This window comes from Parasteatoda tepidariorum, chromosome 2, assembly GCF_982258835.1.
Source record: "Parasteatoda tepidariorum strain Cologne lab strain chromosome 2, Ptep-v5.0, whole genome shotgun sequence".
Lineage (NCBI taxonomy): Eukaryota > Metazoa > Arthropoda > Arachnida > Araneae > Theridiidae > Parasteatoda > Parasteatoda tepidariorum.
This window is the reverse complement of record NC_141756.1, coordinates 131,452,738-131,524,826: the sequence shown is the minus strand read 5'-3', so window position 1 is coordinate 131,524,826 and position 72,089 is coordinate 131,452,738. Positions and strand designations below refer to the sequence as shown.

The 72,089-nt window shown below is 27.6% G+C and overlaps 1 protein-coding gene and 1 long non-coding RNA gene across 25 annotated transcripts; one reads left to right on the top strand and one right to left on the bottom strand.

Annotated features, from left to right (window-relative positions):
- Positions 1-19,585: 19,585 nt before the first annotated feature.
- Positions 19,586-42,021, bottom strand: LOC147816237 (uncharacterized). 20 transcript variants are annotated; one of them, XR_015431897.1, is made up of 8 exons: positions 41,929-42,021; positions 41,283-41,515; positions 38,085-38,120; positions 37,691-37,796; positions 31,573-31,679; positions 27,635-27,670; positions 26,222-26,295; positions 22,095-24,799 (listed from the first exon to the last, which is right to left on the bottom strand). It is a non-coding gene; the product is annotated as an uncharacterized LOC147816237 (long non-coding RNA). The 20 variants fall into 20 exon arrangements; XR_015431910.1 differs by lacking the exon at positions 41,929-42,021 and adding an exon at positions 19,586-19,966 and having other exon boundaries at positions 24,668-24,799; positions 37,691-38,120; positions 41,283-41,700; XR_015431911.1 differs by lacking the exon at positions 41,929-42,021 and adding an exon at positions 41,719-41,854 and having other exon boundaries at positions 37,691-38,120.
- On the top strand, positions 42,010-69,536 carry LOC147816236 (uncharacterized). 5 transcript variants are annotated; one of them, XM_087158409.1, is made up of 8 exons: positions 42,010-42,149; positions 45,122-45,257; positions 47,795-47,895; positions 49,724-49,774; positions 53,677-53,815; positions 60,821-60,909; positions 63,999-64,097; positions 66,253-69,536. In XM_087158409.1, exons 2-8 carry the CDS (start codon positions 45,239-45,241, stop codon positions 66,433-66,435), a joined length of 681 nt encoding a protein of 226 aa, XP_087014535.1. In that variant the 5' UTR covers positions 42,010-42,149; positions 45,122-45,238; the 3' UTR covers positions 66,436-69,536. The 5 variants fall into 5 exon arrangements, with proteins under 5 accessions (XP_087014535.1, XP_087014538.1, XP_087014536.1 ...); XM_087158412.1 differs by having other exon boundaries at positions 42,084-42,217; XM_087158410.1 differs by having other exon boundaries at positions 42,148-42,948.
- Positions 69,537-72,089: the final 2,553 nt, after the last annotated feature.

The window sequence follows — 72,089 nt, the reverse complement described above, 5'->3', positions numbered from 1 at the left end:
GTCGATTTCGGTACTTAGAAAACATTCAGAAGTCTTCGGTACTTCGAACATTTCTGGCGTTTTCGGTACTTAGAAAAATTCTTACGATTTCGATACTTATTAAACATTCAGAAATTTTCGGTACTTAGAAAAATTCTGCCGATTTCGGTACTTAGAAAAATTCTGTTGATTTTGGTTCTTAGAAAAATTCTGTCAATTTCGGTACTTAGAAAAATTCTGTTGATTTCGGTACTTAGAAAATTTCTACCTTTTTCGGTACTTTGCAAAGTTTCGGAAGTTTTCGGTACTTTGTAAATTTCTGACGTTCTGCCTTTTTCGGTACTTTGAAAAGACTCAGAAGTTTTCGGTACTTAGAAAATTTCTGACGTTTTCGGTACTTAGAAAAATTCTGCCGATTTCGGTACTTAGAAAATTCTGATGATTTCGGATCTTAGAAAATTTCTGACCTTTTCGGTACTTAGAAAATTTCTGATGATTTCGGATCTTAGAAAATTTCTGACCTTTTCGGTCCTTAGAAAATTTCCGACGTTTTCGGTACTTAGAAAACATTCAGAAGTTTTCTGTACTTAGAAAATTTCAGCCGATTTCGGTACTTGAAAAATTCTGTTAATTTCAGTACTTCGAAAAATTCTTTTGATTTCGGTACTTAGAAAAATTCTGTTGATTTCGGTACTTAGAAAATTTCTGTCTTTTTCGGTACTTTGAAAAGACTCAGAAGTTTTCGGTACTTAGAAAATTTCTGACGATTTCGGTACTTAGAAAAATTCTGACGATTTCGATACTTAGAAAATTCTGACGATTTCGGTACTTAGAATATTTCTGACGTTATCGGTACTTAGAAAAATTCTTACGATTTCGATACTTGATAAACATTCAGAAGTTTTCGGTACTTAGTAAAATTCTGCCGATTTCGGTACTTAGAAAAATTCTGTTGATTTCGGTACTTAGAAAAATTCTGTCGATTTCGGTACTTGGAAAATTTACCATGAAAATTTGGGAATTACCTTGGAAATACCATGAAATATTTCTCAGTACGAAAAGCTTCTGAATAAGTCAAAACCGTTTGAAAATATTTCTAAGTTTGAAATACCATGAAATATTTCTAAGTACGAAAATCTTCTGAATTTTTCAAAGTCAAAACCGTTTGAAAATATTACTAAGTTAGAAATACCATGAAATATTTCTAAGTACGAAAATCATCTGAAATTTTCAAAGTCAAAACCGTTTGAAAATATTACTAAGTTTGAAATACCATGAAATATTTCTAAGTACGAAAATCTTCTGAATTTTTCAAAGTCAAAACCGTTTGAAAATATTACTAAGTCTGAAATACCATGAAATATTTCTTAGTACGAAAAGCTTCTGAATAAGTCAAAACCGTTTGAAAATATTTCTAAGTTTGAAATACCATTAAATATTTCAATGTACGAAAATCTTCTGAATTTTTCAAAGTCAAAACCGTTTGAAAATATTACTAAGTTTAAAATACCACGAAATATTTCTAAGTACGAAAATCTTCTGAATTTTTCAAAGTCAAAACCGTTTGAAAATATTACTAAGTTTGAAATACCATGAAATATTTCTAAGTACGAAAATCTTCTGAATTTTTCAAAGTCAAAACCGTTTGAAAATATTACTAAGTCTGAAATACCATGAAATATTTCTTAGTACGAAAAGCTTCTGAATAAGTCAAAACCGTTTGAAAATATTTCTAAGTTTGAAATACCATGAAATATTTCAATGTACGAAAATCTTCTGAATTTTTCAAAGTCAAAACCGTTTGAAAATATTACTAAGTTTAAAATACCATGAAATATTTCTAAGTACGAAAATCTTCTGAATTTTTCAAAGTCAAAACCGTTTGAAAATATTACTAAGTTTGAAATACCATGAAATATTTCTAAGTACGAAAAACTTCTGAATTTTTCAAAGTCAAAACCGTTTGAAAATATTACTAAGTTTGAAATACCATGAAATATTTCTAAGTACGAAAATCTTCTGAATTTTTCAAAGTCAAAACCGTTTGAAAATATTACTAAGTCTGAAATACCATGAAATATTTCTTAGTACGAAAAGCTTCTGAATAAGTCAAAACCGTTTGAAAATATTTCTAAGTTTGAAATACCATGAAATATTTCAATGTACGAAAATCTTCTGAATTTTTCAAAGTCAAAACCGTTTGAAAATATTACTAAGTTTAAAATACCATGAAATATTTCTAAGTACGAAAATCTTCTGAATTTTTCAAAGTCAAAACCGTTTGAAAATATTACTAAGTTTGAAATACCATGAAATATTTCTAAGTACGAAAATCTTCTGAATTTTTCAAAGTCAAAACCGTTTGAAAATATTACTAAGTTTGAAATGCCATGAAATATTTCTTAGTATGAAAATCTTCAGAATTTTTCAAAGTCAAAACCGTTTGAAAATATTACTAAGTTTGAAATACCATGAAATATTTCTAAGTACGAAAATCTTCTGAAATTTTCAAAGTCAAAACCGTTTGAAAATATTACTAAGTTTGAAATACCATGAAATATTTCTAAGTACGAAAATCTTCTGAATTTTTTAAAGTCAAAACCGTTTGAAACTATTACTAAGTTTGAAATTCCATGAAATATTTCTAAGTACGAAAATCTTCTGAATTTGTCGAAACCGTTTGAAAATATTTCTAAGTTTGAAATACCATGAAATATTTCTAAGTGGAAAAAGCTTCAGAATTTTTCGAAGTCCAAAACATTTTGAAAATATTTCAAAGTCAAAAATAAGAAATCTTTTTTGAAATTAGAACACACGATCATCAAAAGACATGATGAAAAAAACCAATTGTGAAATTCGCACACACGATCAACGAAAGACATGAGGAAAAAAAAATTTAGAAATTCCCACACACGATCAACGAAAGAGATGCAGAAAAATTTTTTTGTGAAATTCGCACACACTATCAACGAAAGACATGCAGAAAAAAAAATTTGTGAAATTCGCACACACGATCAACGGAAGACTTATGAAGAAAGAAAAAAAAATTTAGAAATTCACACACCCGATCAAGGAAAGACATGAAGAAAAAAAAATTGAGAAATTCGCATACACGATCAACGAAACACATGAAAGGAAAAAAAATTAGGAATTCGCATACACGATCAAGGAAAGACGAAGAAAAAAAAATTAGAAATTCGCACACACGATCAAGGAAAGACATGAAGAAAAAAAAATTTGTGAAATTCGCACACACGATCAAGGAAAGACTTGAAGAAAGAAAAAAAAATTAGAAATTCGCACACACGATCAAGGAAAGACATGAAGAAAAAAAAATTAAGAAATTCGCACACACGATCAAATACCGTTCGAAATTCGCACACACGATCAAATATTGTCTTTTAAAATAAAAAAAAAATTTACTTAATGATTCGAAAGAATCGATACAAAGTACGAAAGTCGCACACACGATCAAATAAGGTCTTAAAAAAAAAATTTTTACTTAATGATTCGAAAGACTCGATTCAAAGTACGAAATTCGCACACACGATCAAATAAGGTCTTAAAAAAAAATTTTTACTTAATGATTCGAAAGACTCGATTCAAAGTACGAAATTCGCACACACGATCAAATAAGGTCTTAAAAAAATATTTTAAAAGTTTTAAAGCTTGAATGATGCTTTACAAACCTTCCAGTCAGAGGACGAGTCTCAATAGATCGCAGTATGGTAGCTGCTCTACTACGTACAACACCCAGACTAGTACCTAAGTCGTCTACAGACGATTTGGCACCCGTGCATCACACCCACAGGGTTGGACTCGGAGCCGAGAGCGCGCGGTCTAGGCGCCCCCTAGAGTGCTCTAAATCGAACAGGCCTCGTCGCCGGGGTATTCCGCCCGCAAAGGGCGGTAGTACGCCCCGGCTAACTTTGCCATCGACGCGACGGATGCGAACGGTATCGTTGCAGTGACTAGACGGGACTCTGACTTAGAGGCCTTCAGTCATTATCCCACACATGGTATCTTCGTACCACTGTTCATTCGACCAAATCATGTACCAAATGTACCCACACATGTACCAAATGTACCCACACTTTACCACAAGCACTTTACCACAAAGGCGAGCCCTCGCCCTTGTCGAGACGAGAGCGTTGCGTTTCTTGAGACACGCTCACTGTGCCTCACATGTATAGTCCCGCACAAAGTTCATGTTCCAAGCGAAAGATTTTTCCCAAGGCGGTGGCCGTCGACGTCCGCATCCCCGGCCTCTCGCTGAGGAAATTTAAATTTGAACGGAAAACGTATATCGGCTTTTCCGGCCTCGCTCGGGCTTCGTCCCAGACTTCCCATCGCCGGACTTAGAAGAATTTCCACAATTTTCGAGACTTAGAAAAATTTCGGAAAAAATTGGACTTTGACAAAAAAGCACTCTAATTAAAAAAAATTTAACTAAAAATTATTATTACATAATTATAATTAAAAATATTATTTATATACATTTATCATATTATATAAATTTCATATTAAAATAATTTAAAATAATTAAAAAAAAATAACATAAAATTATTATTCTATAATTATATTATCAAATTTATATCATATAACTATTATTACTTAGAAAATTCTGACGATTTCGGTACTTGGAAAATTTCTGACCTTTTCGGTACTTAGAAAATTTCTGACCTTTTCGGTACTTAGAAAAATTCTACCGATTTCGGTACTTAGAAAAATTCTGACGATTTCGGTACTTAGAAAACATTCAGAAGTTATCGATACTTAGAAAATTTCTGACTTTTTCGATGCTTAGGAAAATTCTGCCGATTTCGGTACTTAGAAAAATTCTAATGATTTCGGTACTTAGAAAAATTCTGTTGATTTCGGTACATAGAAAAATTCTGTCGATTTCGGTACTTAGAAAAATTCTGTTGATTTTGGTACTTTGAAAATTTCTGACCTTTTCGGTACTTAAAAAATATCTGACGTTTTTGGTACTTTGAAAATTTCTGTCGATTTCGGAACTTAGAAAACATTCAGAAGACTTCGGTACTTAGAAAATTTCAGACGTTTTCGGTACTTAGAAAAATTCTGGTGACTTCGGAACTTAGAAATATTCTGTTGATTTCGGTACTTAGAAAAATTCCGCCGATTTCGGTACTTAGAAAAGACTCGGAAGTTTTCGGTACTTAGAAAATTTCTGACGTTTTCGGTACTTTGAAAAATTCTGATGATTTCGGTACTTAGAAAATTTCTGACCTTTTCGGTATTTAGAAAATTTCAAACGATTTCGGTACTTGGAAAAATTCCGACGATTTCGGTACTTAGAAAAATTCCGACGATTTCGGTAATTAGAAAATTTCTGCCTTTTTCGGTACTTAGAAAACATTCAGAAATTTTCGGTACTTAGAAAATTTCTGACGTTATCGGTACTTAGAAAAATTCTGCCGATTTCAGTACTTAGAAAAATTCTGTCGATTTCGGTACTTAGAAAAATTTTGTTGATATTGGTACTTAGAAAATTCTGACGATTTTGGTACTTTGAAAAGACTCAGAAGTTTTCGGTACTTAGAAAATTTCTGACGATTTCGGTACTTAGAAAATTCTGACGATTTCGGTACTTAGAATATTTCTGACGTTAGCGGTACTTAGAAAAATTCTTACGATTTCGATACTTGATAAACATTCAGAAGTTTTCGGTACTTAGAAAAATTCTGCCGATTTTGGTACTTAGAAAAATTCTGTCGATTTCGGTACTTAGAAAATTCTGACGATTTCGGTACTTTGAAAAATTCTGCCTTTTTCGGTACTTTGAAAAGACTCAGAAGTTTTCGGAACTTAGAAAATTTCTGACGATTTCGGTACTTAGAAAATTCTGACGATTTCGGTACTTAGAATATTTCTGACGTTAGCGGTACTTAGAAAAATTCTGCCGATTTCGGTACTTAGAAAAATTCTGTTGATTTCGGTACTTGGAAAATTTCTGACGTTTTCGGTACTTAGAAATATTCTGTCGATTTCGGTACTTAGAAAATTCTGATGATTTCGGTACTTAGAATTATTCTGTCGATTTCGGTACTTAGAAAACATTCAGAAGTCTTCGGTACTTCGAACATTTCTGGCGTTTTCGGTACTTTGCAAAGTCTCGGAAGTTTTTGGTACTTTGTAAATTTCTGACGTTCTGCCTTTTTCGGTACTTTGAAAAGACTCAGAAGTTTTCGGTACTTAGAAAATTTCTGACGTTTTCGGTACTTAGAAAAATTCTGCCGATTTCGGTACTTAGAAAATTCTGATGATTTCGGTACTTAGAAATATTCTGTCGATTTCGGTACTTAGAAAACATTCAGAAGTCTTCGGTACTTCGAACATTTCTGGCGTTTTCGGTACTTAGAAAAATTCTTACGATTTCGATACTTATTAAACATTCAGAAATTTTCGGTACTTAGAAAAATTCTGTTGATTTTTGTACTTAGAAAAATTCTGACGATTTCGGTACTTAGAAAAATTCCGACGATTTCGGTACTTAGAAAATTCTGACGATTTCGGAATTTAAAAAAATTCTGATGATTTCGGTACTTAGAAAATTTCTGCCTTTTTCGGTACTTAGAAAAATTCTACCGATTTCGGTACTTAGAAAATTCTGACGATTTCGGTACTTGGAAAATTTCTGACCTTTTATGTACTTAGAAAAATTCTGACGATTTCGGTACTTAGAAAACATTCAGAAGTTATCGATACTTAGAAAATTTCTGACTTTTTCGGTACTTTGCAAAGTCTTGGAAGTTTTTGGTACTTTGTAAATTTCTGACGTTCTGCCTTTTTCGGTACTTTGAAAAGACTCAGAAGTTTTCGGTACTTAGAAAATTTCTGACGTTTTCGGTACTTAGAAAAATTCTGCCGATTTCGGTACTTAGAAAATTCTGATGATTTCGGTACTTAGAAATATTCTGTCGATTTCGGTACTTAGAAAACATTCAGAAGTCTTCGGTACTTCGAACATTTCTGGCGTTTTCGGTACTTAGAAAAATTCTTACGATTTCGATACTTATTAAACATTCAGAAATTTTCGGTACTTAGAAAAATTCTGTTGATTTTTGTACTTAGAAAAATTCTGACGATTTCGGTACTTAGAAAAATTCCGACGATTTCGGTACTTAGAAAATTCTGACGATTTCGGAATTTAGAAAAATTCTGATGATTTCGGTACTTAGAAAATTTCTGCCTTTTTCGGTACTTAGAAAAATTCTACCGATTTCGGTACTTAGAAAATTCTGACGATTTCGGTACTTGGAAAATTTCTGTCCTTTTCGGACTTAGAAAATTTCTGACCTTTTATGTACTTAGAAAAATTCTGACGATTTCGGTACTTAGAAAACATTCAGAAGTTATCGATACTTAGAAAATTTCTGACTTTTTCGTAGCTTTGGAAAATTCTGCCGATTTCGGACTTAGAAAAATTCTAATGATTTCGGTACTTAGTAAAATTCTGTTGATTTCGGTACATAGAAAAATTCTGTCGATTTCGGTACATAGAAAAATTCTGTTGATTTTGGTACTTTGAAAATTTCTGACCTTTTCGGTACTTAGAAAATATCTGACGTTTTCAGTACTTTGAAAATTTCTGCCGATTTCGGAACTTAGAAAACATTCAGAAGTCTTCGGTACTTAGAAAATTTCAGACGTTTTCGGTACTTAGAAAAATTCTGGTGACTTCGGAACATAGAAATATTCTGTTGATTTCGGTACTTAGAAAAATTCCGCCGATTTCGGTACTTAGAAAAGACTCGGAAGTTTTCGGTACTTAGAAAATTTCTGACGTTTTCGGTACTTTGAAAAATTCTGATAATTTCGGTACTTAGAAAATTTCTGACCTTTTCGGTATCTAGAAAATTTCAAACGATTTCGGTACTTGGAAAAATTCCGACGATTTCGGTACTCAGAAAAATTCCGACGATTTCGGTAATTAGAAAATTTCTGCCTTTTTCGGTACTTAGAAAACATTCAGAAATTTTCGATACTTAGAAAATTTCTGACGTTATCGGTACTTAGAAAAATTCTGCCGATTTCAGTACTTAGAAAAATTCTGTCGATTTCGGTACTTAGAAAAATTCTGTTGATATTGGTACTTAGAAAATTCTGACGATTTTGGTACTTTGAAAAGACTCAGAAGTTTTCGGAAATTCAGAAATTTTCGGTACTTTGAAAAATTCTGACGATTTCGGTACTTAGAAAATTCTGACGATTTCGGTACTTAGAATATTTCTGACGTTAGCGGTACTTAGAAAAATTCTTACGATTTCGATACTTGATATACATTCAGAAGTTTTCGGTACTTAGAAAAATTCTGCCGATTTCGGTACTTAGAAAAATTCTGTCGATTTCGGTACTTGGAAAATTTCTGACGTTTTCGGTACTTAGAAATATTCTGTCGATTTCGGTACTTAGAAAACATTCAGAAGTCTTCGGTACTTCGAACATTTCTGACGTTTTCGGTACTTAGAAAAATTCTGCCGATTTCGGTACTTAGAAAATCCTGACGATTTCGGTACTTTGAAAAATTCTGCCTTTTTCGGTACTTTGAAAAGACTCAGAAGTTTTCGGAACTTAGAAAATTTCTGACGATTTCGGTACTTAGAAAATTCTGACGATTTCGGTACTTAGAATATTTCTGACGTTAGCGGTACTTAGAAAAATTCTGCCGATTTCGGTACTTAGAAAAATTCTGTTGATTTTGGTACTTGGAAAATTTCTGACGTTTTCGGTACTTAGAAATATTCTGTCGATTTCGGTACTTAGAAAATTCTGATGATTTCGGTACTTAGAAATATTCTGTCGATTTCGGTACTTAGAAAACATTCAGAAGTCTTCGGTACTTCGAACATTTCTGGCGTTTTCGGTACTTAGAAAAATTCTTACGATTTCGATACTTATTAAACATTCAGAAATTTTCGGTACTTAGAAAAATTCTGCCGATTTCGGTACTTAGAAAAATTCTGTTGATTTCGGTTCTTAGAAAAATTCTGTCAATTTCGGTACTTAGAAAAATTCTGTTGATTTCGGTACTTAGAAAATTTCTACCTTTTTCGGTACTTTGCAAAGTTTCGGAAGTTTTCGGTACTTTGTAAATTTCTGACGTTCTGCCTTTTTCGGTACTTTGAAAAGACTCAGAAGTTTTCGGTACTTAGAAAATTTCTGACGTTTTCGGTACTTAGAAAAATTCTGGTGACTTCGGAACATAGAAATATTCTGTTGATTTCGGTACTTAGAAAAATTCCGCCGATTTCGGTACTTTGAAAAGTCTCGGAAGTTTTCGGTACTTTGTAAATTTCTGACGTTCTGCCTTTTTCGATACTTTGAAAAGACTCAGAAGGTTTCGGTACTTTGAAAAGACTCAGAAGTTTTCGGTACTTTGAAAATTTCTGACGTTTTCGGTACTTAGAAAAATTCTGCCGATTTCGGTACTTAGAAAATTCTGATGATTTCGGATCTTAGAAAATTTCTGACCTTTTCGGTACTTAGAAAATTTCTGATGATTTCGGATCTTAGAAAATTTCTGACCTTTTCGGTCCTTAGAAAATTTCTGACGTTTTCGGTACTTAGAAAACATTCAGAAGTTTTCTGTACTTAGAAAACTTCTGCCGATTTCGGTACTTGAAAAATTCTGTTGATTTCAGTACTTCGAAAAATTCTTTTGATTTCGGTACTTTGAAAAATTCTGTTGATTTCGGTACTTAGAAAATTTCTGCCTTTTTCGGTACTTTGAAAAGACTCAGAAGTTTTCGGTACTTAGAAAATTTCTGACGATTTCGGTACTTAGAAAATTCTGACGATTTCGGTACTTAGAATATTTCTGACGTTAGCGGTACTTAGAAAAATTCTTACGATTTCGATACTTGATAAACATTCAGAAGTTTTCGGTACTTAGAAAAATTCTGCCGATTTCGGTACTTAGAAAAATTCTGTTGATTTCGGTACTTAGAAAAATTCTGTCGATTTCGGTACTTGGAAAATTTCTGACGTTTTCGGTACTTAGAAATATTCTGTCGATTTCGGTTCTTAGAAAACATTCAGAAGTCTTCGGTACTTCGAACATTTCTGGCGTTTTCGGTACTTTGAAAAATTCTTACGATTTCGATACTTATTAAACATTCAGAAATTTTCGGTACTTAGAAAAATTCTGCCGATTTCGGTACTTAGAAAATTTCTACCTTTTTCGGTACTTTGCAAAGTCTCGGAAGTTTTCGGTACTTTGTAAATTTCTGACGTTCTGCCTTTTTCGGTACTTTGAAAAGACTCAGAAGTTTACGGTACTTAGAAAATTTCTGACGTTTTCGGTACTTAGAAAAATTCTGCCGATTTCGGTACTTAGAAAATTCTGATGATTTCGGATCTTAGAAAATTTCTGACCTTTTCGGTCCTTAGAAAATTTCTGACGTTTTCGGTACTTAGAAAACATTCAGAAGTTTTCTGTACTTAGAAAATTTCTGCCGATTTCGGTACTTGAAAAATTCTGTTGATTTCAGTACTTCGAAAAATTCTTTTGATTTCGGTACTTAGAAAAATTCTGTTGATTTCGGTACTTAGAAAATTTCTGCCTTTTTCGGTACTTTGAAAAGACTCAGAAGTTTTTGGTACTTAGAAAATTTCTGACGATTTCGGTACTTAGAAAAATTCTGCCGATTTCGGTACTTAGAAAATTCTGATGATTTCGGATCTTAGAAAATTTCTGACCTTTTCGGTACTTAGAATATTTCTGACGTTATCGGTACTTAGAAAAATTCTTACGAATTCGATACTTGATAAACATTCAGAAGTTTTCGGTACTTAGAAAAATTCTGCCGATTTCGGTACTTAGAAAAATTCTGTTGATTTCGGTACTTAGAAAAATTCTGTCGATTTCGGTACTTAGATAATTTCTAACGTTTTCGTTACTTAGAAAAATTCTGCCGATTTCGGTACTTAGAAAAATTCTGTTGATTTCGGTACTTAGAAAATTTCTGACCTTTTCGGTATTTAATTTATCATAGCGGTAACCGAAGACTTCTGAATGTTTTCTAAGTACCGAAATCGACAGAATATTTCTTAGTACTGAAAACGTCTGATATTTTCTAAGTACCGAAAAGGTCAGAAATTTTCAAAGTACCAAAATCAACAGAATTTTTCTAAGTACCGTAATCGACAGAATTTTTCTAAGTACCGAAATCAACAGAATTTTTCTATGCACCGAAATCGTCGGAATGTGTTCTAAGTACCGAATTCGACAGAATTTTTCTAAGTACCGAAATCAACAGAATATTTCTAAGTTCCGAAATCACCAGAATTTTTCTAAGTAACGAAAACGTCAGAAATTTTCTAAGTACCGAAGACTTCTGAATGTTTTCTAAGTACCGAAATCGACAGAAATTTTCAAAGTACCGAAAACGTCAGATATTTTCTAAGTACCGAAAAGGTCAGAAATTTTCAAAGTACCAAAATCAACAGCATTTTTCTAAGTACCGAAATCGACAGAATTTCTCTAAGTTCCGAAATCACCAGAATTTTTCTAAGTACCAAAATCGTCGGAATGTTTTCTAAGTACCGAAAACGTCTAAAATTTTCAAAGTACCGAAAAAGGCAGAAATTTTCTAAGTACCGAAATCAACAGAATTTTTCTAAGTACCGAAATCAACAGAATATTTCTAAGTTCCGAAATCACCAGAATTTTTCTAAGTACCGAAAACGTCTAAAATTTTCAAAGTACCGAAAAAGGCAGAAATTTTCTAAGTACCGAAATCAACAGAATTTTTTTAAGTACCGAAATCAACAGAATATTTCTAAGTTCCAAAATCAACAGAATTTTTCTAAGTACCGTAATCGACAGAATTTTTCTAAGTACCGAAATCAACAGAATTTTTCTATGCACCGAAATCGTCGGAATGTTTTCTAAGTACCGAAATCGTTTGAAATTTTCTAAATACCGAAAAGGTCAGAAATTTTCTAAGTACCGAAATCATCAGAATTTTTCTAAGTACCGAAAACGTCAGAAATTTTCTAAGTACCGAAAACTTCCGAGTCTTTTCTAAGTACCGAAATCGACAGAATTTTTCTAAGTACCGAAATCGACAGAATTTTTCTAAGTACCGAAATCGTCAGAGTTTTTCTAAGTACCGAAAAGGTCAGAAATTTTCTAAGTTCCGAAAAGATCAGAAATTTTCCAAGTACTGAAATCGTCAGAATTTTCTAAGCACCGAAATCGTCGGAATTTTTCTAAGTAAAGAAATCGTCAGAATTTTTCTATGTACCAAAATCAACAGAATTTTTCTAAGTACCGAAATCGACAGAATTTTTCTAAGTTCCGAAATCGTCAGAGTTTTTCTAAGTACCGAAAAGGTCAGAAATTTTCTAAGTACCGAAAAGTTCAGAAATTTTCCAAGTACTGAAATCGTCAGAATTTTCTAACTACCGAAATCGTCGGAATGTTTTCTAAGTACCGAAAACGTCTGAAATTTTCAAAGTACCGAAAAAGGCAGAAATTTTCTAAGTACCGAAATCGACAGAATTTTTCTAAGTACCGAAATCAACAGAATTTTTCTAAGTACCGAATTCGACAGAATTTTTCTAAGTTCCGAAAACTTCCGAGTCTTTTCCAAGTACCGAAATCGTCAGAATTTTCTAAGCACCGAAATCGTCGGAATTTTTCTAAGTACCGAAATCGGCAGAATTTTTCTAAGTACCGAAAACTTCTGAATGTTTAATAAGTATCGAAATCGTATGTTTATACTATGTTTGTACATTTATACCAGCGAAATCTGAAGAACAAAAAATGCTTTTTACAAAACTTTTGAGATACTAAATTAAGGACAAACATTTCAAATTTCTTTTAAAAAATGCATTCTTTCAACTGATTTTGTATAGTGTTGTTTTGAAAAACTTTTTAGAAGGGGAGCCTTAAAAATTCCAAACTTTCATCCAGACTTTTTTCTTTCTTTTTTTTTAAAAGTGTTTTAGAAACTTACCTTATTATTTGCATTTGGGTGAAACTGTTTACCAAATTACAACCGTTTTAAAGTAAGTTTCTTTTTCAACTTAATCTAAATACTATTTTAAAGTTAAATAAAAAAATAAATTAGTACAAAATGCAAGCCTCTTATACGTTGTAAAAATGATAAAACATATTTAAAATAATTATCGGAACTAATATATTTTTTTTTCTTTTTTAATTTTGTGTTTTATGGCTCAGATAGCTGTATCGAAGAGGGGAAAAAAAAGTCGTTATCAATCTTAATTTGAAATTATGGTTTAAGTGTTTCGTGTCAAATATCCAATTTTTGACTAATAGCATTACGTCTGAGGGCTTTTCAATTAGGACGCGTTTAAGATAGCTCGTTTAAGAAAAAAAACAAAAAACGCGTTTAAGAAAGCGGCCAAAAAAAAAAGCCTTTTCAAGTAAACGAGTAATTCCGTATTTATACTTTTTTATTGATTGATTTGTTCATTTACGTCGCACTAGAGCTGCACAATGGGCTATTGGAGACGATCTGGGAAACATCCCGGAGGATTAAGATCCGGAGATCACAATTTTGATCCTCTGCGGAGGGGATGGCACCCCCGCTTCGGTAGCCCGACGACCTGCGCGCGAAGTCGAGCACTTTACGGTAGCACAGTTTAGCGAGGACCAATACCGCGCACCATCAGTCCCTACGCAGACTGATCCAAGTGGCCACCCTCCCGCACACTGACCGCAGCCAGTGATGCTTGACTTCGGTGATCTGCTGGGAGCAGTGTCTTAACGATCAGTCCACTGCGGGACTATACTTGTCAGTGTGCGGATGGGTGACCACTTGGATCAGTCTGCGTAGGGACCGAGGGTGCGCGTTATCGATTCTCATTAAACTGTTCTACCGTGAAGTGCTCGACTTCGCACGCAAGTCGTTGGCCTACCAAAGCAGAGGAGCCATCCCCTCTACATAGGATCAAAATTGGCATGACATGACCCTCAGGCAGGTCCGTAGCCAGGGGGGGAGGGCGTCGGGACAAATCCCCCCCCGAAGTTACGACTATCAACTCCGCAGTCTTATAATTTTGAACCCAACTACGAAGACACGGCATCAAGTATTGGGCGAAATTAGCCTTCGTGGAAGACTAAGATGGAACTAAGCCGCACTTTCATTACATGGAGTGGGAAAGCACGAAAACATACTACGGTTATCAAGACGGCAAGGGGATTCAAACCCAATATATTCTCAATTAATAATTTCTATCATAGTCTAATTAACTATATAAATTAAAATATTTGATTATCCTTATTTACTTTCTCCAAACATAACAAAACTACTAGTACTCTAAACATGATGTATATGGATGTAGTTTAGTAGAAACATGCTGTATATTTTATGGTAACTAAAACCCATTACCAAAAATATGAATTTACGAAAATCAAGTTTAAAATGTTTAGAAACACGAAGAAACCATTTGTTTTCTTCAAATAAATTTTAAAGAATACCATCTCATTCTACTTCCATAAGTTACTATACAATTTAATTTGGGTCAAAAAAATCCTAAATATTTTACGTAGGCTCATTGCCAATCTAAGCTGTGCAGTCCGAAAAAAAAAAAAAAAATGAATCACCCTGAATAACTTTCGTTCTAATGATTGGATTTTCACAAACTAAGTGTCTATCTTAATGGTTCCAGGGGGTGACCTCAAATATGCTAATTATCTAGTGCTAACTATTAATTAAGTTACGAAATCAGACACAAAAACGTACTTTCTCTGAACAAACATGTATTTTTTTGTACATATTTGGAATCCTGACAATTAAAATATAGGGAGTAGCCGCAATCTGGGAAATATGGTCCCCATAGTTCGGTCAGGAGAGCGATCCAGAATTCGTACCCCTTAATGTTAATTTAACTTTTTACGTTTTTAGTCATATTTTTAAAACTAATAAAGCAATTCAAAGAAAATTTCACCCAGTCATAAAACTCATTTACCCAAAGATAATTTCATGAAAAAAATAATTTTTAATAATTGTTAATTATTTTTTATTATTTAATTAAATTGAGGATGAAAAAATTTTGAATTATAAGGTATGAATTTTTTTATACCATATTAATCTACATATATTTCAATTGAAAAATCTAAAGTTTCAACTGTTTTTATTTACTAAGAAGCTGAGAAAAACTAAAATTAATTATTTAAAAAAAAATAATTTGGCGACAATGAAGAAATGATTCAATGGGGCGATTAATATTAAAATGTGATAAACTTGCGAGGTACTTGACTTCCCGCGCGTAGAAAAAAATTTCATCGTATTTCGCTAATAATCGTTTGCTAATCTTTTTATTTTTTATTTCCTTCTGACAATAAAATACGACGTTTCTTTTTTAGTTCTCTAATAATTAATTTGAAATTTAGAAAAGAAATTTGAATAAAACATTCTGAATAAAAAACACTTTATTGAACGGATGTCTAGTTTCATAAAAGCGTGCTTCTGATAGAATATGATTATACACCAGATTATGCTTATTTAATGTGATTATTTTTTGATTTTGTTTCTCAATAACTGATACAATTTCAATAATATACATACGTATCCTAGATTTGGAATAATATATTTATCAATTTCCTGAACACATATTTTATAAATATTAATAAAAATACGAAGTCAGCATTTTTAATGATCTTAAAACTTTTTTACATCTTATATATCGCCTTAATCTTAAAATAAATTTGTAAATTATATGTCTGCGCTTGTTTCGCAGAATTATTTTTCTAACTTTTTAATTAAATTTTAACGCAAAATCTTATTTTTTATGCAACTATCTATATTATTTTCCAATAATATACTAATCAATCGTTTTAGTACTTTAATTTATGTTTTCCTTTAAAATAAAATTACTTTTTAAATGATTGCAAAGTTCTTATTGAAAGAAAACTTAGAATTATTGTCAGCTATCTGAGAATTAAATCTTGTTACGGAATTAAAAGTATTCTACCGATCACATACAATGTCATTCGATGCAGAACAGCTGACTGTTTACTAAGAGTACTATTGTTTACGAAAAATGAAGAAAAATTAGTAATTTTCTTTTTTTTTTATTGTTTCTTATTTATTCGAGTAAAGAAAAGTAAATGCGTATGTGTGCTCAGCGAAAAAATACAATATATTGTTTTGTTTTTTAAATGAACAAAAAAGTAAGGACATACAATTTTATTTTAACATTAACAGTTATTCTTGTGCGCTAACTTAAAGAAAGTTACCCTTTTGTTTTAAAAAGTTGAAAATATTTGCTTAAAAAGGTTTTTATATGACTTCTCAACTTTTGCACAGTTCAAAAAAATATTGCTATGTCAGGAAAATGTTCGATATGCCTTGTTTTGTTAAACAATACAACTACTAAAATGAAAAAGTGTAAAAAGACTCGAAAAACGTGTTATTTTTAGAATCATCTCAAAAATTGATCTTTTCCTCCATTTGACTTTTTTCTACTTAATTAACTTATAATAATAGTTTTAACACACGTTTTGAAGAAATTATGAATTCAAATTTCTCCTAATATTTCGTAATAAAAAAACAAGAATATTAATGATTCATTTATAATTGTTTCATTGATCCGGAGTAGTTAATTGTTTTCAAAATAATCGGCCTTACAACTATTTAACTTAGATTCTTTGGACTAGGGGCCACTTCATACATGTTTTTCGACATTGAAATTTCAAATATAAAAATTACAAGAATGCGTAAGCTTGTTTTAACTAACAAAAAAAAAGGGACAAAATCGTTGGCAAAAGAAGTTATCTCATGAAAAGATTGTCAGAGTTAAAAAAGTATTGTAAAAACTGTAACAATTGTTACTCTTGTTTAATTAAGGGTATTATAAACCGAATTTTCTTTTAATTTTTTTAAATTATATTTTTTAAAGAACTAACGAAGGGAGTGTGTAAATAACATCAACTCTTTTTACTGCAAACTAAGTTTACTTAATATCATTTGCAAATCTTATGAAGTGCAAATTCTTGACCTGCTCCTTAAAATAAAGTTTTATTTTGATCGTAGTTGAAGGAGTACAGATATGTAGTTAAAGGAGGTATGTGACATTCGGAAATAAAAGTCGTGTGATAGGGATAGTTTTAAACAGAACGAATTAGTTCTTTTGGTTGAAATGCATTACAGCACCTTGGTTAACAAGTGTCACGAAATAAGGTTCTGAACTTAAATATGCATTTTAATATATTTTCCCATTTACATACCTCCTTGATCTCAGCACCGTTTTAATATTCTGCAAAGTATAAAATGAAATAATGTTGAATAAGAAGAGAGATTTCGAATGAAATATTTTATTTTCCTTAATACAGGGTAGGGTATCTGCTACATTTCAGATTTTCAAATTCATGTGACTTTTCATGTCTAATTCCAAGAACTTTTCATGACTTAACGAAGTTACTATTTTCACCGACAAAAACAGAATAATAAATTTAAAAAGCATTATAATAACATTTATTTATATAAAAATTTCTTTGTTAATTTATATAATTTTTTCACGCGCAAATCAATTTCGGGCAAATCCGTGGCTAAAATTATGTGCGAAACAAGCAATTCATGTTTCTTTCGCTTTTCTATTTTTTTTCTTACATAAATATTAATTTTCTAAAATTATTAATTATCAACTTCTGTAAATTATCCAGTGTAATATTACCTTGCGCACATCCATTTTCGGGCTCATCTTTGGTTACTAACACATCAAACGCACTTCAGTAGTGCAAAGTACGAACTCACTTTAATACAAAATCTCTTCATTTACCTCAATTTTCGCTTTTGGTTTCATATTTTGTAATCTGGCAATCTTGCTTCGAAAATATTTTAAATCATTCTTGAAAAATTTCACGTTCATGTAAGTTCATTTGAATTCGCTACTTTCTTTATAGATTATGTTTTATTCTGTTTTTTCTTTATATTTAATTTTCTGTTTTAACGTGATATTTTTACTTATTGTGTTCCATTTTATTTGTTGTAACTATTTCGTAAAAATTTTTTGAGTGCTTCTCACACTATTGTATTGATATATTTTGCTTTGGCTATATTGATACAATATTAGAAAGCACTCTTTTTTACGGATATAATCGTGTGAGCTGATGAAAATATTATATCTTTTATTTCCCGGATATTTTTAGAATTTGTTTTCCGGTTTCATGTTATTTTATTTTTATCATTATTTTTCTTTTTTTCTTCCTTTTTTTATTGTTCTGTAATTTTTCCCATGTTTTCTCTGCATTTTGAACTTATTTTATGAGTTCTACTTACTTGCAGCTTAGGCGCAATAAATAAAACTGTTTTTCTTAATTTTCTTCGTTTTATTTTGTATTTATTTAATATATATATATATATATATATATATATATATATATATATATATATATATATATATATATATATATATATATATATATATATATATCAAAATACTTTTAAAATGCCGTATAACATTTACTAAGTTTTACAATTTTATCGAAAATAAATACCGTGAATTTTATAAAATCTTGTGATTATGCATCAGAATAGCTATCTTTTTTCAGGTCCACCTTTGCTTTATCATTCTTTTTCCTTTCCTAAGAAACTCGAAGTGAGTTGCAAAAGCAATTAACCCTACAACTCTTCATAAATTTAATAAGAACTTATAAAAATTTAGTTTTAAATCAAAATTGTCATACAAATGACGCTAAAACAGCTTTAAAATAATAAATAATATCAGATAGAAAGTTCAACGTCAAAATTCTAAAATCTTGAAGAATCAAAAATAATTTATTAAATGATTTAAATTTCCTTTTCAAGGGAGATTAAAAAAAACAATAACAATCTGTTTCTTTTAACCAGAAAGCAACAAGAAATTCTTTTTTGGTGGCTTAGCAGCGAAAAGCACTAATGTTTTCCCGTCTTGTCATTCATTCAGTTTCTTTATGGTTGTAATCAGTTATTTCCCCTTCTATGGCTAGGTAATTTGCCATATTTTTAAACTTTCGCCATATATATAAATCTTTATTGCGATCCAATTTCCGACTAATTTTTTCGAAATTTCTATTTTAAGTGTTAGGATTCCAAATATGTAAAAAACAATAAATGTTTATTCAGAGAAAGTACGTTTTTCTGTCTGATTTCGTAACTTAACTAATAGTTAGCACTAATTAATTAGCATATTTGAAGTCACCCCCCCCCCCTGAACCATTAAGATTGACAGTTAATTCGTGAAAATCCGATCATTAGAATGAAAGTTATTCAGGGTGATTCGTTTTTTTTTTTTTTTTTTTTTTGCGGACTGTACACGATTTTATAACTGTATGAGCTTAAATCTAGAAATTTCATTGTTTTGAAAATATTACTTAACGTACTTTTTTCATTGAACTAAAAATGTAAACTGTCACGCTGTCAGACTAAGCATTTTGGTATAAAATGTTTAGCACTTCAGCTCTCTTACAGTTCAGAACTAAAAAAAAAAAAAAAAAATCTAAGAGACAAATACTTTATCTCAAAGCACATTTATCTCAGAACACATTTACCTCAATACACATTTGTCTTTAAATTTTATTATGTTCAGGCTAAAAGCATCATAAACGGCAATTTGCAGGTATAAAAGATTCAGAGTTTTCATTTTGTTCTTTATTTGAAGATTGTTCAGAATTCAAATCTAATAAAGGCACAGAATTTATTTGCACATTATTTTTCGTTGCTTGAAGACATGTCAGGTTCTATAACTGATAAAGGTGTGTAAGGCTTTTAGATTTTCTTGTATAGGTTTTATTCGATTTCATGTCTTTAGATTTCCCAGAATCAAACAAAAGCACAGAAATATTATGTGGATTATTTGATATATTATTTTCTGCGGATTCATCCTCCATTGGTTTGTCGGATTCTGCATTCAATAAAGGCAAAGCAAAACTGAGACGCGAATAGGACCAATTGCACTTTTTTAACAGTTTAATGGATTCATTCATATTTAAATGTAGTTCCTGCAAAACCTAATGAATATTGAAAAGTATTAATGATACAAAAATATATATGATTGAAAAATTTTTTCAAAATTTACGAGACCAATTATACGCACTCACAAATATAATTTTCTTCCGATGAGAACAGTTTACTTTTTTCATCTATAATCATTATTATTTTGTAATTACAAATAGTATAGGGCAAAAATAAGTAATTTAAGCAAAGAGTTAATCATTTTAGAAAACTAATGACTCTTACACTTACCTATTATTTAAAAGGTGAAAAAATTTCAGACCCGATATAACTTGAATATCACTAGCAACCAAGAAAAAAATATGTGCTGTTGCAGAAGTGGCAGGCTACTGTTTTAAATAAAAAATTAAAATTTTTCTTCCTTAATTAATCACTGAGTGAAGATTAATGTTTTTGAACAATTAATTTTTGAAATAAAATTCTCTGACATCTAGTCATTGCAATTTTTCATCAAAAAATGGCCATTTTCTTTTCCTTTTTTTAAAATTTAATAATTCAAATATAATATTTTAAGAGAAAAAAATTATTGAATAGAGATACATGTATTATTAGCTAGATAGTTATTTTTTGTGTGCAAAAGCCAAAGGTTATACCTCGTTTAACATCTGGTCAAAAGTAAAAATCTGTTTAAAAGGTTTGGAAGAATACAGTGTCTTTAAGATATTCAACAAGGTTTTCATGTGGATTGTCTCCAATTAAAATCGATAATTCAGGACATTCACTGTTAAAATATCGTTTTCTCTTCATTTCAGAATTGGAACACTGGTTCAAGATGTGCTTTAAGGTTCTCTACAGCTGGTGCGAATAGGTACGTTAAGTAAAAGGTGTGTTAATTTAGTATGGCCAAGACATACATGGTCTACTGCTTATTCTTACTTATCTTAATAATTACAATAATTAGTTAACCATTCCATGATATGTTATTCTCGACGGAATTTAAGTCTCCATTTAATAAAAAGAAAATTTTTTTCCTTGAATTTAAGTGGTGCCGAAATCAAATATATCCAGACTTACCGGACTCATTGAAGAACAATATTAATGTTTAGAAACGGTGGCGAATCGATAGGCTTCAATAGTATGATTATTTCCTCGAGAAATGCATCTGGCAATCCAAAAAAGTTCTGTAGTATAGGAAATGGAGAATTAAAGCTAGTTTTCAACTCTTATAACTCTGTCTTAAGTGTATTTTTTGCATAACTGAACTTTAATCTTGTCTAGTCTGTGATTTAAGATAATATCTGCGACTTTCATTAGAAAACTGTACTATTAATACAATAAATCGAAATAAGCCTACTTTGAAATTTTGCCTGGATATAACTAAGGAAAACGATGATGCAAGTAACTTGTAAGCTTTGAAAAAAAGCGGGAACACATCATGTATTTATTACTGCTTCTAATCAATTTGCGAAGTTACAAGAATACTAGAAAATTGAAAGTAAAGAAATCCACACACTAAATCTGGTTACATTTTTAAAAAAGGTACTATTTTATTCATTTAAACTAATTATTCCCTTCATTTATTAAAGTCCTTGCTTTATATTGTTTAATATTGATATCAAATGATTAAATTTAAAATTACCATTTCTAAGTATAACATTTTGCAACTTCATAAATCTTAAAGTTTGTTTCAAATATCAGACTTATATTTTTTAGAAATATTGCATATGATAAATTATACTTTAAAATAATGTAGTTCTTTTAAAAAAAGTCTTTGGATTTTTAATCTAAACAAAAAACTATACTAAAAATTTCACACTAAACAAAAATTTTTGAAAAAATAGGCAAATAAAAAAATGCAAAGAGGATATCATTTCTCAATGCCTTAAAAAAATAACTATTTTTGAAAATTTTTCTAAAACTAGTTTGAATTAAGCTAATGTATATGATATTTTTAAAATATATTTTTAGTTCTGCAAATATCCCTAAATAAATTTAATTGTAACTTGAACATTGTTTTGTTGGACTTGAATGTAATTTACTTTAAATAAAGAAAATCCAAGGTTATTTGGAGAAACTGTTTCAGTGATTTTGTATTAAGAAAACCTCCAAACACAATTGATCATGAAAAATATGGAAAAAATTAAATAAAATAAATGAAAAAGATGAAGAAAAATCATGCATATTAAAATTAAAAATTTTATTAAAAATTATAATTTATTAGCAACAATAACAGGAAAATATAGAACATAGTGAATCATTAAATATTTAACAAATATAAATGCAAGAATGGAAAAAATTATTCAGTAAACTTAGAAGAAGGATTGAAAATAGTTGTAACAAAATTTTTTTAAAATTAATGCTCAGAATGTTGGAGGTTAAAACAAATTATAGTATAGGAGTGGCTCTAAAAGTTTTTATTTTTTTACTTAAATTAAAGGCTCATTTTTAAGTTGGTAAAAGACAAAGTACAAGTTTTAAAATCAAAAATGCTGTAGATATCTGGTGTAAATATACATAACTTTATAGCATAAAAGGGTAAGAGCATTTAAACATAACATACCAAAATGGTTACAACAGCTTAAGAAAGGTTTCTTAAATATTTACAATACTAAAGTTAATTATTAAAATATTAAGAATTTTCTAATTGAAAATAATAATAAAAAAAAACAGTTCAGTAAATAAATTACACAGAAAACAGAAATAAAGGATTTTAACTCGATTAAGCAAGATATAAAAAAAAAATTAAGCATTGCTACAGAAGACAGGCAATTTTTAAACTCAAAAATAAAAAGAAAGGAGAGTTAGAAAACAGAGTCATTAAATACAAAAAAAAATTGTTGCAAATGAAAGTACACAATATTCGAAACAAAAAGGATTATAAAATGTTCAATAGTTAACTATATACAAGAATTAAATACAATTCTTCCTTAAAGTATTACAAGCAATCTTCATCAGAAAGTTTGATCTGTATTATTCAATACTAGTTTATAATATTTTCATGCTTCAATACAGTTAGCTAAGATAATTAAGTACTTTAAAATACAAAACTAATTTTAATTAAATAGAAGAGAATAGTATATTTTATAAGATAAAAACATGTGAAGTCAAATGTAATCTTAATAATGTTCAGAATGGTGATATTAACAATTATGTGACCGAAACAAACCTAGTTTTATTGATGCTTAAATAAGAAAATCTAAAAGCTGTAAGTACATAGAAGTCACATAATGTGATAAAAATACAAAGAGAACAAGGAAAGAAAACAAATTAAAGTAGAAAAACTGCCAAAAATAATTATATTTATTTAAAAAATTCTTTTAAATTTGTTTTAATAATTTTAAAAAAATTAAAAATCAAGAAAACAAAATATATTTAAGTCTTATAAACTCCCGGTCAGCTCACATGATTATATCCGTAAATTAGAGTGCTTTTTAATATTGTATTAATATAGCAAAATATATTAAAACATATCTTGTTTTGGCTATATTAATGCAATATAAAAAGCACTCTAATTTATGGACATATTCATATGTGCTGGAGGGTAGTTCATTAGTTCGTTTTCTTGCTATTTAATTTTTTTAAAAAGAATTTTTAAAATATATTTAATTATTCTTGGTAGTTTTTTTTGTCTCTCTCTCTCTCTATATATATAAAGCATAATAAGTAAATACAAAATGGACAACAACAAAAAAAAGAGAGAAAAACAAAGGAAATTAAGAAAATCAATAGGTTTCAATACTGTGCATAAGCTGCAAGCATATAGAACTCATAAAATAAGATCAAAATACAATACAAATCAACCAGATATAATTGTGTGCAGTGATGAAAAGATTATATATATATTTCTTCCAGATTTCTATAAATTTCTCTTAATAATTTTCTTTTTTCATTATTCTGTAATTTTTTCCATGTTTTCTCCACATTTTGAACTTATATATGTATGATATATATATTACCACAATTTGTAAAAAACTTATTTCTCCAAAAATTTAAGTCTAGTATATGAAAAAGAAAAAATAATTCTATACTGGACATATGTATATGCCCTTTTATTGCCTTATAACTTGAAATTTAGAAGAATGCTAACATCCAGAAATAGTCTCAAAGCCATTTTTCACCAGTTACAGAGAAAAAGATTGACAACATTAAATTCAAATCAAATAAAAATTAATTTAATTATTAAATTAATAAAATATTTGTAAAATCTTAATGCATTTCTTAAAATAGCTTTAATATTTAAACTGATATGGGTGAATAATAAATGTTGAATGCATAATTCAAAAGCAAAACTAGTTATTCCTCTTCAACGTTTTCATTTATTTCTACTTGAATTGAAATCAGAAGAGGTTTTTTTCTTCCTCCTTTTTTACCGTCAAAATGAAATTTTAACTTTTATTATAAACTTTCATACAAATTTCGAGTAGTCAGCTGGATAAATTACTTAAAAAATGTAATTTTTTCTACCCATAAAATTTAGCAGAAAAATTCAATATAATTTAAACAGGTTTTGCAATCGAATGACTCATATAGAAGAAAGAAATCTTATGTTTGGATAAGTTAGTTATTTGTATTAAATTTTTTAAGAAGTTTGATGAAAAAGTGTTTTTGGAAAGCACCGAATTAAAAATGGGGTAGCAAATAATAAAATATTTAAACACAGAAATTGTTGAAAGAAGAGAAGTCTGTAGCAAGATTTTAAAATAAGGTGTTAAATCATTTTTCAATTATTTTCGATACAAAGTGTTGTTTCAAATTACCATCTTCTCTCGATGCCTTCTTTCAATCCCAGCTACTATGTTGGTAACTCAAGCAGGGAATTTTCTTTTTTGTGTTTGCTTCAATCAGTAACCACTAATGGCAGGGGTCATTTCTTCTTGCATTTCTGAAAACTTTAAGAAAAATAAAATAAAACAATCAAAAAAATATTACATTTGTGTGACAATCAAAAAGTATTACATTTCATATCAGTTACGTTTCAAATACAGAGAGAAAATAGTAAAAAAAGTAGCATATTTCAATCTCAATCTGTTTACATTAAAAAATTGTTAAAATAATTTAAAATGCTTTAATAAAGCCTTAAAAAATTCTCAAATTAAGCTGTATTTTAGACTTTTCCCAGACCATAACTTTTAATTAGGTATTTGTGATCAATGACAAGCATACACTCTGTTTTTTAATGGTGGACATTCTGATAAAGAAAACAAAATGTTTTGATTATATCACATTATCACACCATAACACATTTTATTTATAATACAAACTAATGAGTAAAATGACACTCAAATCAATACTTATAAAAATATGGGGGAAATATTTTTGTGCTTTATCTATTATAAAGTTAATCTAACACACTGTGAGATCAACTCATATTTAATGTTACATAAAAAAAAAAAATTAAGATGTATAATATGCATTTAAATATAAAATCATATATGGCATTGAATTCTATTCATTTGAAGAAATTAACTGTATTCCTTTTTATTGATTTTTAAAATACCATGAAAGTTTATTTCAGTTACAGACAAAACTAAAGATAGGTTTTGAAAAAAAAAATCATTTTGGGCTTCTTCAAAGCACGAAGGGTCTAATTTTTATATTTTTTAAGCTTCCTGTTATAACATTAATCAAAAAGGTACTTTATGTATTTTCATTTGTGAAATATTAATATCCAGTAATGTACAGCATATAAATTTATAATTGTTTTATTAGAGTACCCATCTAATTTTATTCTTTCATTGTTAGTAATTACTAACTTATGGGCAATTCTATGATACAAAGGACAACATAATTAAAAGAAAAACATTTAACAGCAACCCTCCATTAACAAATTTCTTAGCTTTTATTTATTTAAGATATGAAATTAAAAACTTTTGTAGTAATAATAATCAAAATTATAATGTCCGTACATTATCTGTCAGTAACCTGTAACGTTAGTCTCATAGCTTTTTCTCAATTTGCCACTTTCTCACTACATTTTTATAAGTCAATTCAAGTAAACTTTCAATATTTCTAATTAATTTGAACATCTTTTTTTAAATAAATTTAAAAAATAATCTCATTATTGCTCATAGAAGAAGAATTAAGTGAGGAGAGAAGGAAACATCTCAGATAATTAAAAAAAAGTATTTATCAATGAAAAGAAAGTTTAAAAAATAAGAAAATCCAGCAAAAACCTAAATCAGTCACTATAAAACTAACCTATAATGAAAAATTTTTTTTGTTGCATTTTTAAAAAAATTTTAAGCAATTTTTTACGAAATTCTGTGTGTGTGTTTTTTTTAAGTATAAATATAAAACTTTAAGTAGCATACCATTTGCGCCCTCAGTAGTGCCGGGATAAGGACAATTATTCCTGTCTCTTTTTTTGCCCCCAGATGCGTTTAACCTTGGAAACAAATAATATCATGCTGATATTAAAGCACAAAATTTCATTTGTAACTAAAAAATGAAAGGAATCAGAATGAAAAATTTCTACTAAGTTATAATATCTATCTAATGGGGATTGTGTTGCTTAAATTCAAAGCAAAAGTTGTTGACTAGTTGAAAATATTTTGAAAGACCATAACCCAGTAAATTATAAGTCACACTTTTTCATCTTATTTTATATATTAATATTAAATAACTATAAAATAATTTTAAAAATCATGTTTAAAAAATTATATAATGTATCATATTTTTTAAAATTTAATAAAATTTTAAAAATAATAAAAGTGTAAAATTTCAGGCGTATAACAATGTTTTAAAAAATAACAAAATTTTAAAATCATATGAAATACAATAAAAAACTATTTAACTATACATAATTTGAATACCATATTTTAAGTTCAGGGTTTTAAAAGTTTTTATTATCCCTCCACTCTGGTTCAGAAAGGTCTAATTTTAAAATTAAGATCTTGGGTATACAAGTAAAAACATATAAAACCTGTATTTTTAATTCCACTAAAAAAATAACAGTCAATAAATGATCGAAATAGAAAATTTTGTTTATAGTTAAAATTGATATTATGCTCTAAACAGTTTAAATTGACATATATAAAACTGCAAGAGAACTCAAAACCTTTTTCTATATGCAATTTTAATGCTATATTGTAAATGTTTTATTTCATCAAAAAATTACAGCCTTGAAGAATTTTTTTTATGTACTTTAACTTTAGACATGGAGTATAACAAGGGGAAAAAATATAGCCCTTCGGTTCAAAAATGCTCAGTATTACTGAAGTACACAAAAGCAATAAATAAAACCAGGTATGAACAAAAATTCAAAGTGACTGTTTTTATTTTTCACTGCCAACATATTTAAAAAATAAAATATTTTATAGAAAACTTTTGCATAAAGAGTTCAGAAACTTCAAAAATAAGTATAACAGATAAAACAGAAATAAATAAATAAATAAAAATAAAACAATAATAATAATAATAAAACTTACAAACTATTATAATTCAATGCAATAGAATCAAGCTGCATTTAAATTAAAAATTAATATTTGGATTTCAACTATTAAATAAACAAACACAGGAATTCACAATAACCAGACTAACAAAATTAAACATATTTTCAAAGAAAAAAAAAGTCAACTTTATTCATGTTATTTCAAAATTTTTTTAACAGTTAAAACTTTTTTGAAATTTCTATCAATAAAAACTTTAAACTTAAAATAGTTTTCATTAAGACAACAATACCTTAAAATAACACCTACAAACAAACTAAAAATGTAGATATTTACCATTCAATGAGCCTATAGTATCCCTGCTTGAATCACCTATAAAATTTACACAAGTTAGATATAATATATGGTTATTATACTTAAGGAAAATTTACAAAATGCAAATGTCACATTAAATGAATACATAAACACAATGGGACCCTTATGAATATCAGTCTCAGATATAGAATTACAACATTTGAAAATAATGTAAAAAAAAAAAAAAATTTCCACAAAAATTAAAAGTAATTATTTCACTCTTTACAAGAAAGATTTTTTAAAATTTGATTTCTAATTTAAAAGCCAAAGAGTGCCATTTATAAAAAATTGTTAAATATTAAAAAATAGTCTAGGTAGAAATTTATTATCCTTAATATTATTTTATTAATTTCACATAAAATGCATCCATAATAAATCTTGAATGACTAAAAAACAATGTAATCAACTGAGGTGCAAGAACTAGGTAAGTCCTGATTTACAAACTTTAACTAAACTAAACTAAATAAAACAATATGTTTTTTTAATCATACACTGAAAAGGGGTAGTTTAACATTTGTGCCCAGTTCCAGAACTAACCTAATATTCACAGTCAAAAATAAATAAAAAATTTCTTTGAAAAATTTGGACTTAACTTGATGTATTAGTGCCCTAATACATCAAGACAACATATTCAAAAATGTTTTTACTGAAAAACACAGCATAATAGAAAGAGATATAGATTAATGACTGTAAATTAAAATATTGGTTGATATATTCAACACATAATAAAAATGTGCACAGGTTAGATATGGATTATGACTTTTATATACATATTTACACACACACACAGAGTGGAACCCTAATTTTAGGTTTTCCATCGAACTAGAACTAAAAAAAGCATGAAGTGCAATAATGTAAAATCACCATAAAAATTAAAGTAAATATAACGTTTGACTGAGAATAGAAAAAATAGAAATATATTGAGGAATTAAAACAGACATAGATTGAGGAGCTTCCGTAGTTGGACAGCTGACATGGCTGATTTATCTTTTATAGTGATTACACACTTTATTATTGTTGATGTTAAAAAATTTTGGAAATTCTCTGCAGTTTTCCAGTTTTTATGACTTTTTTAATTCCCTGTATTCGTCCGGTTTTTCCAGATGCTGCGGCAACCCTGATGAAGGTATTTTCATAAAAATTTTAGATACTAATTCATATTATATTTGAAACTGTTGTTAAAACAAGATACAATAAATAATATTTTTAGAATTACTATTCAACGAAATTGGAAGATTATTTATAAATACATATATTAAATATTATTTTCTCAGTGAGTAAGACTTGTTATGAACAGTTTAAAATCATTTTTTTTAAAATTGAGTTAAATTAACACAAATATATTATATTAATGATGTTTATCAATGCAGCAAGACTTTCTCTAAGACTATAATGAAGAATAAAAATCAAAACGCCAATTAAGTTACTGATAAAAACCTGAAAAAGCTTAGTGGCATCTTTTGACACTAACACAATCTTTTATAGTGAGGGGGCAGTCTGCAAATTGAGAAAAAATAATAGAAAGCAATCTTGCCAGCAGTATCTTAATTAAAAAACTTGCAGACAAAAATCAATATAACATTGCAAGATTGTTTCCTGGGACCATAAAACTTATGTGTGCCTTCATATTGCATGGACTAAGCATAAATCTTCTGTTACTATCAAAATGATACATGAAAATTTCAAGAATAAGATACAAAACCGTGTTTCACTTTTTTAAATGACCTAAAACTCTCTCCAGAGGTAATTATACATTTTTAATCTAAAAATGAATGCATTTTTAATGAAATTATACTCAATTGTTTTTTAAAATAACAAAAGTAGTCCTTTAAGATTAAGATTCGAAAGACAATATTAGACTGAAAGACTGAAATTAAGATTTGAAAGATAGTATCCGTTGAAGGAGTTTCATTGTTGAAATGGCTGCAGTATTTAATACATTATGTTTAATTTTTTTAGCCGCCCTCTCCCCAACCAAGAGACACAGCTATGCCAAAGTTGCACAAATTATTTATCAACTAGCTCAGATCTCTTAATGAAGTGCCAAGTATAGCTATCACACTTTTTTGATATTCCACTTGATGAAGTTAATGACTAAATTTATGTTAATGACTATGAGGTAAATATTTGTTTAGTTTCTCTTTAGTAAACTTTAGCTCTCAATCAATGAGGCACAGAAAATGTTACTCTAGCTACTCTACTTAAATATAAGGATTTAGGATAAAATTATTTTAATTTTGCTTTAGCTGGATTTTAAATTTTAAGGAATATGGTGAATTTGTAACTAAAATGAAGAACTTTGTAGAACAGCACATGAAGTGACATTTTTTAACAACAAATTGTCCCTTTTGAGAGAATGTCCTTAAAAGAAACAATTAGAAAATATGGTTTGTTACTCTTTGCAGAAATACAAGTTGACAATTAGTGCACTGAAGTGTTTTGCTATTGTGTCAGAAATCAATTTAAATGTGGAAGGGAGAAAAAAAAATAGGTATGTGCAGTTTCTCAATTTTTACAAAAATATAAGTTGAAAATTAGTGTACAGTTTTACTATGGAGCTAGTGCAACAAAAAAAAAAAAAAAAATAAATAAATAATAATAAAAAAAAAACATTACTAATTTTTTTTTACTGAAATATAAGGTGACAATTAATTAAGTTTATTGAAATTTTTTGCTAAGCACAAAAATAGAAAGAAAGAATAATTGACAAGATGTATACAGACTACAGCATATATAAAATCTTGTTAATTCTTTACTGCAAGTTTACTTATTTGTATTCATGATGAAAATTCTGCTATTATAATTGTTATTTCGCCTTCAATAAACATTCTTATTATGATAAAAGCACTCCTGCAAAAGCCAGTATATTGGCCAAGGGATCTGGCAAGTTAAGGCTTAACAGTAGTATAATGATGTAAGTGTAACAGCTTTAAAATTGTTTCAGGTATTATGAAAGCTGTATATTCCACAAATATTTCATTTGTTTTGATAATATATTTTCATTTCTTTTCTTTATTACATAGTAATAATAATTAAAAAAAAATGTTAATACATTCCCTTAATTGACTATAGTTAATAAAGGTTAAAATGATTGCTAAAAACAGATAAGTATTCTTGATTTTTCACTTAAAAGAGCTAGGAGGGTTTGGTCTTTAACATATTCAGTATCATAAACTGTTAAAATTATTATTGAAATCAAAATGTTCTATTTCATTTTTATAATTTGCAGCATTTTGTTTTATCAACTGCACAATATTAATAAAAGTGGAATAAATCCAAATTATAACATTGGATCAGTTTCAAAACAGAATTGACAAAATCAGAAAAAAAGCTGATAAAAGCATAAATTTTCTATATTTTGTAATTAGTAATTTAACTTTTAAACTTAAGAGTTTCAAATCACCCTATTTTATTCTATGTAAAGGAATGACATAAATAATTGTTAGAATGTTTAAGGTACTTTTCAATAATTAAAATGTCTTATTAAAAGTAACTTAACAATTACAGAGCTTTCAGCAAGCAGATCTCTTGTTAGCATATAGTGTTCATATATAAAGTACATTTATGTATCAAAAGGATATTTTTTTTCTGAGAAATTTACTTTTCAACGTAAGTTTAATCTGCACAAGAAAAGTGGTAACTGAATACTTAAATACATAAAATTACTTCAATGAGCTAAATTTAGGTGAAAATAACAAACTTATAATAATAAGGATACAGTATACACTTATATAGTTTAAAACAGTTTTTTGTATAATATACAGTTAATTAAGTTTAAAACAGTTTTTTGATGGTTCGGTTCTATCAATGGTAAAATTGTCAAAACTTGATAAGAAGTGAAACGTAAATAAATCTACTCACTGTCTGAAGTAATTTTAGAGTTAAAAGTTAACAAAGTTAAAATAAATAATGATAATTACTCAGAACGCACTTTACACCGTCTTTATCTGTAAGTTGCGAAGTATTGTCTAAACTGCTAGCAAAAACACAAGACTATCTTTTGTGAAGTTAACACAGTTGACTGAACCTAAAATATATGACAACACACTTTTAGATCATGTTAAAATTATTTAATGGAAATAATCACCTTAACACAAAAGATCATAATATTTAATGGCCTGAGTAAAACATATGTAGTCCTTAAAATTTCTTTTTTACATACATTGTATGTATATTTATTAGGTATTATTAAAAATAATAAAACAATTTTCACAGTCACAAAATCAATAAAAATGTTAATACAAGGGAGAAAAAAACAAAAAATACACACTTAATGACTATTTGCTTTATATCTAACTAGAAAATTATACAACATTTAAAGTAATAGATTTTCTATGCCATTCTGGAATAAAATGAATATAGTAATTAGTTCATTCTAACTCATGTGTATTAACACTTTGAAAAAAAACTGTAAAAATATTCATAGATAAAAAAAAAAAGAAGTTCTGAAACTATTTATCATTAACTAGCTGAATACCCATTTTTTTGTACAGAGTGAAATAAAGTAAACCATCACTTTATCAGTACTGAAACAGCCTAATGATTGAGTAAATATCGATTGACTAGTCATTATTTCAATTATTTTTTAAATAATGTTCTCATGAAGCTTTTTCAATGAAGCATTATGCAGCAATTTCAAGAAAAAAAATTTTCATACGACCTAAGATTTTTATTAAACCAGGCATAGAGGCATACATATGTTATTATAGTAGGTTTTAGGAATTATGGTTTCTGGTCGATCATGGCGATCAATAAATTTTGAGTGATTATACTTTTAGCTTTTCAATTATGATCAATCTCATTTTTAGTAAAAAATTATGTAAAAAAATGTTTTTCAATTGCATTAAAACGTAATTTATTTATTTAATATTTTTCTTTTTTTGCCATTCTTATACGTGTTTTTAACAATCACTAGGAGAAAAATCCCATTTATCCTTCTCTTTCCTCGAACTTGTAATTCTGAATTTTGTTACATAGTGTTAAAAAAATACAGGGTATCTGCTACATTTTAGATTTTCAAATTCATAACTTTTCATGACTAATTCCACGAATTTTTCAAGACTTACCGAGGTTACTATTTTCTCCAACAAAAATACAACAGTAAATTTAAAAAAGCATTATACCATTAATTGAAATGATAGGTATAACCAAAATTGCTATACTCTGCATCTTCATATTAATAGATTTTAAATTTAAAAAACAGAGTAAAGAAAGAGTTGAAGCAATAAAATAGCTAAAAAAAATACAGAAGCAAATAATAATTTTCTTTTTTTCTGCAGAATTATATTTTAAAGATACTTTTCTTGTTCATCAGAAAGGAAAGAAACTCCTAGTTTTTTTCTGTACTCATTTCCTATAAAAAAATTCGTCAATGACTGTCTTGCTTCAGCTAGAATTTGATATTGATAAAATAAAAAAAATAAACAATAACAAAAATTCTGAAATCACAGAAGTTTAAAAGATAATGCCCTCTAGAAGGGATGCTTTTTCTTTCATTTTTTGAAAGAACACCATAATTTTTAAAGAACATGATAAAAACATTTTATATTTTAATAAAATATGACTGTGAGTGGGGATTTTATAACAAATTCAGATGTTCAGAACACAATGATATTTGGGGGTTAAATTCCATTTTAAAAATTAGATTTTTCAGCAATCCATGTTTTTTTTACAAACAAAAATAGTTAAAATCATGACAAAATACAGAAATTTATGGTTTTCCATGATGACTCTCCAGGTACCCTGAAAATAGGAATTTGAGAAGTCGCGCTGAAATCCATAAAAATAACTGCACAATTGCGATCAAAAAACCATATAGGTTTATAATTTCCCCATTTTTATTTATGTAATTCTTCAATTTAAAATAATTTATTTTAAATTGAAATTATTAAAACAATTTAAATATATTTTTTGATTTAATATTAAAAAATCACAATATGATAAAGACAAATGAAGAAAAACAGACTCCAAAAATATAAACTAAAATAAGTACGTATCTTTACAATCAATTTACAAAAGATTGTAAAGTATGTTTTAGTACAAACAGTTTGAAGAATAAAGAATAAAATAACTATTTTATTACTACTTAATTTAACATAATAGAGCTTTAAATTTAACAATATTCTTATTGACATATTGCTGCATTATATAAATAAGAAAAAAATATTCTTTAGATTAGATTAAAAAATAATATTAAAAATGTAATTTGAAAATTACAATAAGGAATATAAGCATACTGGATAAGTACAATACCGATTTATTTACGCTGGTGATGGAAAACACCTAATCCCCATTGATACTTTCTACTGTAGCAAAAGTAGTGTGTTTAACAAGTAGATAAAAATAAACTTTGGGAAGCTTAAATTCTTTCAATAATTACATTACATAAATAATTTTAAAAACTACAAGAACATGGAATGTCTATTTTATTTTAAACATTTTTTAGAGACATTGACTTAATCTTAAATTTGTTCACTTTATTTTACATCAGGTACGGCAAATTTCGTCCACAGTGATGAGAAAAACCACTTTTAAAGAAATAGATTTCTTTCATCCCAATTGGAAGAAACTCTTTCCCAATCAGAAATATTACATATTTAAAGAGTTTTTTTTCTAAACAGTTTATAACTGCAATCTAGTTTAAATAATAATATTAATTTTTGAGGTTTTAATAACCTATCATTTTATACATAGGTAAAAAACAAACAGCAGAAAAAATTCTGAACGTTTTTATGACTTTCTAATGAAATTAAGGGTAGCTAGTTTATCATTACTATTTAATTTTAAAGAATATATTAAACTCTAATTTTATATTTAAAGACCTATCAAAATAAAATAATTGAATTTTATAATTACTACTAAATCAATAAATCACATACTGAACATAGATACAATTAAAAACCCATATTGAATTCTCAATTGCAAATAGTTTATTTTTATGATTAAATAATGTTAATTATGAATACTCAAACCTAATGATGAACTTCCCGTTACTATAAAAATTTGTTTTAGTTATAATACCTATTCTTGAGCAATTGTATTAGTAATTTTTATTTTATTTCGTTTTGTCCAGTTTCTTCCTGTCCTGTAAGAATAAGTTTCTTCTGAAAAAAATGTCACCATTTAACACAGATGATTTTGTGGCAAATCATTTCTATGTAAAAATTTAAAAATTGTTGATTAATGTTTATTTGAAACTGTACAAATTCCCATAAGCAATAAATCTCACAATTATAAAGTACGTAAGAAGAAATTTTTTTTATTTATTATGTTACAATCAAACTGGAAGTATTTATACGAACAATAGAAAATTTTATTATATAACTTTCTTTAAAATTTTTATTTTCAAGAGAACAATTTTAGTTTGAAAGAATACGTTTTTTGAAAAATTATAATTCAATAATTAATTGAAATTTTAAAAAAATTAACTTTATAATTTTGTTTTATCCCAATGGTATTAATGAAAAATTTTTAATATATTCTCTTCTAGGAGCAGGGATAAAATATTATGTTAGCTTTGTTTTTTTACATTAATATTTGTTAGCTTTGTTTTTATTGTTCATGACATTTTTTTTTTAAGATTTAGATTTATTTTTTTGTGAATATAAAGCTATTACCAGTTAATGAAATTTGCCGGACAGCTTAATACTGCTGAAGTATTTAATGATTTTTATATTAATTGATTCACACTAATAGCATTCCCTTCATCCTATAAGAACTACATATATATAATTTTACTTAAAATACCACAATCAACAGACCTGAGATTAACATTAAATTCAACTTCAACAATCTATATTCAGTTTGTTTTCACTATTAATCAGTATTACTGCTATATACATACACTAAGATTATGTAAAAAAGGTCATATAATTAAAATTAAATAAGTAAATAATTGATTTAAAGAAAGGAAAGACTTTAGTCAATACCCCCCCCCCCCGAAAAAAAAAAGTTTTAATTAGGCAAAGTGGAAAACAGACCCCTGAAAATTTTTAAAAACAAAACCAGTTTTTTTTTTTTGGGGGGGGGGGGGTTAAAAACCCTGATACAAAACGCTTTTGATCTTACTTTTTTTTAAAAAAATACTATTTTTATATTATTAATTTTATTATTTGTATTACTAAAATCTATCACCTATTGTAAGATTTTATTTTTTGATAAGATTTATGTCATCCCTATTTTTCTCCCAAAGAAAATTTCATAGATATTTTAGCAGTTTCTTAAAAATCTGGTTTTTATTTCCTTAGTTTATGTTTCATTTATTTTGAAACAATGTAAGAAATAACTTGTAAAATAACTATTAACTTGCATTACAATAAACTGAATTGCAATTACATGTTTATAATAAAATGAACTGCTTTAATATTGGATGACAATGCTTTTTTAAAGAGTATCTTATATTTCTTTCGCATAGTTGGGAGAGATCTAATTCTTCAAAGGCAGAATATTTAATTGTTTTTTCTACTGGGGAAGAAACTTGTCCTATTTAGTTTTTAAGTGACATTTTTGATAATTTATATACAATTAACTTTACAAAATATGGTACAATAGGAAGCTCTTTACTAAACTTATTTTCTCATAAAATGACTTATTTAAAGAGGTCACAGAAATTTTTTTTATTCAATATACATATAGGGTTGCCACAGGCAACTAAAATACGACTATTTGCAACTATTTTTGATCTGAGTCAACTTTTTCACCTGAAAAAGCAACTATTTTCAGGAGAAGGAGACTTTTCTGTGCTCCAAGTGATGTTTTTAATTGCATAAATTGGGTTGACAACCTAGGGCCCAAGGTAACTTCTTTATTCTACTACGTTTTTTATTTATGATGCATTAGTAACCTATGATCACTTCATTATATTTTTCTGGAAAGTTTTTTCTTAAATTATTTATTATAACATTGTTTAGCAATTACTTTAATTTTTTAACTGCACATTATGTTTTTCTAGTTGCTGATCCTGTATTTTAATGCAGAAAACCCTTCATATTTACATAGGAAAATACAAAACTATTTGATGATTAAATGTATTTTATTTTCAGTTATGTTTATTATGTTGCAATGAAGCAATTTAGTTAAAGTGAATTGTATTTTTTTAAAATTTATGTAATAAAAAGTGATGTATTAATTTAGTTATTTCTTTGAATGTGATTTTGATACATAATAGTAGGAGTTATTAAAATTTCTTTTAAACAGAGCATTGCATCTAAACCTAACATCTGTTGTCAGTAAAAAGAAAAAAATTATTGCAAAAAAGGAGAGAAAAATAATAAAAATAATATAAGAAAAAAATTATTTTATTTAATTTTGATAATTTATTATAAATATTTCATATATTTTTAACAATTAATTATACAAATTTCATAGGATTGTTAAAACAAAAAGTATCTTGAATAAATTACTGATAATTACATAATTACAGACACATAACTGATTTTAAGACTCCAAGTTCTTTATTTTCTTTTGAAAATAAACCTATTCTTTCTTTGGGCATATATATATAAAGCTAAATACTTTTTGAAAAAACAAATGTCAAACTGAGCAGTCTTTTGTATATCAATAAAAAATTTTCATTAATACTTAGACTAATTGAAGTGGATGAACCAAGTTCTTGTAGTCAAATTTTTTTTTATTAAAGTATTTCTTTTCAAATAAATTATAACTATATCTATAAGTACTTAACAAGATAAAAAATTCTTTCTATCTCAACAATTTACTTCGATTATTACTTATATGCCAAAATTAGGAATTTAATTAGTACTTAACAAGATTAAGATTTGATTTGTCTGCTATATATCGAAGAATAAATTAATTTAGACCAAGATTCATAAAAATTTTTTAAAATTACTCTTGGAAGAAAGTCTTTTTTCATTATTGATATAGATAAACCTCATGCTTTTATAAGTTTTAAATTTGTGTTTAAACAAATATAAAACTAAATGTATATAATTTAAACATTATTTTCACCAACATATAGAAAATTGAAAAATTTTACCACTAAAAATATTTTTTAACATATGTGAAGGAAAAAAAACTTACTTTAACAAACATATCTGCATCCATAAGACCAAACTCTAAAATCTCACGTGTGAGAACACCCATAATGCAATAACATTCATCTCCACTCTCAACAGCCATGATTTTACTGCAGATTCAATATAAATAAAAATTAATATGATAAAATAAAACACGAAAAAATAAATTTCTTTGTTGGAAAACAAAAATAATTAAAACAAAGATTTCAGTATTATGTGTAAGTATCAGTACATGGATAAAGAAAAAAGGCATATTATATTAAAGTTAAACTTCTTAAATTTTATAAGCTGATTATATTTTGGACAGAAAAGGATTAAGAGTAAAAGGATTAAAGTCTGTAAAATTAAAGTAGCTGTATTAGAGCAGTGCTCCTGAAAGAAAAGAAAAAATAGCTAACCTGGTTGCAGTTGGCAGTTATTGTTGCTGGTTATTTCTAGAAAAGTAATATGAAAACATTTATTATTTTTAAATTTAAACTGTACACCACTTTTTTACCTTTTTATATTAGAAACAGTCATAGATGTTTTAACTTTAAATCTTGGTGGAGCTAACCCGCACTTGGTGTAAATAAAAACAATAACTAGAGAAGGAGATTCAACGAGATTTATAAACAGTCTGATATTATTAAATATGTGAAATAAATAGAATGGATTGGATGGCCCACGTGATTCGAAGGAGTGATGACAATACAATTAGAAAGATATTACTTTTTAGATTCAATGGATCAAGAAAGCGGGGTTGATTTGGAGGAGTCTGATTTTCTTGGAATTAATTAAAAGAATCGAAGATAAATCAGAAATCGTTATGGAGAAATCTTCAGAGAAAGGCATTGGCCTACATTGAGCTGTCTGAACAACTATGATGATGATGGAACTAGCCTGCATTAGCGTTACAAGGAGAGAAATCCAAGATAACCTCCCACGGCAAGGGAATTTAACACTGATATTTTGCATAAGAATAGTGGTTTAAGTATAGATGTGGGTTGAGTAAATATCCAGTGGTTAGTTTTTTTTTAATTTTAAAAAAAGGTAATTATCCAGGTATTTACCATTGCCTCAGGTAAATAACCCAAAAACATATCTGGACATTTACCACTTTTTGGTCTTTTTAAAGCATATAACCAGAATTTGTTTTGCTTATAATCCTGAAAATAATATATTAATTTTATCTTTATTTTCAAAAACAAACTTTTAACTATACATATCTGTTTCTAAAGAAATATTTCAAAAAAACTGTAAATATAGAGGAACATGATAAGTTGTTACAATAAAAAATTAATGTAAAAAGGTTCGCAATGAGTGATGTAATAAAATGGATATCATATTAAACTATTTAAGTTCACATTTGCAATTTTTTAAAGAAACACATAATTTTTTTCAATGCAATGGGATAAACTGGATTAAATAGAAGAAATCCTGAATGAACACAGAGAGTACGATTAAAGTTTTTGGAAACTAGGTTCTTAAAAAGGTTTTAATTTATACTGAGCTTGTAAATTTAATATTGGTTATAAAACTAAAACTACAAATTTCATACCTAAATTTGAAGAGAAATTTATCCATAAAACAATTTAATTTAAACTAAATTTGTCTGGTTTAAAAATATATAAATAAATGTAATTAGTTCAAAATCCTTTGATCTTTTGTTTAGTTTTTTCTGTATCTGTTGTTTAGGATTTTCAGAATCTGCATTGTTTGATTAAAAATAATTTTGTTTTTAAAAATTAGACATATTTGTGACTTTCAAAATTTAATCATTATCAAAATAAATATTGAAGTATGCAATTTTTTTATATTAATGAGTTATTTTTCAAGCTTAAAATACAAAACAATTTATACAAAGGAACAAAATGTAGTCTTATTTACTGTATTCTATAAGAAATATTCATTATTAATAAAGCTCCTGAATGTTGTTCTATGTCTTTAATTAAATTAACAATATTAAATTTTGATTAAATATGTCTTTAAATTAAAATATCTTGTGATTTGTATTAAAAATACATCGTGTGATTAGTAATATGAAACATTTTATAAGTTTTTAGTGATAAATTTTGTCAATACAAAAACTAATTTAAGAATAAAAAGTGAACATGTACATCAACTGCTCTTAATACAGTTTAATATATAAAATTTTAGTCATCTAATGTTTATTCACATAATAAAATTAAGAAAGATAAACTTTATAAATTCTAAATCCATCAAGTATTACTCTACACTTATACCAATCAGGAGTAAAAGATATTTAATGCCAATAAAATTTATAATAATTAATTATTATTTATTTGTAAACTTATGCTAGGTATATTTTCACTTTTAATGTCCAAATCAGACTGATGCCTATAGCATTTAATTTATGAAAAAAAAATTTTTTTTAATTGAAAACAATAAATGATGTGTATTTAATTAAAAAATATTAAATAAATACAATTTTAATAAAGCAGGGTTTGTTTTTTTGCAAACTTTTAGAAGATTTTCTATCTTATTTGTTAATTCATTAGCAATTATGGTGTAAAACTCAACAAATTTTTCAGCTACATAAGACATAATTATTATTTAGAAAGATAGCATCACTTCATAACTAATTATGGATCAATCAATAAATTATGCATTATTCATATTCAGGATAAGTATTGTATGATAAATTTATTAAAGTACATTACTTAACACTTGAATAAATTTTCGCACTTCAAAAACATATTTGTGGCAAAACTTTCCTTTAGATTTTACTTTTAAAATCACAAATTCTGAGAATTAAGATTAGAAATGTGAATTTTATGAGTATTAAACCATAACTGCTTTCAAATAAAGAAAACTAAAAACAGCACAATTTTACTAATTAACATGTTAAATTGAATGAATTTTTCTTCGTAAATAATGAATTAACTTTTGAAAATGTAAGTAAATCTTAAATATGCTTTACATAATTTTGTAAAAATCTTTAAAGAAACAGATAATCATTGAATTTGCAATAAAATTGATAAATACCCATTTATTTATAAATTTTGGGTATTTACCTTGAGTTAGAAAAACCCAGGTAATTTACATCTACAGGTTTGAATGAGCTGTGCGCAGAATTCCAGCCACTGCTGAAGTTTACAACTGGGTTACCTAATTGTGAGATAAGCACTCCACTCTCTGAGCCACCGTGACTTTTTATTAACTTTTTTAAATTTGTGTATAAGTGACATAATTTTTGGTCTTTTAACAATATTTTAGCCTTATTTGTATACAATACAAAATTAACATAACCTTTATTTGTATTATCAGATTAAGTTTTACAAATTTTTACAGAGGCAATGTAATTTTTCTTATACATTTGTCAAACGAATAAATGAAACTTAACTTGTAACAGTTTCTTATGATGCTTAAAAGCAGAGATGTAGTATAAATATTTGGGTAAATAGCGGATCATCCAAAATTACCCTCAAAAACTTTTTAGCGACAGTAGGTGTCCCGAACAGGTAGCGATAGGGAAATATTACCTAATGTAATGCGAAAAAAAAAGCCATTCATTAAAACAATTAAGATCTCCAATAATTACATATGAAATCAACATTAAGAAAATTTCTCTCTCCCCCACCCAAAAAAGAACACACCTGCATGACATCGAAACTTTCTTATTATTTGAGCTGTTCTAACGTCCCAATAAAAATGCTTTTTGTCCATTCCACCGGATGCTATATGTGAGCTATTTGTTGAAGATTAAGCATCTACGACATTATATCCATGCCCCATATAAGTCTTCAAGATCGACGATTGCCAAGGAATCTAATGTCCCCATAATTTCATTGATTTATCAGATCCACCGGTCATCAATAGTTTCCATCAACTAAAAGTAAATAAAAGGGTTTAGCAACAAAAACAAAGTGCTTTACAATATAATTAGTTTACAAAACATACAATAAAAGCGGATTGTGCGAACAGCGCCTATTTTACAACAGAATTGATATCTTAAAATATTAGGACGTCCCATTGCTAGAGAAATATATAAATGGGAAAAAAGTTTTTAGTTTGAAAAAGTTTCTAGCTAACCAACTTTCAAACTTCCAGCAGAGAATTGATTATGATGGGTCTGCATCCCCACTGGTTGTGGTGGGGAAAAAATATAACATTAATGTATAGCTTACATAGTACTACAGTTAAAATCTCTGCAATGTGTTAAAAAGCCATAAGCTCATAATTTTGCAGCATAAAGCTAAAAAACTGTTAAGTATAAGCAAGTTCGAATTTTACTAAACTTACTTTAAGCCGTAGTTATGTAATTGAGCTCACAAGCATGCAAAAAATAAGTGGAACAAACACCAGTAAAGTGTTGCATACATTGCAAAAGCGAAATCTTAAAACTACTTTGATTATAAGACTACTTTATTATGGACTTCACAAAAGTCGAAACACGAAGATTTGTTTCAGGGCGGAAAGGATCATTCTGAACATGGGTCGAAGAATTCTTGCCGACAAATGTTGTAAGACTAAGCATTGTACAACTCGTCTGCTTCCTTTTCTCTGAAATTATAACTATTAATTTCTCTTTGTATGTCAATGTTATAAGTTGATTTATAACAGAGCAAATCTTGAACTCCTGTCTATTCTTGATCTGGAGTATATTTTAGAATTTTTAAGCTTTATTCTTGTGAAAAATGAAATCTTGTAGTTAATTTTATGTTTAGTAATTTTTGATCCAAATGGAGTAATGTAAAATATCTAAGAATTATATTGAAATACAGTGGAGCATCGTTTATACGACGATCACTTATACGATGCTTACATTTATACGACGTTTTAGTGTGGTCTCAAATCATTCCTATTCATTTTAATGTAGAAATATATCGTTTATACGGCGCATAGAATCGGTTATACGTCGATTTTTAGATTTTGTTCACGTTTATTTAATTTTTTATTTTTTCTTGTGTATTTTAAAAAAGGGCGGAATTTGCCAACATGAATGATACAGAAAAGGGTGCTAACAAGAATGCTTGGATGACGACCGTAATTTTTACTAGATGACTGAAAAAACTAGACAATGTTATGAAGAGGCAAAAACGAAACATTTTGCTATTCATCGACCAATGTCCAGCTCACCCATCGATACTAATTATTTTGGAAAATGTAAAAGCTCTCTTTTTTCCTGCAAATTGCACAAGCGCGCTTCAGCCATTAGATTTGGCCGTGATTAGAAATCTAAAATTGCATCATAGAAAGCAGTAAGTTCAATTTGCTATTCAAAGCATTGTAGAGACTAATAGCAAGAAAATATAATTAAAGGTAACATACATTCAAATTGCTCACTGCAATTTTTCTTCTTTGGTTATTTGTTTGTTTTGCTTTGTCTAATTTAGAAATTTATGTAAATCAACACGTTAAACATTAAAATTAACTGAAAACAGAGTTAGTTTAAGTTTTAGAAGTAAAAATCGATTATACGACGTTTTTCGGTGATCCCTTCGGCGTCGTAGAAACGATGCTCCACTGTATCAAATTTGTTTTAATATCAATAGTACTTGAAACTATGGTTACAGCTTTCAGGGGCCTAACTAGGTTTTTCTCTGAGGTACCTATTTTGTGAAAATTTTGACATAATTTGTGAAAATTAAGAATTATTTTAAAAAATTAACACAAAAATGTGGTAAAAATATGGTTTATTATTTCTTACGGGACAAAATATAAAATTTGAAGAAAAAGTATTATAAGACTACCTATTCTCCTAAAATTTAATTTGTGAAGATACCTGACATGGACAGACCCCTGACTTTATTTTACTCTATTTATTTGTTTCTTACAGATCAAGCTTTTACCAATCCTTTGTTCGATTAGCTATATATTTCACAGTAGTAAAATGTGCTTGATTTTTTTTTTCTTCTTTTACTGAGATATACTGTTTTAAATTTTAATAAAATTTTTTCTTTCGTTTGAAAAGATTTTCCAGCAATTGCTCATATTATTCCTCAGTGTTGTGGTTTCTCATTATCCCTTTATTTGCATAAAAAAATCAATATCACTTAATTTGGTTATTGTATTGTGGTAAAAAATAATTAAATTTGATGTTTGGTGAACTATTTTTTTTTAAGAAGAGCTTGCAATTCATAAAAAAAAAGTTTCTGAAGTACAAGTAAAGATTCAGAATGTAATTAATAAACAGAATAAATTTGCTCTCTTGTTGGGTAGATTTTCGTGCTGTAATCTGTGGCAGAATAATCGTCAAGTCTTGGGAACTTCCAGCAGTGGCCTGCGACAAACTTATAAAAACATCACAAAAGGGGATCAACTTGTAAAGTATGACTCGTAGCAATCCCTGGAACATCTACTTGTTTTTTGTTTTGTTTTTTAAATTGCTAGTTTCAAATCTATTTGTCACCTTGTCAATTGTAGTTAGCACAACAGATCATGATACAGAAATATCCACCTTTTGTTTTTATTGAAAAGACTTTTCCTTTCATTCAAATGCAGTAAAGCAAATTTTAAGTGGTGATATTTTTAATTAAATATATGTTGGGAAGAAAAGGGTAAGATCTGATAGTGGGGTTAGACCCGGTAGCTTGATTGTATTGAAATTCTGTTTTCTAATGAACAAACTCTGAGTTACACTTTATTAAGCAAGAAGAAGAACCTACCATTTTTTTTGTGTTGTTGATTAATTCAAGTTATCTTGGTAAATAAGTTTGTTTTATTTTGGACTTACATTGTTAGAATCTATTGAAAAATTTTATTTATTCAAATATATTTTCTGGTTTTTCATTCTCCAAAATTCTTTTTAATTTTTGAGTGTATACTAAGTCATGCACAGTAAATTATAAATAAACATCTCTCAGAGGCATTAGTAAGCAATTGCTTTTTCATCTGTTGCTACAAGAAAGAAAAATTAAAATTCAAACTTTTGCCAGTTAAAATAGTTTCCTCAAAAAAATAAAGGAAGATTCTGCCTGACTAAGGATTTCATAATTAATGTTATGAAAATACTAGAATTTTTTTCTTAGTTTAATCAAAAGCTTTCTTTTTATAATATTTATTTAATTTTTTGCATCAGAAATGGTGCCAAATCAAATTAACTAGTAGGTGAAGGTCCTATCAATTGGTTGTTGCTTAAGAAAAAAGTTACATGTTTTTTAAAATATTTTTTCACTTTATTTTTGTTTGCTATGTTGAATAGTTCTGATAATAGTAGTATGATAATAATAAAGAGCAATTATGATGCTACAGAAACAGAAATTCAAAAATAGAAACTGATTTTATTTTATGTAAAAAAGTTTTATTAAATGTTACTAAAAAATTATACATATTAAAAAGATTATTTCTTCTAGTTTAAGTTGTGATTTTTTTAAAAAGGAAATCCAAATGATTTAAATATGATTTTAGTAGCAATTTAGATCAAGCTGATTCAAATCGGTTTATTATTGTAACACATTGTTCAAAAATTGATGTACATTTTTGTTTAATATAGGAGTGTTTCCTTACTTTGAGTGGCCCACAAGGTGTCGGAGAGACTGCAACAGTCAAAGCTTATGTAAATCTCTTGATAGTATTAAGTTATTTGCTTGGTCAAATAAGCATCAAGAAAATGCTAAACACAAATAATGGTAAAATCTTTTTTTTTCTTTCCTGAGTTTTGTATTTAAAAATATTTAATGTGCATAAAATTGTTAAAATATTAGGTATGCAATTTGTTCTGTGTTTCTCATGTTTAACTTGACTTCTTTATTTTTAAAAATCCACTATCAAATTAGATTTTAAAATAAATGATAAAAAAATCATTATTTGAAAGGCTTAATTTGATTTAAATTAGTTAATTTATTTTAAATTTACCAATTGAAAATCCAGTACAATTTATAAATATTTTTCAATAACAAAACTAAAGCTTCTGAATATTATGGTTAATGTTATCATACAATTATTAAAAACAAATCTCTAAATAAATAAAATTATAATTTTCTTTCAAGCTGAACAATATGCAGCTTAACGAAAATGTGAGCTTAATATAACATATTTTTATAATATTTTTAAATTTCAATGGTGTCCATTGAAACATTTGTTAATAGTTGGCAAGATTTTCTAGTTCTGAATAATTAAAAATTTTAAGTTCAATAAAAAGGTGTTAAAATGAATTATGGATTTCAGATATTACTTATTAAAATGATGTGTTATAAATACAAAATAATAAATTTGTTTTTCAATATTTTTTAACCATGTTAAACTTAATTTTAAAATTTATTTCAATTTAATTTCAAAGATTTATTTTCATGTTAAGTGAAAGAAATGTTGAATCAATCTTTTTATAGAATAATTTTCGGTTTTAAAAATGTAGAAAAGCTTAAGTTACTGACTTTATTTATTTAATTTAATGCAGGGAATTATCTTCCGCATAGCAGTAGCCTTTTTAAAAACTTGTGATCTCAGTAAAACTTTTAATTCATTCTTTCAAACAAAAAAGGTAAGAAGAAAGAAAAATGAAATTAATATATTGCTGTACATTTTATTTTAATTGTGTTAATCTATGTCATAAGAGTATTGCAAATAAACATATGCATTTATTCACATTACAAAGACAAGAATTAAATTTCATAAACACATATAAAAATAATTTTTCACTGCAGCAAAGTCACTCAAAGAATAAAAATGTTGAGAAAACATTACTGTCTCTTTAATTGTTTAATAAATAATTAAAACAATTTCTTTTCATTTTGCAAAAGTTTTTTTTATTAATTCTTTAACTTAAGTGAAACCGTCTAGTTTGATGCTATACGCTGAAATTATGTGGCTAAATTAAATTACATTAAGGAAAATTTAAGTATAAGCACATAGAACGTGGAGATGATGATGAGGAGCAGATATATTTCAATTGACTAAATTCTTGAAAGTGTTAATTCGTTTTCAGCGATATCGGATGCTTAACCTGAGACTTTTCTTCCTATTTTAATTAATGAATTTTTTTCTTTAGAAATGTATCATGAAGTAATTTTATTATTTTAGAATTCTTCTTTGCAAGCACTGACAAATAGTGTGCATAAATAATTTCAGTAACCATATTTTATAAATACTATATAGCAGAAAAAGGAATTAAAAATTATAAATTTAAAAATAATTTCTAACTATAGCAAAATTCCTATTTACTCAAAGAATAATATTGAGAATAAATATAAGTCTTAATGTATATTTAATATATAGAAAAAAAAAGAAGAAAAAACGCACTGCATTAGTAAATATTTACTTAAAGAAAATACTTCAACTCTAGTTCAGAAAAAAAGAACTGAAATGTATTACATTACCTTTTGATTTTTGAACATTAGTGCATAGATTGAAACGATGGTCGATAGAAATATTTTAATGAACTAGATTTATGAAAACACTGATTTTTTTCATGCAATACCAAATTATAAAATCATCCACACTATATCTAAATGTATACTACTTCTATCCAATGTGCAACTGATTTTAATTAAGTAATTAAGCTGCAATGGAGCATTATTTTAACTGAAGAAATGAAATTAAACAAAATTTTCTATGAATTTTAACACCACTGATTTTAGAGAATAGGAGAAGTTGATTCTCTGTAAAGAGCTGAATAACCATTTCTTCAGTTATTTTAGTGATAAACAAACAGTTTGAAGTTTTGAAATCCTTCTTCCATTTTGCACACACTGTCAACACCATAAATTTAATTCTTAGAATTTTTACTAATAATGTACAAAGAATTTTCGAACGATATAAGTGATATCAAAATTAAAAGAGCATTAAAATATCCTTAGCGGATGGAGGAGGCATGTTTCTATTCAGCAAATGTGACGTCATAACCAATCAAGGATTGTTTTTGATTGCATCATTTACGGAGGTCTTTTTGAAAAATTTATAATATTTAATAATTAAACAAATAAGCATTTGAGGAAAAAACAATTATATTTTCGGATTCAGGAGAGAATTTCCAATTAGTTAGAACTGAAAATAATATACTGTAATTGTCCATTATGTATTTATTCAAACTAGGATTCTTACATAAAAATTTTATATATTTGCCTGTATATGACTTGGTTAACATCTTTTATACCTTTAAAAAATTAAATAGTATTTCTTTTCTACATTTTGTATAAATGTTAAATATATTTTAAAATCTCTCTTCTAGGTATGTTCTGCTTTGGAGATCAGATAACCACTAGGGAAACTCAAGCTCAGTCCTTATGTCTATTTCTCTTACAATCTTCGAAATATTTTTGCATTCAAATGGTAAAAGAATGATACTTATTGAGTTGAGACTTTTTTTATTTCAATTATTTAATTATCAAACAATGACATTTAAAAGAGTGGGAACTGGGAATTTTTTTTAAAATTAAATTTCTGTATTAGTTTTTTTTAAAAATGCTTTTTAATATCTCAGCCTTTTGTTGGGACTTTTTTTATTATAAGGAAATTAATTTTTCTATGGATTGCTGTCTTTTCTTTCAAGATGCTTCATAGTGATCTGGTGTACTTCTTAAAAAATTTATTTAGAGAATGATGAAGATAATTTAATTCATTTTCTGTTTTATGTAAAATGATAAAATATTGTTAAACGCAAATAAGAGTTAAATTTTTTAGTAAGTTAATTGCCCATTCAAAATATTTCCTTGAATATAGACTATTATTATTATTTTCAATTACCTCTTCTTTTTTTTTACTTCTTATAATAAAAATAGTAACTAAATGTTAATTGTTTTAAAATAAATAATTTTTTTTTCTTCGCACTTTTTGTCACTTTTTTTCCCCTTTAAAGCACAATTCTACGAAATGTATTACGCTGAAGCAAGGAACACAAATAATTGTTCGTGGGTGCAAGAACACGCATTTTTTTTTCACCTTCAAGTTTGACTTAAAACTGTTTTAAACTTTACTTATCAGTGAGATTGTAATAATAATTTAAAAATTGAAGGTAAGGTGACCTCCCTTTTTCCTGAAGTTGCAATACACCATAAAAGATTATCATTAGTGTCCACTCGAATGGTACGGAAGTTTCTAAAATTGTAACGAAAAATTAAAAGAAAAAGTATGATTGAAAAATTTAAAGAATTCACCTATGACTGGTTGACCAAAAGTGGCTTATAGCGTTTTCAATTTAGCCCCTGAACTGTCTTAAATAAAATATACTAAGAAAATAAACATAGCAGAAAAAATATTTTCCAGCTGTACTCATCATTTACTTATATATTTTATAATTTTTCTCACATTATTGGATTGCAGCAATTTTGTTTTCAAAGTCTTGTTTATTATGATAGAAATGATTTCAAAAGTTGAAAAACATATAAAAATAATTATAAGTGAGATCATCACATTCATCTCATACTGATTATTAATAATTTTCAATTTTTGATTAACAGTTTGAAGCAAATGAAAATTTTAATTTCCTGTTTTTTTTTCTTTTTTTCCTACTTTTGCACTCCTATGAATTTGTTATAATTGTTTCTTTATCTACAATTCAAAAAAGGTTTTTCATCCATAGTACATGAAAATTTATTTCTTTTAAAGTAAATTTTTCTTATAAATGTTATCGATGGTCGCTTGTAACAAGCAGTTATATAAAACAGTTTATTGTGTAAGCATTTTTATATTGTTCTTACTCAAAAAAGTATCAAGTTTAATACTTTTCTTCTAATAAAAATACTTTGATCTCTTAATTAATTCATTTGTATTGAAAAACAAGTTCAATAATAAGTTTTAAGTAAGTTCAATTGTAAGAATATATTTTTTTAGAAATCTCATAACTTTGAATTTTGACATGCAAATTTTTTCCAGCATTCCTTCCTTTTTTTATTTTTATTTATTTTTAAATATAAAAATATTTCTGAACAGTTTTTTTTATAAGTTGATTTATTTAAAGTTGATATTTTTCTAGTTGATTTATTTAAAGCTTATGTAAAAAAGTGTTTGCTTGGAAACTATTGAGTTCCTAATTAAATCATGTTCATAGTTTAATAATATGTTTCAGTTAAATATTATTGTGCATTGTTAATTTTATTTATATATTTTTCTCTTTCAATTGTGCGCCAAATACTTTTTAATTTTTTTTTTCCTCCATCAGGAGTTTCCAAATGTGAATAAGAGATCCAATCCTGCTTCATTGCATTCTAAGGTATGTTTGTTTTTTATGCATTTGTTTTTACTTTATATTGAAAAATTCATGAATAAAATATTTTTCTTTGGAATTTTATTTAGTTCTTCGAACAACTTTGTCTCCCTAACTCAGAATAATTTTGGCAATTTCTTTTCACTGCCAACTATATTTAGCCCATTTTTACTGCTGCTTCCTTGTTACATAACAAAAACTTTAACAAATATTGGAACCCTACTAAACTCAAAATTAACTTATTATTCGGATACTAGGTTGATATGATTTAAATCACTTGATTTAAGTCATGTTTTAAATTAACTATAGATATATTTTTTAATGAAAATCACTGTTTTAAACTAAATGATTTTTTAAATAAGTTATTAAGTCAAAAATATTTTGTAATTATATTCTTTAAGGTGTGATTTTTTAGTCTGATTTTATTGATAATAAAGGTTTTATCCAAAAAATATAAATTATTATGTTTCTAAATGGACAAGTAAATAAATTAAACTAGAGACTAATTTTTCTTTTGCTGTATGTAAAACAATTAGCTAGGAATTTAATATATTTTAATAATACCCATTTAATTTAATGTTTATTTAAATACTTTAAGTGTTCTTAAAACAAATTAAATATGTCATTAGCATTGAACAATATTAATGAAAGACAGCACATAAAAATCTTCAATAATTTTTTTTTCTTTAATGTGTTCTGATTTAAGCTGTTTTACTCTTCACTGGGTATCTAACTGTTCAATTGCCTTCCTGTAATTAAAATTTTAGATGTTTAGCTTGTAATAATGAAAAAAAAATTTTTTTTTAAAAATATTTTAGTTAGAAATATTAACAATTTTATCTTTATTATTGAAATTGTACTTTTAAGGCATGATATATTGTTAATGTATTTTATTAGATAATTTAGCTAGTATATATAAAAAAATTTGATTTATATAAAAAAATTTCAATTTAAATGAAAATTCGTCTTTAAAAAAAGTTTTGCCAGCTCCTTTAGGATTGTCATTTATTAACATCAAGTAATATACATTTACTTAATAAAAAATACGGAAGATATCTAAGATTTTTTTTCAACCCGGCAAACATTTTGTTACCACTCGGCCACAAGTTTTTATAAAACTAAAGCATTGTATACAATTTAAAGAATGGCAGCTCTGTATTTTTTTTTTTTTAATAACGGCAGGCACTGAACTTTTGTTCTTCGCCTTAGAAGATGCCGGAAGTGTTGCTCATTTATCGTTACCCAGTGGGCACCTGTGAACCAAAGTCACAGAGGTGAGCAACATTACCCACGCCACACTGACACAAAAACTCGTTCATAGGGTAGGCCATGTTCATACATTCACACATCAGAAGGCAACACAGATAGAGAGAAACATTCATGCCCAGAGCGGGATTCGAACCCGCAGCCATTGGCTTCACAGTCAGGCACGCTAACCACTCGGCCAGCTGGCCGGCGACAACTCTGTATCAAATATTTTACCCAGGGTCCAGTTTTGTTCCTCTTATGCCCATAATTTCATGAAAGTAAAAGAAATAAAAATCCCCTGAATATAAGTAAGTAAAAACTCAACTAAAAATATGGTATCGAGGCTATATTTTACCATAGCATTTCCATATTAATTTCATTAATAAACAATCATTCTTTTACAAAATAGTAACTCTTCATAACTACTTTACTGACTCAGGCTGACAAACAGCACTCAACTGCATTATTTAATACTAAAAACAACTTATATTCAAATTCTCTTTCTTAAATGTAATAATGCTAACAATAATACTTTCTCCAATCAAAAAGCATTACTCAAAACTCCATCTAAAAACTAAACTTTAATGATTAAATCTCTTCAGAACATGTTACAAGCAATACAAAACATCGATAAAACCTTAATTGCATAAATAATATTCTTATTACCACCTTCATTATTTTTTCCCTGTTGCTCAATCACAAATCTGTCAAATTCATCACCACAATGCCAAATATCCACTTCTAATGCAGCCTTGCCTCTCTGAATATCTTCCTCTTCTCACCTTATCCTTCATTTCTTTTTTTCCATCTTTGCAAAATGCTTAAAATATCAGATCAGTCATCGCCAGATTTGGTAAGAATTAAAAATTTCTCAAAGAGAGCTGCAAAGCTAAAAAAAAAGCTGTTTTGAGTTAATTTAATTTTTTATGATGTTTTTTTTTATTCTATTCCAGATATTATTTTTAATCTTATTCTGGTTATCTATTAACCAAAAATTTAATTGTTTCCTTAACAATTCTTTGAATATATTTTTATAAGTGGATACATGAGAGGTTGTATGAATGGATCCGCCTTATAAACAGGTGTGACGTATGGGTGTGGCAGAAGTCGAATTCTTGGCTGTAGATGGCCCACTGAAAAACAAGAACAATTACATCACCGAGTGCCTTAATGGCACACAACAACATGGAATTTTTAAAAAAATTTACAATGAGAACTAATAAGAAGTGAATAATTCATTTGTTTTTCCAGCATTAAATTTTTTTAATGCATATATGAGCCTTTAATTGCTCAAACTGTCAGTATTGTATCATGAAGATGATTTGTCATCTCCCACTGTTACATCTGATTTCCAATTGGTGCTAGTGTTACCATTTTCCCACGTGATGTCATCTTTTATGTCATACAATGCATTTGTTATGTGAGATTTGCTTAAGACAATGTATTATAGTCTAATTGTAAGCTTTTTCCCACTTAACAAGTACCCATTCTGATTTTTTGACTCACAAATTTTTGTGCCTCCTGCTTAGAGTAGAATATATAGGTACTTAACTATAAAATCAACACTCAAAATGGTGACCTGTCCTGCTTGGTCTAAATGAAATTGCACTTCTGAACAAGAAGTCGCTGCATCATAAATATATAGAATTACAGCAAATATTTACTCATAAATGTAGAACTTATTTTGACAAAAATATTATTATTCTATCTACTGCATGCTAAATTTTTAATTTAACTTTTAAGCATATGTTATTATGCTGATTATAATATATTTCTGCTGCATAACGTATGTTCAGAAAGCTCTTAAGTCTGAGCAAAAATAAAGTCAAGAAGAATGCATGATTTATCTCCAAAATAAGTACAACACTTTTTAAAAAGATTAAGTACAATTTTTAAACAAGAAAAATATGATTCATGAAAGAAATGTACTAATGTTATTAATGTATCGCACGCTGAAGACTTCGCATAAGAATGCGTTACACATTTTTAATTCTTAATAATGAAGAGTAACTGATATTCCACCATCCTTTTTACCATAGATTACGTCTAGGTTAAGAAATGATGGTACTTTCATGTAGAATTCAAGATGCTCTATGTTCATTGAGCACTAACCTCAAAAGAATAGGTGGACTTCCATGAAACTTTTGCTATCCATTGAATTTTTGCCTGTGAAAAAATTTTTGTTTTGAAAAAGATCAAAAATACTTAACTCCTGTTTTTGATGTGATTTTCTTACATAAAATTAAACAAAAATTTCAAGATATATTGGAATGAGCAATTCAATATTTATCAAAAGTAAGGTTAACTTTCATATTGGAAATATTCCTAAATGTTGCATATATATGAAAACATCTAATATTTTTATTGTATTTGAAAATATTATTCTTACTACTACTGAGCGCTTTCATGTTTTCCTTATTTTTAAACCAAATGTTTGAAGGAGCGAAAAATTTTAACACCTGTATTTGATGTAATTTTCATATAAAAAATTAATCAAATATTATATTGGAATCAACAGTTCAATTCAGATTTTCTAACACACATTAAAGTAACGTTGTGTCTATGAAATCGATGTATTGGTCGCACTAATGACTGTATTTAATAATTATTGCCTTAATTCAATTACTGGTGTTTTCTAATCTTGTGTTGTATTGTTTTAGGAGGTGTTTGATAAGATATCTATTTCTGCAGAATCTTTAATTTTTTTTGAAAGAGAATTTCTTCCCTTTATTGAAGCTAACTTTGAATGTGCACTTAGGTTAAGTGATGCTGATTACGTGAGTCCTCTATGGATTATATGTATAACTTCTTTTTTGAAACTGCTAATAATATAATTAAAAATTTTGAGAAATAGTGATCAAAGCTCTTTTTCTTATGTATCTTTCAGTTCAAAAATTTTTGAGAGAGGGAACAATAACCCCCAAAATAATTCTCTTCTTAAAGCCAAACACTCTGTTTTTGTAGTTACATTTGCTAAAATTTCAATCGAGTGCCCATTGGCTTTCCCAAACTTTATTCTACCAAATGTTACTCAATTAGAAAGTAATGCAAGAATTTCAATACCCAAAAGTTCTATGATCGAGGAGTTTTTTCAATGTTGTATTTTCATTAAAGAAACCATTTCACAGAAACTTTCTCGTCAAATTCTTGTTTCTTAATCAATTTGTTTCCTGTTAAAAAATTTTTGCGACTGAAAGTCATGTGACATTTAATTTATTTGCACTACTCCACTCCCTAATTTTAGAATCACTTGTTTCAGTTAAAAAAAATTTCTGTGCTATTTAATTTAGTTAAGGAAAATCTCTGAGCAGCATAATAAGGAGTTTTTGAAGTCATGTATTCGTATATCTGAAGCTATGCATTACATTTTTCTTCCTTTTTAAAAAATTTCAAATTGGTCATTTAATTTAATTGTTATTGACAAAATGATTCAAAATGTTTTTGTATTTTTAACTTTATAAAATTCACCAAAAATTTGTTGGTTATAACTTAATAATAATAGATTTTATATTGCACTCTTTTTCTAAAAGCTTTTGTACTCCCATTCAAAGAAATCTGTAAATTATTTTTTCTTAGCAAACAAACTAATCATAAATTTTTTTACAATCGCTAACAGCAATGTTTGTAAACCAATTGTTGCATTAATACTATTTTTCTCTTTTTTATTTTACCTTTTATAACATATTTTAAATTAGAAAAAAGTTTCTTTAATAAACTAACTATATATTAATTAATTTTACTGTTTTGTCGGTAAATGTTTGATTTCTGATTCAAAATTCGAATTGTATAGTTATCACAATATCGGAAGTTTGTAAATGTTGCTTGCATTCCAGAGATGATATTTCCAAAACTATTCCTATTACCCTAAAAAGCAGACAAAGACTAAAGAATGTATAGGAAACATATTACATGATGTATAAACATAAAATATAAATTTCTTTTTATTCATACGTGTTTAGTAGGAAGAAGGAAAATAAAATCTGGTGTTTTAGTTTTGCACTGTATAAGAGTCTAGTTGTTAAAACAAAAACAATTAACCATGCTAACCTATAAACCCATGTGTTTAGTTAAGAATTCTTTAAATATTTTAAATTCAAATAAGAAAAGAAAAACAAATAGGTATAAAATTTAAAGAATTTTATCTATTTTTTTTCTCTATAGAGTATACAACAAAAAATTATACAATTTTGCATTTGTGACATTTATTTTTGTAAACTGAATCTCCTAAAATAATAATGCTAATTCAAGACAACATTATTTAAAAATTTGACTTGAGATATTGGTTTAAAGAAAATATGATATTAATGAATATTTCAGAAAGGATATTTAATAATAAAAATATATTCGGATGGAATATGGATTATTTTAAAAACAAAGCAAAAGTTTATTTTAAGGAAATCAATCATCAAAAAGTAACAAAAACTTTATCCCGCAAAAGTCATTGTACACTTTCAAAAAAATCTCCGCTTATTAGAAAATATTCTCATTTTCGTTAAATTAACATTTAATTGAGTTTCCTTTCATAATACCTACATTTCCTACAATAGCTTTCATAAGTTTGTAAATAAATGTAACTAGTTTTTTTTTTCCTTGGCGAAATTCAAGCAGAATATTTTTTATTAAATTTTACAGAAACTTTTACAACACTCAATTGTGAATTTATGAATTTTTCCACAAATTTTGTAATTTTAATCTTTGATACGAAGTCCTTTTAAGCATTTTATCATATATTACAGTGCAATAGCACACAATAAACTAATTTAACAATATTCATTACTGATTCATTATGATGGCAAATAATCAACTTTCAAATTTGGTTTATTGTTTTACTATGGCCACGAGCCGTTTTTAAATGATAAAATAAAATGTTATGGAATTAGCAAGCAAGAGTTAAAATATAATTTTGCTATCATAAGTTTGGTACAAAATTACAATTAAATAAGTGATAAATAATTAAGTAAGAAAATTAAAGCAATTGACGATAATTTGAATTCTAAAATCCGAAAACATTTAAGTGTACGATGACTTTCGTGGGGTAAAATTTTTGTTACAATTTGATTATTGATATCTTAACAATGAACTTTTGCTTTGATTTACTAAGTATTGAACTAGTATATTACATGCAGTTTTGCTAAGAATAGATTATACATCTTATTATCAAGTACCCATTTTGAAATATTCATTTTAATTAATGAATTTTTATTTCCTATTTCAATAAAAGTTATAAAAAGTGAATGAACACTTTTGGGAGCCACTGTAACTATAAAAACTTATTGATATATAATCACCTGGAACGTTTTTCCTTTGCTTAATGAAAATATATTAAACAATACTTATCCAAGGTTTTATTGGTTATTCTGTTTTTGCCCTTTAATAGATACACTTTGAGCTAAAACTACTTAAAATAACACATTAAAAACATTTTTATTCATTGAAAGCAATATCAGGGGTCTGCCCAGGCCGAATTTACTACCGTTTAGCGGTACCTTCACAAATTCAACTTTAGGAAAAACGGTAGTTTCACAAAATACTTTTTCTTAAAATTTTATTTTTGCATCGCTTAAGAAACGATAAATTCATATTTTTACCATATTTTTGTGTTGATTTTTTAATATAATTTTTAATTCTTCACAAATTAATTCTAAAATTTCACAAAATCGGTACCTCTCAGAAAACCCTAGACAGACCCCTGAATATAATCTACAAGCTAAACCTATTATTTTCTCCACATGTCATCATTTTTTAAGAATTAATGTTGTACCAAAACATTAAAAAATAAAATAAAAAAACAAAATCTTGCCAAATTGTCAAAATGAATTATATTTACAAGATAATATGTTAAAAAAGTAACATTTTAATAAAATATTTTATAATATCAATACTTTTCTAGTACACATCCTACACTTTATAAGAAGGAAAGAAAAATACAGACCTGGAAATATTAAGATTTTTACCTAGAATAATCAGGGAAATTCGAAATCTGATTAGAGTGGCCACCATGATATATATATATATATATATATAGATGGAATAAAGAATAATAGGAATAACTCAATTTAAATTATTATTTTTTATTTAATATTATTATATTCTTACTTTTATTTGTTAATTTTTGGCTTTTTTTTTAAAAATTAATTTATAATTTTTTTGTTACCTCCTGACTAACCTTAAATAGCTTTTTGTTCAATAATCTGATTTCTCTGATCTAGGTGCTAATCTTAAAGATTCAAAAATTATGATTTCAAAAATGTTGATTAAGTAGCACTAACTATTGGTCAAGTTACTAAAAAAGTATTTTCTCTTAACTAGCAGACCTTACTTTTAATGATTTAGAGTTCTTGACCATCAAAATATGAACAAAAATTATAGAATTTGTTTCTTTAAATAAAAATTTAATGTATACAATTAATGTTCCTTATTCAATTTTAATAAGGTTTGAAAAAAAATAAAATTGTATGCTATACAAATTTTCACAGCATTTTATAAACTATGTATTTAAACTGTTCAAAATTTGAGCGAAAATGGTTGATTAATTTGAGTTATGACACATGAGAAAAAACCATATTTTTAGAAATCTATTATTTAAAAACTATTTGATCAATTTCGTTCAAATTTCGTATTGTGTCATTTAAAATTTGATAGTTTAAAATAATGCATTTTTTTGCCATAAAATTTTGAAAAAATTGACACGCAATTAATAAAATAACAAAAGGTTATTAAAAATTATTTTTTTACATAGAATTTGTTGAATAAAATAAATTTTAATTTATGTTCAGAAAGTTTTATATTTTTTTCTTTAAAGAATTCTGCTCACCTGGCTGAACTGTCAGGACCATAATTTCTGAATTGTGGCTACTCCAATGTTTTGATATACAAAATCCTAAATTTAAAAAAAAAAGAAAAAACAATACTTTATATAGAACAGAGTTTTATTTTTTTTTCTTCCTATTTCCGGAATGAATTATGTTTATTGTGTTTGTTAGAAACTCTAATAAGAAATAAATCTTTTTACAAGGCCTAGGAGCCCACAATTAGCCATGCTAGTAGATTTCTCCTTCTCAGCTCGACTGTCTCCTGGTCAAAAGGACGATGCACGTCCAGTGTCTTCGAGACTGCGAGCTCGCAATCCCTCTGTGTCTTATCAATACCGAGCACAGGGATTTGTTTTGATTAGAAATGAATAAAATAGTCCTTAAGACTCCAAAAATTAGTAGTAGAAACTGTCATAAGATGCATCTATTTAAAGCACCCAAAATAATGAAATTCCAAAATATCAGAAATGTGTTTTAAATTGCTACAAAATAAACATTTCTTAATAATTGTGGTAAATCTTTTTTTAGCTGATATTTTTTATAAATTTGTGAAATTTTTTCCAAATCATATTAAAAGAGAAATTGGTTGTAAAAGTTTAAAATAAAAAAACACAAAAGATCGGATATTGATTATTCTAAGTAGTTTAAAGTTATTGTTCTTCATACTTCTAAAGTTTAAAGCTGTTTCTTCAAACAAACTTCAAAAGTGCAAAACTGTGCTGTTCTATATTGTTCCTAACATTCAATCATACACTGTAATTAATTAACAACATTATGGTTCTTTTATATTATTTCAAGTTTTGAAAAATTATTTTATTTTAACTGGTCTTTTTTAGTGGCATAAAAACTCTGATTACATTAAAAATAGTCTCACCAAAATGCATCTTCATTTGAATCACTTTTTTGTATAATTGTAGTAAAAAAATAACGGATATAATCTCCTCTGACCAAGAACATATTAATGCATGACAGGGTTTGCCAAGAAGGCCCACTTTGAAAAAACCCGCCCAGGTTTTATTGGGTGGGTCCACCTTGAAAAAACCCACTTGGAACGATAAGTGGGTTTTTTCAACAAAAAAATATTTATTTTTTTTTATTAAAACTTAATGATGCACATTTAATCCTATATAATTTATTGTGCAGAATTAATTTGTCAAATAGAGTTGCATGTTTTATATGATTAAGTTATTAATATTTGTAAAGTAAAGGAAACACTTGAATCTATAATTTTATAGTACTATTGAAAACTTTAAGTGGGTTTTTTCAAAGAAATATTTTAATGAAATTAAATCAAATAGAAATTTAAATAATATAGTCTGAAAAGATCAATTTTTCAAATTTAGTTGCATTCTTTATATATTAATAAATAGGTTATTATTATTAATTCCTATGTTTAAAAAATTGGAGGAAAATTTTTTATTTTTTTGAGTAAGTGATACATTAACAAATTTAAACAGTTTTATTTTTCTGGCTTCAAAAAATAAGCTAAAACTTTTTATAAGAGAACTTTTTAAAATTATTTATCTAAAAATGAAATCATTTTCCTAGGATTAATTATTTGAAAAAAAATGGGACAAGTAACTGATAATTATACATAATTTTAATTTCACTTTCTATTAATCTTATTATAAAAACATGGAAGTCTGTTAAATATTTATTTCAGTTTTTTATTAAAGTCAGATGAAATTTTAGTTTTTACTGATTATAAATATTTACTGATTATAATTTTATAATAGGTAATATGTATATATATGTGTTTAATAAATATAGTAAATAAATGTGTGTGAAAGCAAAAAGGTTAATAAACTTGTTCCTTTTTTATTTCTGCATTTATCTTTTATAATGTTGAGTTAAAAATTGTGAAACTTTATGTACTTAACAATAAAGAAGATTCAAATATGTATTAGTGATAATGCATTATTTAAACATAATATAAAATGCATATGACAAAATTAAAGTAATTTTTAGGATTTATTTCTATTTTTAAGCTTATACTACACTTTTTAATAAAAATATTTACGCAGTAAGACTTAAAGCTTATGAGCACTAAATGAAAGAACCCAATTTGGGTTTTTCAAATAAAACCCAATTTCCCCCCGGGTTTTTTCAATAAAACCCAGGCGATTTGAGTTTTTTCTAATATACCCGGTTTTTTTCAAACCCTGCATGATCTTTCACAACATCTTTTTTGCCCCCCTTATTTTAGGAAAAAATATTTAACCATTAAAAGCTTTCAACTTATCTTGCTGGTTGGTAATTAATGTATTCATAAGAATGTATCAAATCTGAAGTTAATAGAAAGAGTGCAGATGGCGAAACATGCCTGTGTGAATTCTTTACCAAGTATTACATAATGATCTCATTGCATTTTATAGTATTTTCTGACATTAATGTTTCTTTAAAGTTATCCTGGTCTTCTAATTTCCTATCTATATGCAGTAAACAGAATATAATAATTTCTGATTTGTCTGGTAGATTCTTCATCATAAATTTCTGTCAGTCAACAGTCTATTTGAGCGGGACTTTTTTCTCAAGAACCTCAAGCATTATTGAAAATTACTTAGTTGAAAATAGATTTTAAGAAAAAGAAATTCTACTGTTTACACCTTATGATCACAGTTAATAGAGCCACTTTTCATATACAGTCCTTAAAATTTAATTTATACTTTCAATAATTCCTAGTTTAGAATCTTTTATTCAACATTCTGGCTTGTTTTATGCCACATTCCTTAAAATGGCTGGTTATTTTGTGATAGGCCAGACAATTGATTATTACTAAGTTAGATTTGGTCTGTAGAAAATTTGAGAAAAAAATAAAGTAAAAAATACACTTACATATATTTTTCTTGGAATTTTTTTTCTAGCGGAATTAATAAAAAAAATGTAAGTTTTTTTTTCTGTTGTCATAATTTATATATAATGATAACAATGCAAGTTTATATATAACAATAATAAGTATTTTCTTTAATGTATGTTTTTATCCTCCTATTAGGTCTTACCGATATGAATTCCCACTCTTGTATATCTGGTAAACTAATTAACCAAGGCGGTATACATGGAAGAATTTCAGCAACTGGAAGAGTAAGATTCTTAAAATGACCCTTTTTTTATAAATGTTTTTTATCAATCTGATACTATGTCAGTGTGCTATGTCTAACAGATCGCACATATTGTGGTAAGCATGATTCAGAAATAATACAGTAAAACCTCGCTACAACAATATTTTGGAAAACGAATAAATATATTGTTGTAGAGGGATGTTATATCGAGGGCCTACATACTTTAGGGACACAATTAGATTTTTTTTTAGTTAAATGTTATATATGTATTAACTGTAAATACGTTTATATATTATGTAAAAAAAATTTTGCAGATTGTTAATTATGGATAAAAATATTAAAAACAATTGAAATAAATCCAGAAAATAGGATCATAAGCATACCTGAAAGCTGTTTTCATTGAAAATCATCTGATATTTTTGTTTGTATATTAATTTTTTTGACTGTTAAGTCAACCAACAAAGTATGCATTCGTTCCAAAGCATGAAAAGGATTTTCGTTTGTGAATCGTGATCCACTCACCTTCTACAGAAAAAAAATTCTCTTTCAGGTGTTAATGTGATGCTTGCTGTCATTTGTGATTCATGATCAGCTTTTAACATAAAGGAAATTAAATCAGATCATCTGTGACTCCTTAAGGAGATAAGGGAGCCAATTCTAAGAATGGAACTTCTTGGGGTGGTCAGCAGTGAGTCTTCGTTTGTCAGAAAAGGTGGAAAAAATGGCAAAAGATGATGAAATGAGATTCTTTTACATTATTTGAAAACCAATAATAAATGGAGAAATATGGTTGAAATTTAGAAAAAAAATTATTTTGCAGCGGTCTATTGCTTCAGAGAATATTGTAATATAGAGAGGAACATAACATTAATTCATATGCAAGTTTGTCGGGATCACGAAATATCAACGTAATAAAGGGAGTTATTGTTCTATTGTCTATGTTCTATTATTAGGGAGTTATTGTTGGATATTGCAGTAGCGAGAGTTCACTGTATTAAAAAAAAACCTGGTCAATGAAAGAAAATTATATTTCTGAAAAAATGTTCATAGTGAAATTTAAAACTTTTATTAAAATGAAATGTCGAAAGCAATTTTTCCGAACAGAATCAAACCATTGCAAAGAAAATGAAACACACAAAAATAAATTTAAGCTAATAAGCTTAAGAATAAATATAATTATTAGGGCTGTGAATAAGTAACATTTGGCTACATCTTTACTCGACTTTCTCGTGTGTATCTGCTGACTTATTTTAGAGAAACATAATGAGAAATTTCTGAAAAAGACATGTTACTTTCTAAGCAAGAAGCTTATAGATCCCCTATAAGCTGCCGTAGATTTGATGTCACATTTCCAAATGTTATCATGAACGAGGATAAATTTAAAATTATCTTTACTTTTATGTTATATTAAATTTGGTGTATATGTGTTTGCTTTTAATCATTTTTTAACTTTGTTTTTGGTAAGTGTATTAGAAATTTTAAAAGTTATTCAGAATTACAATTTTTTCTAAATTTTCAAGCAAGTAAAATTGGTAACTATTTTATAAAATGTAGCAAATAGTAATTTATTTTCAATTTCTGAAATTGTTTCCAAGCTTTTTTTTTTTTTTTATCTAACTGTTTAAGTTAACAGCTGCCTAGTTAACAAATGGTTACAATTTATCTAAACATTATGTAGTTGAAAATTTTACCATTAAATTTTTATATTTTTTTAGTATAGTATCATTATTTTTAGTTTACAATTTAACTTTTTTCTTTTTAAAATTTTAGCATTTTGCTTTTTCACACAGAAAACTGATTATTACTACTTTATTGAATAAACAATAGCCGTATTTTTATCGTTTTTGTATTCTTATTAATATTTTGTATTTCGATTTCACTTTTTTTTAGTAAAGTATAGGGATGTATTTTTCTTTTTTATTTCTTTTTCACCTTCTATTTGTTCATTGATATGCGAATACTATGCATTTCCCACTCAAAACTCAAAGAGAAAACAAATTCAGCATGCCCTTTCTTTATGTTTGCTTGACAGCAGCTTATTGTCAGAAAACAGATTCTTTCCGACACATAGTAGGAAATAAAAACATTTGTCCCTTCCCTGCACCCTCTCGACCTAAAGATTTACTCAAAGTGACGAACCTCTTATTCAACTTCAAAAATTTACATTCCGTCAATCGTTCTAGTTCTAAATGATAAGAAAACTGATCAAAATTTTTATAACTGATTAATTATAAAGCTAAAAGGTTTTGTTTGCAAGTGCAATATTTTTGTATAGATATTTTAATTCATCATGTTATTGTGTGAAGGATGATGCAAAAATGTGATTCTCGACCTTTTATTTTTATTTGAAAATGAACAATATAAAAGTTCGTGGATAAAATATTTATGTCTATAATTATCTAGGGTAACTTGAACAGGGTTGCCACTCTACAGGGAAAACAGGGGAAAACTTGAAAATGCAGGGAATTTCGTTTCTTATTTTCTTTTTAAAAAATAGTGACCTCTCAATGCATAATCTATGGGATATTTAAGGATGATGTTTCAGCTACATTAAACTATTTATTTACTATAGCATTAAGTGTATTCAGCTGTTCCAGCAATTTAAATTAATATAGTTAGCTGTCACAGGAACACAGAAATTGTTGTGTTTCTTCTTAATATATTGTGTATAATATGTACAGGGAATTTTTTTTTCTCCAGATTTGAGTGGCAACCCTGTTAAAATGATATCATGAAAGGACAGTCTAATGTAGTGATTTGAAAAAGGATTTTAGCACCTTCAATACCTCTTCAACTAAACGCTTTGAAAGTGGTCCCTAAATTTCAAATATGATATCATTATTTAAGTTTTTAATCTGTGCTGTTATAATTTTTTTTAATGCATTGATAGAAAGAATCATTATCAAATTAAGAATAGGATGTCACATAGAAACTATAAATTTTATTGTTCAAAGAATATTTATGGCTTATAAGTTGAAAAGGCTTGGAGCCATGCTCTTTAGGCTTTGGTTTACTAGAATTAAATGTGTTTTTTTTTTGTTTTTATTTTTACAAATAATTTGAAAGTAATAATAAAAAAGTGTACTCAATTATGATTGTTTGCATTTTCAGGGTGCGTATCACAGACTGGACAATTTTGTGAATGAGGCAAGTTCTATGAGTATGATTGGAACATCACCTGGATGGGGTGGAAAAACATTCATTGTTCAAGTTTGTTTCATTTTTTTAATCAATATTTTCTTCTTACTGAACATATATATAGTAAATACATTGCTCTAGTTAAAATTTATACACAATTCAGTATGTTTTTTAAGCAACTCATTCATATCACTACTTTTGATTCTTATTAATATTATACAGAATTGTTCACTAAATTAACCAGGCAAGGTTAATGTGAATGGCCAATAAGTATTAGCTGCTTTGTAAAAGGACAGCAGCTTTGTAAATCTTTTTGTATTTTAAAATAATTTTTATGCTGTCATCAAATATATCACTCTGTGCAAAATTTCAAATAACTTGTTAAAGTAATCATATAGTTGGAATGGTGAATTGGCAAATTGGAGTTTAGTTTGATGCTCATAATATTCACTGCTAGTTGTTATGTCATTTTATTGCATAATAATTGTTATGTCAATATACTTATTCTTTGATTTAAAAAGAAAAAAAAATAGTTTTATATTTCATCACCTTGTACTGCACTCTTTCCTAATTCATAATGTAAAATCAAAGTTCAAGCTTATATTATCTTTCTAGAGGAGTAACATACCTTTTGTATAACCCATTAAGTGTTAATGAAGGAGAAAGATAGGGGAGAGTGGCTCACCTTGGGACACTTTTTTATTTTATTTTAATTAATTATTGTCAAAATTTTACCAGGTATCCGTGTAACATTTGAAAACATTTTTAACTAGGTTTTGATTTTGTATCTGTCATAGAAAAAATTTTAAAAATGTTTAGTTACCTTGTTATTTGTCCCAAGGTGTACCTCCTAGTAGGGTACCTTAGGACAGTTAAAAAGATGCGAAAAATTAAGTAGAAATTTTCTAAAAATGGTATAACTAAATAAATTTAAATTTTTTAATTTTGTTAATAAAGTTTTATTTTGTTAGTTTCGACTTCTTTTATGCAAATCCAGTTGTTCAGAATCAAATAGCAAACCTGAAGAATGTTTAAAGCTTTGCTCTGCTTAAATTTTAACAAAATGTCATTTAAATTTACTTTTAGCTGCCCTTAAAGCTGCTTTTTTTATTGGGTGTTTGTAAAAAGTGCTTAATTTCCCCTTTTGAAAAAGAAATTTTTTTCTTTACCATGCTGATTTTTGCCATGTATTATGCGAAAGCGTGATTTTCTCATTGTTTTATTCAAAGTTTTCCCAAATCATTGAACCACAATCTATTTCGGTGTGCCCGAAAGCACCAATCATTTTACATATTTGATTAAATACTTGCGAGTGCTCTTGTACGTCTACTCAGCTGAGTTTCAATGAGATTATTGCACTCTTATGTGCAACTCTGCTGCATTTTGCAAATTATTCTCAGCTTCAGTCCTCATTTCCACCCTCTGATATCGAATCAAAAAATCTCTTGATCATTTTATAATGTCTAATGTAATCAAGAAAAGAGTTCATTGTCAGAGGCTAGTTATTTTATCGCGATCATTTAAAGTCTTTGAAAATTATTTTGCATTTTGTTAATGTATATATTGCTTAAAAATATTTTTAAACGCTTAAAAGGTGCTTATTTTTTGTTAAAAGATTTGGCTACGTACCCTGTGTGAAAAGTTTCATATTCAGGGGTGGTTGTGTTCCTGAAAAAATCCGGATATCCGGATCTTTCAAAGTTTCCGGAAATCTGAAGTCCAGATGTTTCAAAAAATCATCGATCACATATATTTATAAAAATTCTTGTATATTTTACTTAAAAATATTAGAACTAGAATTTATACTTGGCATGTCTTTCATTTGTAAATATTTTTTCTGGTAGATTGATAAATGTGATTAGAGATAAAAGTAAATTTGCACATAATTATTCATTTAAATTATGCTGCATATAATTCATTTAGAATGTCATGTTTTGAAAATTTTAATTCTTTAAATTTATAAAGATATTAATTTTTTGAATGATTTTACTCAGTGGCCCCCAATCACCCCTGCATATTATATCTTGTCCAGGTATCCTCATTTTTCTTGCACATGATACTTGCATATTAAATGGTGTTTTGGTAAAAATTAAAAAGACAACACCAATTTTAAATAGGTATTGGTGCCTGAAATATCTTTGTACTGAATTGAGTAGATATAAATAATAAATTTAGTAGATATAAATCATATGAATAGATATAAATAATGCATTTATTATTTTTTTAGGTGTTTTGGATTAGGTTGAAAGATTTTCATCTGTTGACTGTTGGAGAGTATACTTACGCAAGTGACACTCGATACCAAAGTGTCTACCTGCAAATAAGTTATAATTGGGCACTCCAAATTAAATATCCACAAGTGTCAGGTCAGCTCCTTCCCACCCAAGAGTATTGTACATGGCTACCATAAACATGCTACCATGTTTATTTGACATAGATTTCATGTTTGCAATGTTTTTAACCAGTTATTCAAGAAGAATGAAGTTTTATCATCTTTGTTAATATTAAGCTGTAATGTTGTTGTAGCAATACTTCACAAATAAGGATAAATCATAATTGGTTGTTGTAAATTGTTTCTATAGATAAGGGTGCAGATGACTTACTTGACACAACAGAATTTAAGGAAAATTGAAATATTTTTTAAATAATCCATTTTATGTATGAATAAACCTCGTGATTTTGTATTTTGCGTGACTCGTAAAAAAAAGTCTATTTTCGTTATTAATTTTGAGTTTTATAAAAATTTCAAAAAATTTCTTTATTTCATTTGATTCCAAAAGAACTTAAAATACAAGCCTGTTAAAAGTAACCATTTAATATTATAGTAATCATTTATATTGTATAAAAGTTATCATTTATATAAAAATGATCACTTATAAAATAATGATTATTAATCATATTATTATTATTATAATCACATTATATTATACATTATTATTACGAAAGTAATCATGTATTTGTCATCGTATTTTTCAGTTTGCTTTAGTTCAACTTTCTTTACTTTTCTGATTATTTTTTCCCTTTCTATTCTTTAATTAAATTACTTATTAAAGTTTTGAATTTCTGAATGTTTAAAGACACTGAAGCATATCACAAAGAATTTAATTTTACATGCCTGATTTTTGCAATGTACTGCCCTTTATGAATCTGCACATTTTCGAGGAGTATGTTTAAATTAAATCGTTGACTTACTTGCAATTTCAGTCTTGTATACTTTTGTTGATTTGTTTTGTCATAAATTTGGTATATTGAGTAAGAAACTAAACTTATTATGGAATTATTATAGCTTTTGAAATTTTATTCTCCTGTGTTTTGTGTTTAAATATTTTTTTTTCTTTTCTTTCTTTTTTTTTTTTTTTTTTTTACAAATTTATTTTAACTCATGCAAATAAGGGAAAAAACTGAAATGTTGCTGTTTGATTGAAATATATTTTTAACCTATATAAAATATTTATTAAAGAATTGTATCCAGAAACAATAATCTGGTCTCGTAACCAATTTGCTCAGTTGTATTAATTTAAATTAGTGCTTTTTTCTTTCATTTAAAAAAAAAAATAAAGTATGGTTTTGCTTTATTTTATAAAGATGAGGTTTTTTATTGATCTCTTTTTTTTATTGAAAGGGTTTTTTAATATATTGCAGGATTCATGAAGTCTTATTTCTAGAGACCTTTTTATTATGAAGTCTTTTTATGAAAATAATTTTTTGCAAATTGCAGTTAAACATGTCATTGATAAAAATGATCTATCTAAAGTCAATGTTTAATAACTCAAGTCTAAAATGACCAATAAAAACAAATTGGTCTTTCAGAAGGTTTGGGCTTTCAAGCATTAATTTTTCATTTTTATTTATTTTTCTTCACAGGGAATTGATTTTTCAGAGATGCAAAAAAATTCTCAAAACAAAAATATTTTTTTTTGTTTAAAATTGCCCTTAATATTATCCTTTTTTTTAAAGTTACTATGGCTTTTTCAAAATATTTTTAGAAAGTAAAGTTAATATATCGTTAAAAGTCTTTTGCTAATAATTTGAATTTATACAATTCATGAATAAACTATCGTATGTGCTAAAAAATAATCAAAATTTATTGAAATAGTAATAATTTATGAAACTAAATTTAAGTTGCATTTCATAAACTTAGGAAATCCTAAGAAATTATCAAATTGACTTGTAAAGTTATTTGTTATGTTGAACATAACAGAAAATGTTCTATTGACAATGTTACTATTGATTTTTTTTTCTTTGCAGGGAACTAAATATTGAATTGCGAATAAAAACAAATTTGTAATAAGACAAGAGATATTGCTTAACGATATTGCTAATACTTTTCAAAAGATGATCATTTAAGTTTTCTAATCAATCATCAAAGTTAAGTAGGTGTTTTAAATTCAAATGATACAGCAAAATTGTTCCAATAAATATTTATTGGCAGAATGTGGACGAAACATGTGATTTAATTGTCTGATGCGTTTACAGTCTTTGGATATTAAATTAAATGTGTGTTGCACAGTACACAGAGAAATCTAAATTTTTTTCTGCTAAATTATTTTCAATTTTTTCTCATATTGTGTAAATGTTTTATTTTTATAATGCTTTTGGCTTAAATTTAAATGAGGTAAAATAAACACCCTATTGTAATAACTTATAGGATTAGCACTGTATTTGATTATGGCACTTATGTTCAGGGGACTGTTATTTTTTTCCCCTACAAAAACAAAACTCCAAAGGCATGCCAAAAGAATGACCTATTTTAGAATTGTCAGTAACAGTAAATAATTCTAACATGTATTAAATGGAGTCCTTTTAACGATGTCGCAATTCAATAGTTTTACGCAATGTCTTTATTTAGTTGTGTTTTTTTTCCACTCTCAAAATTTGTTGAAACATCAAATAAAAAAAGTCATTTTTTTCTGACAAAATATTGCAATATATAGATAAAATATAGTTTAGAATTGTTGAAAAGTCGGAGAATTTTATTTTTGAAATGTCATGAACTCTATGATAAAACAAGTTTGAAAAAAACAAAGGTTTAAAAAAGCATTTGCTCTAAAGTTAACGCCTTTACTCACCTCTGAAAAAAAAAATTTAAAATAAGTTTTGCATGTTGGTTTATAAATTATTTTGCACTAGCAGTTTACTAACAATGCAAAATATAAAAGCTGAATTAATCATATTTTTCATTGAAAAGGCATATTAACAAAATCCACAAAGGATTTATGCATTATCAAGGCTTCATGCATCTGACATAGCAATCAGATTGTTAAATGAAATAATTGATATGAACAAAAGGTTCAATTTTAGTACAAGTTTTTCCCCCCCATCATTTCTATAGTGTTTCTAGTTTAAAGAAGATATAATATTTATGAAAAGTTCCATTTATCTCTGTTGATGTTGTGTCGTAATATTATGTACCGTAGTTGATAATAAATTCTATTTCCCTTTAATGTAATAAAGTACGATTTCAGTTCATTGTTCTTATACAGAAAGGTGCAATAAAAGTTGTTATTGTAAGTACTTGCCTCATTATTTTTCTTTACTAGTTGCGCTCACTCTGCTCAGCTACTTACACAGCAATGTGAAAGTTCAATCTGTTGTGTGTTAAATCCTCTTGGTGATTGTGGGGGATCATGCCTGTCCTCTCATCCAGCAGGTGATGTCATAACAATAGATCTATCAATGTGTCAAAGGGGGAATGAAGTGCAGACTATTGAATTTGAAGTAATGTCCCTCACCAAACATGTGGGGACTGAAACAGTTATGAGGAGCAGTGTTGCCAGAACTTAAGATTAAAAACTAGCGAATGGGAGTTCCAAAAGTAACGGATTCGAACATTTTGTGGCCCAAAAAAATAAGTTGTGTATTTATATATATACTAAAAAACTAAACTCAGCTCGACAGCCCATTGAGGGTCAAGGCCTACTATGCCCATCTCAGTTTTCTTGACCTTGGGCTCTGGAGTACAAGAGCAGATTTTCTGGTCAGGTGGTCAGCTGAACACGGAAACCCCAGTGTTTAGTTCCCAAGCATGCTTGGTACTCATTTATCGAACCACTGAAGGGATGAAAGGCTGAGTGAAACTTTCCCGGCCCGAGGGTCGAACCCTGGACCTGACAGGAGCGCGAAGCGCTACCACACAGCTACCAAGCGTCATATATATATACTAAATTATTAAAAAAAAAAATTCAATTCATTGCGTTATAAAGTTCGTCAAATTCAATCTTTCGTTTTAACTCAGATTAAAGGTCACGCGATTTATTTTTCCAGAATATAAACGGTTACAAATAATTAGAGTTAGACATTTTTTTACTCGCCGCTCATTTTCCTATATATATCTTCACGAGTTTACGAATTGAAATTTGATAATTTTAACGCAATTCAGCATACTATATATATACATACATAGTAACGTATAGGGCCACATTGTGGGCCCCTATTATAATTATTTCCCGATGTAGGGTACACTAGTACCCGGTAATATAATACGTGGTCCAATTTCAATTCAATTTTGTATCTCCTCTTAATTCCAAATTCAAAAGGGGAGATACAGTGCCATGTTATAATACAAAATATTGGTTTCAAATTTCCTCATTTTAACGCTGTTTAACACACTCATATATATATACATACATAGCAACCTATAGGGCAACATTGTGTACCCCTAACAAGCTTATAATTATTTCCTCTGGTAGGGTACACTATTACCAGTAATTTTGATCCCAATCCACAACCCAAGGGAACTCCTGTATCACGTATTTGGAGAAATTTACCTTTTTGATGCAACTAACCCTCATTGGCGTAACATGGAGAAGAAAGGTTCCCACTGTTAGCCTGACAAGGGGGCAAATGATCCGTCTACCACTGAGGGCATTTTACGTCAGCACTGTAGTCGGTGCGGAGTTTGTATCGACTTGTCACAATTGGAATTCGAACCAGGTTCACCTCATTAAAAGGCGGACTCTTTATCCCCTGAGCCACCATGGCTCATCTACTTTATAGTACATTAATCAAAAATTGCGTTTATGTTTTGGAGATTTCACGAATTTAAGGCTAGAGCCGCGATGGCTCAAGGGATAGAGCGTTCGCCTTCCAATGAGGTGAACCGGGTCCGAATCCCAGTCGATACGAATTCCGCATGCACTGACCACAATGCTGACATGAAATATCCTCAGTAGTAGACGGATCATGGGTTAGAGTCCCTTTGCCGTCAGGCTAACAATGGGATGTTCTCGTGGTCTTCCTCTCTATATAACGCAGATGCGGGTTAGCTCCTTCACGAAGGCAAATTTCTCCCATTACTCGATCCGGGAGTTACCTTGTCTTCTGGATTGGATTAAAAATTACAAGGCTACAGAGTTGAACATCAGTAGTCGTAATCCATTAAATTGGGTGGCTGTTCAACCACGGTTCTAAAATAAAATTTAACCTTTAAAAAAGAAAACTCGATTCTGAACCATAGCCACCGAGAAATAAGGTCTTTGAGATCTCCAGGTTCTTTCAGCTACGTCACAAACCAGTTGAGTAGCAAGGCATCATGCCCCTACTCACAAAGGGGTGCCAAACGGTCCGCAAAACACCAAAAATTGCTGGATAATTTTTATTATAATTGATTTCTGAAAAATATATTTTAATTTTTGTGAAAGTGTAATGTAATAAATGTTAATTTGTAAATAAAAAGAAACATTAATAATCTAAATCAAGGTGTAATAATATATTCATAATAGAAATGGCAGGGCTGACTCAACCTGTGTCTAACAGCACTTCTTTATGGCATCTACGCTGTGTGGTTACAGAAATTATCTGTCTGATAAAATAATAAGTTATAATAAATATTTGCAGTGTACAAATATTATTTCTTTCAGAAGAATATTTATTTTTATTTCCATAAACGCAATGTATCTTACGCTTGTTAAAACGATAGCACTCTAATGTACTTATATGTACAGTCATGGAAAAAATTAACCGGAAAAAACAACTAATGGATCGTTAATACTTCACAGACACAACAAATACAGCGTTTTGCCGTTTCTAGGAAAGGACACAATTTTGAGTATTTGTATTGAGTTT

What these genes read in the sequence shown, in the direction of transcription:
- LOC147816236 (XM_087158408.1), top strand. Translation starts at nt 43,145, where the DNA reads ATGCTCCACTGTATCAAATTTGTTTTAATATCAATAGTACTTGAAACT. An exon ending in GAATTTCAGCAACTGGAAGA is followed by an intron (nt 60,910 to 63,998) that starts GTAAGATTCTTA and finishes TTGCATTTTCAG; the next exon opens with GGTGCGTATCACAGACTGGA. An exon ending in GAAAAACATTCATTGTTCAA is followed by an intron (nt 64,098 to 66,252) that starts GTTTGTTTCATT and finishes TTATTTTTTTAG; the next exon opens with GTGTTTTGGATTAGGTTGAA.